General features: G+C 38.9%; 9 protein-coding genes and 1 long non-coding RNA gene across 16 annotated transcripts in view; 4 read left to right on the top strand and 6 right to left on the bottom strand.

The window, feature by feature from the left end:
* Nucleotides 1-6,281, top strand: part of LOC103701141 (Pentatricopeptide repeat (PPR-like) superfamily protein) — a 10,686-nt gene extending 4,405 nt beyond the window's left edge. For 2 of the 5 annotated variants that reach the window (XM_017841313.5, XM_017841311.5), the window contains exons 4-5: nucleotides 4,406-4,490; nucleotides 5,533-6,281. The gene's annotated coding sequence lies outside the window, so the exon portion shown is untranslated. Of the gene's footprint in view, nucleotides 233-4,376; nucleotides 4,491-5,532 lie in introns of those variants that run through there. The other 3 variants (XM_088702612.2, XM_017841312.5, XM_088702613.2) reach the window with 2 other exon arrangements.
* A 772-nt stretch (nucleotides 6,282-7,053) lies between these two features.
* Nucleotides 7,054-13,594, bottom strand: LOC103701026 (Golgi apparatus membrane protein-like protein ECHIDNA). Its single transcript, XM_008782960.5, has 6 exons — nucleotides 13,436-13,594; nucleotides 12,980-13,036; nucleotides 12,682-12,885; nucleotides 12,506-12,565; nucleotides 9,166-9,292; nucleotides 7,054-7,386 (listed from the first exon to the last, which is right to left on the bottom strand). Exons 1-6 carry the CDS (start codon nucleotides 13,448-13,450, stop codon nucleotides 7,298-7,300), a joined length of 552 nt encoding a protein of 183 aa, XP_008781182.3. The 5' UTR covers nucleotides 13,451-13,594; the 3' UTR covers nucleotides 7,054-7,297.
* Nucleotides 13,595-15,175: 1,581 nt separating this feature from the next.
* RPS1 (ribosomal protein S1) lies at nucleotides 15,176-20,716 on the bottom strand. The gene is made up of 7 exons (XM_008782961.5): nucleotides 20,312-20,716; nucleotides 19,075-19,350; nucleotides 17,227-17,307; nucleotides 16,233-16,514; nucleotides 16,042-16,152; nucleotides 15,872-15,958; nucleotides 15,176-15,457 (listed from the first exon to the last, which is right to left on the bottom strand). Exons 1-7 carry the CDS (start codon nucleotides 20,603-20,605, stop codon nucleotides 15,329-15,331), a joined length of 1,260 nt encoding a protein of 419 aa, XP_008781183.1. The 5' UTR covers nucleotides 20,606-20,716; the 3' UTR covers nucleotides 15,176-15,328.
* Nucleotides 20,717-26,110: 5,394 nt separating this feature from the next.
* On the top strand, nucleotides 26,111-27,877 carry LOC103701029 (galactinol synthase 2-like). Its single transcript, XM_008782963.6, has 4 exons — nucleotides 26,111-26,593; nucleotides 26,700-27,023; nucleotides 27,117-27,251; nucleotides 27,350-27,877. The coding sequence occupies exons 1-4, from the start codon at nucleotides 26,255-26,257 to the stop codon at nucleotides 27,593-27,595; spliced, it is 1,044 nt and encodes a 347-aa protein (XP_008781185.4). The 5' UTR covers nucleotides 26,111-26,254; the 3' UTR covers nucleotides 27,596-27,877.
* A 2,724-nt stretch (nucleotides 27,878-30,601) lies between these two features.
* Nucleotides 30,602-32,257, bottom strand: LOC148702636 (uncharacterized). Its single transcript, XR_015967860.2, has 2 exons — nucleotides 32,026-32,257; nucleotides 30,602-30,735 (listed from the first exon to the last, which is right to left on the bottom strand). It is a non-coding gene; the product is annotated as an uncharacterized LOC148702636 (long non-coding RNA).
* A 133-nt stretch (nucleotides 32,258-32,390) lies between these two features.
* Nucleotides 32,391-38,836, bottom strand: LOC103701028 (uncharacterized). Its single transcript, XM_008782962.6, has 3 exons — nucleotides 38,645-38,836; nucleotides 38,337-38,505; nucleotides 32,391-32,734 (listed from the first exon to the last, which is right to left on the bottom strand). Exons 1-3 carry the CDS (start codon nucleotides 38,702-38,704, stop codon nucleotides 32,538-32,540), a joined length of 426 nt encoding a protein of 141 aa, XP_008781184.2. The 5' UTR covers nucleotides 38,705-38,836; the 3' UTR covers nucleotides 32,391-32,537.
* Nucleotides 38,837-39,159: 323 nt separating this feature from the next.
* On the top strand, nucleotides 39,160-42,630 carry ABCI20 (non-intrinsic ABC protein 9). The gene is made up of 7 exons (XM_008782964.6): nucleotides 39,160-39,422; nucleotides 39,547-39,680; nucleotides 40,230-40,349; nucleotides 40,560-40,655; nucleotides 40,758-40,910; nucleotides 40,989-41,066; nucleotides 42,045-42,630. Exons 1-7 carry the CDS (start codon nucleotides 39,242-39,244, stop codon nucleotides 42,282-42,284), a joined length of 1,002 nt encoding a protein of 333 aa, XP_008781186.3. The 5' UTR covers nucleotides 39,160-39,241; the 3' UTR covers nucleotides 42,285-42,630.
* A 1,165-nt stretch (nucleotides 42,631-43,795) lies between these two features.
* UMAMIT25 (nodulin MtN21 /EamA-like transporter family protein) lies at nucleotides 43,796-48,466 on the bottom strand. The gene is made up of 7 exons (XM_008782830.5): nucleotides 48,065-48,466; nucleotides 47,083-47,145; nucleotides 46,766-46,882; nucleotides 45,061-45,316; nucleotides 44,700-44,858; nucleotides 44,444-44,595; nucleotides 43,796-44,259 (listed from the first exon to the last, which is right to left on the bottom strand). The coding sequence occupies exons 1-7, from the start codon at nucleotides 48,238-48,240 to the stop codon at nucleotides 44,049-44,051; spliced, it is 1,134 nt and encodes a 377-aa protein (XP_008781052.1). The 5' UTR covers nucleotides 48,241-48,466; the 3' UTR covers nucleotides 43,796-44,048.
* A 6,475-nt stretch (nucleotides 48,467-54,941) lies between these two features.
* Nucleotides 54,942-60,812, bottom strand: GLB1 (nitrogen regulatory P-II-like protein). Of its 3 annotated transcripts, XM_088702611.2 has the most exons (9): nucleotides 60,687-60,812; nucleotides 60,320-60,603; nucleotides 60,164-60,242; nucleotides 59,965-59,992; nucleotides 59,755-59,842; nucleotides 57,889-57,956; nucleotides 57,222-57,291; nucleotides 55,524-55,559; nucleotides 54,942-55,158 (listed from the first exon to the last, which is right to left on the bottom strand). In XM_088702611.2, exons 2-9 carry the CDS (start codon nucleotides 60,510-60,512, stop codon nucleotides 55,088-55,090), a joined length of 633 nt encoding a protein of 210 aa, XP_088558737.1. In that variant the 5' UTR covers nucleotides 60,513-60,603; nucleotides 60,687-60,812; the 3' UTR covers nucleotides 54,942-55,087. The 3 variants fall into 3 exon arrangements, with proteins under 3 accessions (XP_088558737.1, XP_088558736.1, XP_017696799.1); XM_088702610.1 differs by lacking the exon at nucleotides 60,687-60,812 and having other exon boundaries at nucleotides 60,320-60,644; XM_017841310.5 differs by lacking the exon at nucleotides 60,687-60,812 and having other exon boundaries at nucleotides 60,164-60,209; nucleotides 60,320-60,643.
* A 1,612-nt stretch (nucleotides 60,813-62,424) lies between these two features.
* LOC103700936 (dihydroorotate dehydrogenase) lies at nucleotides 62,425-66,831 on the top strand. Its single transcript, XM_008782833.6, has 3 exons — nucleotides 62,425-62,716; nucleotides 62,842-62,913; nucleotides 66,414-66,831. Exons 1-3 carry the CDS (start codon nucleotides 62,564-62,566, stop codon nucleotides 66,549-66,551), a joined length of 363 nt encoding a protein of 120 aa, XP_008781055.2. The 5' UTR covers nucleotides 62,425-62,563; the 3' UTR covers nucleotides 66,552-66,831.
* Nucleotides 66,832-68,727: the final 1,896 nt, after the last annotated feature.

Genomic DNA, 68,727 nt, shown 5'->3' with positions numbered 1-68,727 from the left:
GTTGGAGAGTGCTTTAACCCACAACTTTAGCTATGTTGTATTTTTTCCCTTTACAAATTAAAAGATGCTATGTAAGTATATCAATGAGCTTATGCTAAACACGCTCATAGGCAATATCATTGACTGGTCACATATGGCATCTTATGCAGCATAAGTAGCTTGTGGGTTAATATTATAGTAGCATAGGAAACCAATTTAGTTTTGAAAATAGTTAATAACAAAAAAAAAAAAAGATGTATATGAAGTCTTAGAACCAAAAGCATTTCTGTAGTAGAAGATTTCTGAAAAGTTGTACAGAAGTTTGATTTAAGTCAGGCATTACCTAAAGAGTGTTTTATTGACTACTGATTTAGACGCATATGCATCATAAATTAGAGAAATCCTTGTGGAATGTAGTTAAATTAGGCTATGTGATATTTTTTGTATTTTTCACTCAGAGGGTAAATAGCTCATAAATCATGCCATCACAATGCATGTATATATTTTAATTGGCAAATGATGATATGTGAATACTATAAGATTTTTAGATGTTATTTTGACTCAACTATCTTTTAACAACAAACCTTTATTGTGAACTTGATAGTCTGAAACAATCTGTAAAGTGATTCCTCTGAGCCCACTTTTTCCTTTTTGGTGTCTCTTTACTAAGAACTCAATTTACTTCTTAAGCATCTTTCTGGTTTTCTCTAGCATTTGCTTCTTACCAACTGTTTGGCAGCATTGGAAGACCTCAGTTTTTACACCCAGATATACGGTTGAATATGGATTAGTAAGCGTGACCAGATCCAAATCTAGATTCAGAACATGCTATCAATATTGGGTCCTGATACCTGTCCTGTATAGTAATTTCCCTGTGGGTCAGATATTTGTGGAGCCAAGTAAAACTACCTAACCATAACAAAATTAGTTTAGAGTTCTTGGTCTGGACTACTATATTCAGCTGGACCTGAAGACACTTTGGATTGGACCAAAATTGACCAGGCTCCATTGAGTGAATAGTTTATTTCTAGAAAGCAACAAATCTGGGCCCAACCCTTTTTCTCTCCTAATTTAAAAATTCTGGAATTTGGACATGATGGAGAATTACCTCTAGGCTTACATGGATGACTTTATTGATGCATAAATGTACTTACATATACAGGATTGCCTAGGAATTGACCGACGAACTAACATGGTACTAGTGTCGGGCATGTGAGATGCATGATTGGGGGTGAAAGAAAGCACGAACAGAATTTAGCTTGTGAATTTCCCCGACTTCAAGCAAAAGAGCTATACTAATTAGGGTGTGTTTGATCAAAAAGAAGTATATCTAAAGCTTCTGTGGAAGGGACAATTGGCTTTGTAAGTGGCAAAATGTCATGCCCCAAATTCGAGACATAACACGGCCATGCTACCAAGGGGTACAACCCATGATAACACGAAGCCAAACATTTTATTTAACTTTTAAATTCATCTCAAACAAAATATAATAAATAAACGTTCAATTTCATTATCCATTACATGCAATCAATACCGGTTTAGAGCGTCTAAATCCAAATATAAATACCAAATCCATAATTCTCAATATTCAGAAAATCATTAACTACAAATTTATAGTCAATTTAAAATACTAAAATTCTTCTACAAAATCGTTAAGCTTGTCAGCACGAACTCCAAGCCTGAACTATCCTTCGTTCCTATGGACCTATTTGTCTAGAGAGAGAAAAATAAAAAAAAGAGCTATATGAACGGCATAACTCAGTAAGTAAATCTTACTATATCTTACCAGATCGAGCATAAGTTTTTATATGATTCAATGCATCATTTGGAAAGTAAATTTATACTGTAAAATAAATATTTCATAAATATAATAGCAAACTGTGTCATAGCAAACCAGTTATGTGTGCACAAATCATGCAAGTTTGTAAAGCTAAAAGTGCAATTTAAAATATTTATAATTGTCGAATATTTGCTATTTATTCATACTTTAAATTAAAATAGTGCTCGCAGATTTTCCGCGCTATGGTCACTATAATCCGTGATAGAGCCATCTTCATAATCGACAGGATATATAGTTCAAATTTGTTACCAATTTTAATCCATTGGCAGAGGGCTTTTTTCGTTGGATGCTAGCTCCAGGGTATCGATTGGTCTCCATTTCTAGGGGCAGTCATAGCAATCTAAGAGTCTTTAGAAAATTTATATCTTTTTCATAAAACATACACATAGGTAGATGGAAAAAATACTAAATGGTATGATCAGATTTATACTATAATGAACAAGCTATTGTCATTAAAAACATTCATAGAACTACTTTTCATAATAAAACATGATTTTCATAATACATATGTTGATCCATAATTTTAAGAAAAGCATGATATTTTTACTAGCAAATTATATGCAAGAAAAACATAATAATTTAAAAAATAATGAGTGTAAGATCTATTTACCTCTTCCACCTTAAACCATCAAATTTCACTAGGCAAATTTGCTAAAGCTATTTAAAACATTAAAAGCGAGATTAATTTCTATTCGATAATTTTAATCGATGTAAAATAATAAGAAAATGAGACGGTCGGGTGATAGTATTCGGCGGCTCCGAGTAGGTCAGGTCGAAGCAACTCGATCAATGAATCATGGGGTATAGACTTGATCAGGGCCAAGGTCATTCGACAGGGTTTATCATCAGTGGATTCCAAGGACATTTAACAAGGTCAAAGTGATCGGTCTAGTAGACGGCTTGGGCACCAAGGCAGTTTAAGATCTTTTTCTAGAGGTCAACTCAGGTTCATAAATCAGGTCGATGGGACCCTGCATTGGGATCCAAAGGTCTTCTAGTGAGGGATGGGCTCTCTCTCTCTCCTCTTCTTCTTCTTCTTCTTCTCTTCTTTCTTTCTTCTTTCTTGGCAAAACAGAGGATGGAGGCAAACTGGTGGCTGATCATGATGATCTGGCGAGGCAGCAGCTGGCAGTGGTGGCGGGCAGCGGAGAGCGGCCGGCCGGCTGGATTTAGCCCAAAAATAGTGCCGAATAGGAGGATTTTTTTTGGCTCAGTTGTCCTCGGATCTCAGCCCAGTCGCTGGTGGCTAAGGTTCCAGCATCTGCTAGGGGCCAACTCAGAGATGGGGGCATCTCCGGAGGCGTCGGCAACCCTGTTTTCCGGCGAGCATAGTGACCCTAGGCGGACAACACATAAGAAGAAGAAAGAGGGGAAAAGAGGCGACGGTGGTCGGCGATCGTTGGTGATGCTCGAAAGGGGAGTTGGGAGGCCCTTATATAGAGTAGAGACTAGGGCTCCCTAGTCTCTAGTAGAACCCGAGATGGTGGAGGAGTCTTCTCCGTGTTCGAGCAGGTTTCTGCCCTTTTCAAATCCTACACGAGCCTTTGGGACATTCTAGGCCGGTTAGTGGACCGAGCCTGGTTCGGGTTTCTGGGTTGGGCTTCACACAAAAGATCAATGAATAAATAGAGTCTCAAACTTGCTTGCAGTGTAAAAGTAATGACATGAGTGAACTGATAAATATGTGGTAGGTACAATATTTGATAGGAATACCTAATTGTCTTGTGAGCTTGTTAAGGAAAGTAAGTGCTCAGCCTGCACTAACTTCAGTTTCAGTCATCTATTTTGAGTATCTTTCACCAGTTTACTATCAAAAAAAGTGCTCAGCCAGCACTAACTTCAGTTTCAGTCATCTTTTTTGAGTATCTTTTACCAGCTTACTATCAAAAAAGAGTACCTCGGATCAGTTATTCACCCATTGATGGGTGGCCACGTGGTTAGGTGGCTGGGCAAAATTTATACATTAGTTTTCATGTAGTGAGTGCAGGACTTTCTTCTTTGTAACGTATGTAACGTCGTAGCACTTGCCTCTCAGATAGGTAAACATGACCGAATCAGTTTTAAACTAGCTTCTCAAGAATCACGACGAATTAACTCAAAATTGTCAAATCATTCCAATGAACTTGCTCTTCCAAACTCTTTAATTGGAACAAATGATGAGGAAAGACTTATCACACTTGTTTATCATAGTCATGGTTCCTGGTCTTTTCTCATGTATATCTATTATTAAAGAAAAGAATTGAACTTTGCTAACTGAGTGCCACATGCATCATCAACAGGTTTTTGGTCATTTTCTTGCAAGCATAATCTTGACCTTGTTCCCTTGTGTTTTTTGACCATGTTTAACAATATAAATTATAATGTCCTGGCCTAGTTGGTTGCATATATTGTCCTTGCTATTCCTGAAAATTTTAGTCCAGAAGGAAATCTATCTTTAAATGCTACAGTTGGTTTCTGTTGATTGTCCTGATCTATTTGAAAATTTATTCTGCTTTCTTGCCATGCATAATTTCTTATGTTAACTTTATAGTTAAGTTCATTATTTTTTGAGCTACAGATATAGCAATTAATCTGGATGTTCTGCAGTGTGATGGGATAATATGTGAAACATTTGTCTTGAATTCGGTGTTCTGGAGCCCAATCTTGCAAATAGTGATTAACTAAACCTCTGGTATGACACTTCACTTTTAAATATTTTTTGAAATTGGATTGTTCTCAAATCTCTGTTTCCTTCTTTACCAACTTCAACAACTTTCATGAGTCTGCTAGAACTTCTACAATGAAAATGGTAGTTAATGGAGTCAAAATTCATGAAGAAAAATCTTTTTAACAATCTTTTCTTTTGAGGGAATTTTTTTAAAAATATTTCAGCAACTACCGTATCATAGTTTTGTATCTAGTTGGAATTGCTTTATAAACCATGCTTCACCACTTTCTTCCCATGACCTTGTTCTCCATCATGAAAATTGTTCTTAGACTCTCTTACTACTCCAATTCAAGCTTCTATGAACACATGCTCGTACCCTGGACCTTTCAACCCAATTCAGTTCCATGTTAGAGTCCTTAATTTATGTTGCAATCCCAGCCTTACCTTTAACATATTCTTATTCTGTCCCTACACAGTTCTGTTCGCACTTCCCTTAAATGTTTATCTTGCTTACATACTTCATCATTTATGCTCAATAATTTGGCCCAAAGGTCTTCAAAATGTTCCATGTGATCCACGCTGACTTGCAATTCTCAGAAACTCCAATTCCACTTATCAATAATTGTATTCTAAACGACATTTGCAAAATGAATTTCTGGATAAATGTATTTTGAACTATACTCCTAGGAAACTCATTGTGATTGATTTTATTGGAAGCCGTGTCTTCATCAATCTTCCCTCAAATATTTGCATTTCTGCTACTTGTCACAGCCATTAGTGCAAGCACTTGATATGGCAGTTAATAATATGTAAGTTTACGAGTCTGGGCTTTTCTCATAATACACCCATTTTATTTCTTATTGTTCAGGCAAGTGGATTGACCACATTATTCTTCAATGACCAAAACCAACATGATTCACATTGTTCTTTGTAGACAGTACTAATTGTTTAAAATATGTTTTGTGACACAGTGAACAGATTGATGTCATAATTGCTTAATGTAGTCACAGTGGATTCTCGTTTTGGAATTGAGCCGATTGACTTTACCTTAACCCTTATTTGTCAGAATCTGGAGCGAGCATGGGAGTGGATACCAATGCGAATGTGTGAAAGTGGACATTTTAAAAACACTCGAAGAAGAAACTGCCTAGGAAGCATGTGCATTTTGAATTACCACAGAGTTTCCAAACCTGCTACAGAGGCTTTTAGACCATGCATCAATGGTCACCATCCAATAGATTGCACTCTCTTTTATTATGAATCCATCTGGTAGTCAACTGATGTAAAAGCTACAATTTACATATCAGTCTTTTGAGATGGTGAAACTATATCTGCTTTGAATCATCATAAATGATTTGTCTTCGGCCACAAAGGGCGGCAGGGAACCACAGTAATCCAGCCTTTGTCAAAGATGCAGATCAAGTTTGAAGTGTAAATGTCTGGATGGAAATCAATCATATGTCAGGACCACACAGTTGGTCCCAAACTGATGGATTGAAGCTTCTTGCTTATGCTTGTGTTGAGGACATCTCAAAGCAATAATCATGGTGTCAACCATGCAACGTGTTGAATAAAAACTAAAGAAAGGTTGAAAGAGTTTTATATGGTTGTTTTACATCTGAGCTTCTGGTATATAATTTACTTGTTTCAGCTTTATATAACCTCAAGAGCTCGAGGATCTTTGGATGCCTGCGACAAAAATATAGAAAACACTTGGAATGTCATTTACGATGCAATTGGTTTCTTAGAATATCCTATTTTGTAAATTACTCGATTATTATTATGTTATACAGGGTGCTTGTTTGTATGATAAAATCTCAAAATGGTTCTAAAATCATGAAATGAAAATTCAAGTTTGAGTACAATTTTTCAGATTAACCTTTTTTTTCCCTCCATCTTCATTTTTTTTTATTATTTTGATCTCTCTTTAACAATCAAATGCTAAGATATCAAAAGTTTGAACTCATAAAAATATTGAATCATGATTGTAAGCCCTACCTCAACCCAACCAGAACCTCTGGAAAACTTAGGAGAAGCATAATTATCTAGACAAGAATTAATAGTGAAGCATAATCATCTAGACAAGAATTAAAGGTGTAAGAACCAGGTATGTTTATGGATCAATTGCGCAACTGGAATTTTTTGTTCAGGTTGAGACGATATAATTCAGACTTTCTTGCTTCTCCGGTGGGGTACTCACCTAAAGATCGGAATAAACCAATATCGCTAGTTGGCTGCCCTCAGTAAACAATCCTCGATTCATTCACACTTTGGTGTTAAACTGTACAGTTAACGAGCAAAATTTTGTTCCAGTTTACAACTCAGTAATGAGTAACATATTAGATCACTTTGCTAGTCAAACTAGCATTTGGTGTGAAGTTAGCAATCTCAAAACATTGACATAATTTAACATACATAGATTTATGGCCTCTTAATGACCCTTATATTTGCTTTGTAAAACAATGTTAAGACAGAATCTGCAGTGAAGTAGTCCTGAATGCAATGGTGGTTAAATAGCTGATACAAAACTAGGCCAGGAACAAATCACTTTCACAACCTTGCAACAGGGAAACTAGAGTCTACAACCTCATGGTAATGTGACTTTTTTTTTATTCAGGGATATTGATGAGAATGACCACACCAGCTTGTGAATGTTCCGCGTCTTGTATACAAAGATATCACAGATTGAAGGGTCCTCTACATAAAACGTGCACTATGCTATCATCTTACAGGCGGAAGACATCATGAATCAAACTACATGGTGATCAGAACACAAAAATTTCTTAATATCATGATTTTTACATTGTGCCCTCTATAACTCCTATACAACCTCACACAACACTGAAAGCTGATTGTAGTGTCGAGCTAAAACGTGATGCAATTGTCTGAGAAGCAAATTGTTGGATCTGTTTCTTGGCATCTGTAAGTACACAAGGAAAATTAAATATATCAGTCATCTAGAAGGCACTTGCTGCACAGAAACAAATGGTGCAATTTTCAATAAGAATAAAGAGAAGAAAAATTCAGGACATTTGAGAACATTGATAACTGCAAATTATAACCATACGTCATTGAGAAAACAGAAAAAAAGAACTAGCAAATTGGAATAAACAAGAACATGGGATTTCAAGAAAACTTAAGTGTTGGTTCTTGACATTGATGCTACAAATTGAAATTACATTGGACAGAAATCACATGGAGGCAGAGTTCTGGGCAAGGCTCATTGGAAGTTCAAACAGTTTCAGTTCTCGATATTAGCTTTTTCTCTGGACATTTTCCATTGTATCTAAAAACATAATTTTTCAGCTTTGTGATAAAAAACAAGGGACATTACACCCGTGAAAATCCTATGTGCCATCTAGGAAGTATTGTTGGTGTTTCCCACCACTTGAAGCAGCCAACTTGAACAGCAATAGCTGCAGCTTGATCATAGTTTAATTGTAGAAATGTGACACCAGATTGCTTTACCAAATTCTGATCTGCTTTTCACTACATCCAGCGGTAACAGCCTTTTCTCATCCAGTAACAATGATAAGGAAAAACCCACAGAATGCTTTTGCTCTGGCCAAGATTGCATGTGCCCTTTGGTCAAGAAAAACAAGAAAAGGAAAAACGAAAAACGAAAAAGAAAAAATACTGGAAGAGAGCCATGGCATGGACATCCTTGTACATGTACAGTATTGCTTCTAACTTGGTTATCCTGTGTGGTGGGAATGCATCTTTTCGCTTTAATCCCATATTGGCACATTTTTGAATTTTGACCGTATGATTACCTCATAAAATATTTGGAAACCAAACAAACCTCCATTCCAATTTAAGTGCTGCTCAGGTTCAGATTCAGACAAACTATTCATAACAGGCCTAGAGATTGCCCAAAACACTCAACCAGGTCCCTACTTTGTCTACAATTGACCAAGAATTTGACCAAATCCATTCAGCATAAGATCCCCAAATTTAGCCACTTCATGTGCCCCATTCAAATTAAATCAGACCTAAATAATTCTCCATGTGTTTCAGCTAACATCTTATTAGGTAGCAATTATTCAAGTGAAAGATTACAACTAGTGAAAGATCAAAAAACTATCAATAAAAAAGTTCTTCATTTTCAACCATTATCATAATAGAATTACCATTTCAATATCCAAAATTAAATGCTTTTAGAGAATAGACATTACTTGGGAGAAAATCATGGAGCACAAGAGAGACTATATTCCAAAGACTCATCAGACTAATGAAAAACTTAAGGACATCAATTTAGTTTTACCCAAAAACATGCTTGAACATGTTAAACTTTTCAAGATTACAAAAATGTTAGATACAAATGTTGAAGAATGATTGTAAATTATATATTCTCCAACAGTGGGAGAACTTCTTAACTCCTTTATGCTAGGAGACAGTTTATAAGTCTTTGCCTAGTACAGAGGGTCATGCACCACCGTTAACAGACCTAGCTATAACCCTAACATTTAGCTAATAAAGTAACACTAGCTTCACAAGAATTATGGCTCAGAACTGATAGAACAATGCAGTATACTCAGCTTTTGAATCTCTCAATGATGTTTAATGCTGACTATATACCATTCAAATTATGCTAGACTAACCCAGTTAAGAAAAAAACTACGCTAGCATAAAAGTCTGGGTCATCAAAGGTAAAAAAACATTCAAAACAGGCCAAGAGAGTATTAGATTGAACAACTACCTTTACGGCATTTTGTGAAGCCAACAATGTTTGCAATGCTGAGGCTCAGACAAACTCCAACAACTAATAGATAATCTGCTTGAAACCTTATAAGTGAGAATATCCCAAGGAAAATCCATGCAACAGCCTGCACCAATAAGAAGCATCCTCTCTCAGAACTAATTATAGATTCTCATGATAAAGCAAAGTTTCCCTGTCATGCACCTTTTCATTGCTATGATAGTGTATGATGAATTTATGATGGGTGATATTGAAGTTAATAAGAAACAGGAATAAAAAGTAGTGGAGAAATGCATGCCTACTTAGATTGCTAGAATGGAATAAAGAAAAAGATAAACATGAAGGAAATAACCATGTTTTGGATGGTGGTTTCAAGAGTTTTATATGATTTCTCAAAATTAAGCAGTCAAAATGGTATATGTCAAGGTTCACTAAAACGGGTACTCGAGGTTGTATCAACTGTCTACTAGTTCGGTATGGTACCAATACATACCATACGGACCTGAGGCATACTAGAACCAGAGAGAGGGAGAGGATGGGGGAGAGGGATGCAAAGAAGAAGCCGGGGAGTTGAGGATCTTTGGTGAAGCCGAAGTTGCACAAGCGGGGCTTCAAGGGAGGAGATGACAGAGGTGTCGAGGGATTCCATGGCAGAGGGTTTGTTTGAACAGAGAGGTTGAGAGGGAGAGATGTGGTGAAAGGGAGGGATGCGTAACGGTGGTCCATGCTCATCATTGTCAGGGATGGAAGTGATGGAACTCTAACCCTAGCACAAGAGAGGTGAGGAGGATTGAGAGGCGAGGAGGGTTGGAAGGCGGAAGAGGGTTGGGACTCGGGAGGGTATGCAAAAGCCTGAACTATCTAAATCACCCTGAAGCGAGTTGTACCGAGGGGTTGAGCGACCTAAACCTCCACTTTGTCCTAGTAATCAACTGACTCAAGTTAGTACGCCCTGAACTGGGTAGTTCAGGAGGAGATGGCTGAGCTCAGTATATATCATGACAAAGAGAGGTACCTCAGCAGCATTAAGGGTGAGGGTTTGGTAATATGCCCCTCGTTTGACTTTGGCTTCATTATGCTATGAGGATATCTTTACAAGTAGCGTCTCACATTACTACAGAAATTTACAGAAAAAACATGACTTATAAATGCTTATTAAACAACACAATATGTGGTTTTGCAAGATTTGCAGAAACTCATTAAGCTTGAAGAAAATGGAGATATCTTTTATGCATGCTACTTAAAAATTAGAATGTACAGAACAGAAGATTAGTAGCAGAAAATGCATAACTATCTCTTTGGAGCCTACATGGTTGAGTTGCGCTACTGTAACTTCATAATTGCTCCCTGACCTTTAAAACCAAGCTTTGGCAATAGTAAAACTGGCATTAAGTTAGGTTGGATTAAATAACTCTCAACCCATACCCAGCCCATTCATAATCAAGTTAAAAAGAATTAATCCATGCAATATTATATGGACAACTATCAAATCTGCCAACTGGTGTAACTTGTCACTTGTCAGTCATAAACCTTAAAAAAGTAAAAATGGAATAGGGCAAAGAAGAGATCTAGGACTAGGCATCCAAATAAAGTAAGAGACAGGTGAGAGGAGATCAAAGTGGAGAAGATGACATGATAAATCCTGAACATGTTGTCTGCTCCCCTTCTCTAATCAATTTTTTTTATTCTCTCTCTCTTAAACATGAAGTATATCATCTTCTTAATCACCCTAACCAGAACTTGACTAACCCATGGCCCACCTCCCCATTACCATTGTCTTATGGGCACATGGCTAAGATTTGAAAGCTTGTCCTATTAATTGGTACCTGTCAATCAGGGATCCAAGCACAGTACATTTATATTTGGACTGGACATGGGCAACCAATAACCAACCCGATTACAGAAAGCACAGTTAAAACCTTCTATTGCACTAGTTTGAGAAGGTTGGCAGGCCCAGGTTAGAAACTGCCACCCTAGGTTTCAGCAACTAGAGTCTCCCAAGTTCACTGCAATACATAATGTGAGATACAAGATAACAACCAATGTTCATAGGCAAAGTAGAGCATAAATGGAAAAAAAGTGCTCCTAAGCAGTCAAAAAGAAATGTAGAGTTATAGATTTGCTCCTTGAATTTTACTTGTATTTTCTAATGCTTTATTCTACTAAATTATACAAGCTATGCATCAATATTCAGTACCAATCTTTTGGTTAAAGGACAGGTCTTCTTCCTCTAATTGATAAAAGGATGCATGCTATACTTGATCGAGCTACTGATGGTTGTTAGGGATATCCAGAAGAAGAAAAGAAAAAAGAATAGTATAAAAAAGTGTACTTTTTGCCTAAGGATAACAACAAACTTCAATAGCACAGTACATGTTGGTTGTACGATTAGAAACTGAAGACATATTTCAATGATATGGAAGATGGGTCAGTAAATCCTAATAATGGCTTGAGTTTGGATTGCCTTTCAGTGACAAGGAGTTGAGATTATGTATACCAATTGGACCAAATGGTCATTACGATATCTAATTTGTGTAATGCGAAGTATATAAGCAATTCGATAGGTAAATGATAGATCTACAACAGTAAAAGATGGACAAATGTCACATGAAGGACAAGTACATACATACATATACATATACATACACATATATGCAGGTATCATTGCACTAGAGAGGAAAAAAATTTGTACCGGTAGAGTATTATGTGTCATTTTGGAGTTTGAAACTGGCTAACTTACTAAATTCTGTAGTTTTTAGCCTTCCTTTCGCATATGTTTCTCTAAATAAAATTTCTATAATTGCACATGCATGAAATCATGTAAGCAAGTATGTAGAAGTCTACATTAATACCTCTTTTTTTGAACTTTTAATAACACATGCATGCAAGTGTATCTTCGACAATACACACGCATAATCAACATATCCGTGCACACATGCCATATACATGTTATCCTAATAATGATGGTTAAAAAAACATTCTTGTGTTGTATTTTGATTGCCAACTTCTTAGTTCGTCATCCACATAATAACTTGTGAGAAGTGACAAGGCCTCTCTAGGAACCTCACAACTGATTCATAAAAGGAACACAAGCATATTACATCAGCGATAACCATCATTCCCTCTACTTGCAGATCTAGACAAAGGATGGAAACCACTTGCATCATGAGCACATAATTTATTATAAACTAATGTTCCTCAAAATTAAGGTTTGCAATCTCGGCAACGACACTCAATATACAGGATGTACTTAGTCTCGTTACCCTACTGGTATTGGTAGGGTACACCCCATACCAGGTGGTCGAGTCTGAGATTGCAAACCTTGCTCACAATAACTTACCGTGAGATAAAGTGTCCACCAAAAGAGCCATGAGTCCTTCTTATTCATGCGAGCAAGAGACTGAACATAAAGAAATAAGTAAGAGCATGAGATGCGTCGTCAAAGACAAACAGGAAAGAAAATAGACCTATCAAACAATTTCTAATTAAAACTCGTGTCAAGGTAACATTTCAAACCTCTTGATCCAAGCACTCAAACTTCCACACACTCTCTCCTTGTTCATTTATCTCATTCCACCACCTCAGACCAACCAATATCCGTCCACTCACATTCTTGACGACCCAAAAATCAAGAGCAGCAAGAAGAACAGTAACCACGAAAATGATCACAAAACTATTGAAGAAAAGAGCTGAGAGAATATAGAACGCCAATGCTGCAGCCTATCAACATCAAAGACGCCAAATTAGAAACCGACTTCAAAACAAAGGTAATCGCAAATTAAAACAAATAAGTACTCTTGGAGAAACAACAAACCTTGAAGAGAACATGGAAAAAACAAGTCCTCGGATTTGCATAATTTTCTCCTGTAGGCTGCAAACAGAAATCGCATCCTGCTCAGAAAAAAATAAAGTGCGAACCAAAGAATCGCTGAAATGCATCAAATCCTATCAAGATTTCGACATCAAAGGATCTAAATCAACCACTGAATAACACACAAGGTATGAGATCATTCAAATCCCGCAAGAAATCAGATCTGATCATTCTTGAATACTAGATCCAAGACTCAAGAACCAGAATTCCACCCAAAATTTGTGGTCGTCAAATCAAAATTCCGGATCCAGATAAGTCACGTCGCCGAAACCCTAGCAGCGCTAAGCGATTCGATACGAGGGAACGAATTGGCGGTGCCCAAACCCTAGAGATCTAACTGGTGCATGAGATCCAATCAATTGGAGAAAAGAAATTGCAGAGCTCGGCATAAGGGATTACCTGCACCCGCTCCATCTCGAGACGAGAGGGCTTGGGAATTGCTCGCCGAGATCTCTTGGTGTTCGTCTGTCGGTATCACGAGGGAAGAGGAGGTGTGGGTTGGTAAATAGCTCTCACTGCTCCGGTCCCTCCGCGACCAACCGACGGTCAGGCTGAGGAGCCAGGAAATTACCTGATAAAAATGACTCAAACCGGTCTAAGGAGTTTGTTCCGGTTCGAAACCAAGCCGGTTCTCAGGTGCGTTGATTCTAACAATTGGTGTCGATCTTTTTTTTCGTTGAAATGTTTTTAGGCTGCATATGAGAAATTTGCACCCAATTTTGGGTGCAGGAGAATTACTATGATTTCGATCTCCCATTTGATGAAAGATTTTATTCGTCATGTAAATGAATTGACAACTACCCTCATATTTTCCGGTCAGTTTGGATTTTCAACTTAGAAGACATTGAACTAGCTGGTAACTAAATTTATTAAAAACTGGGATATATATATATATATACACACACACAAAACTAGCTTGAAGATATGGACATGTATTTCATAGCCCGGTCGCCTTATCTTCTCCTATGCTCGGACACGGGAAAAAAAAAAAAAAAGAGTACTTAGATTAGATTTTTTTCTAAGAATGTTTAGGTACGTAAGTTAAGCCATATATCTGAAAGAATCTCTAAAGAGAGAAGGGCATTCTACATACTTGATGGGTGAAAATTAGTTTTTTTTTGCACGTTTAGCAAGCTTTTAAGATAGGAAAACAAACACAAAAACCATTTGCTTCTTGTTAATTATATATATAGATATTTGTTGAATTATGTTTTGCATTATGATAGCAAAATAAATGTCCCTCAGCCTCCACTATCATGTCCATAAACGCTTTGCATCACGGAGAACCGCAGAAGAAGATAAGGTGTGAAAAGATGAAAGAACAGGTCAAAAGAGACAAGTTTATTCCATGATCTACAGATTTTTAATATATTATGCTTCTGATTTGTCTTTCCTTCCCTCCTGATTCATTTCTTAGCTCCATGGCAGAAATTACTACCAACTAGTAATGCTATAGGGCTCCTGTTACATACGCAGGTACAGTTCTCTTGCGACATGGTACAAAGAAATTACATTTTTCATTGCCTTATAGAGGATTTGGTTGATTATAGTACTCTGCCGTATACTCAAGAGAAGGCAAACAAACAACAGAAACAGACATTAAAGACAAGTGCCACATAATGGTTGGAAAAAAACAAAACAAAAAAAAAAGCATGGTGATTGTTTAAAATTCCTTGTGCAAAGAAAGTAGGTCGGAGCCAAGTCGTGCTTCCTTTCAAGTCTTACCAAATGCACTAGAATGCATGGTCACTTGTAAATCAACCTCATTAGTATAACCAATAAGGAGATTGTTGATTAAGAGATGCATTTTGTCCTTCAACTTTTGGAGCATTCTCAAGCATCCAAAAAGATAATTTATATTCCCTTTCAAAATTATTTTTCTTATTCCTTTCCTTTTTTGGCTAATAAAAATCACATTCACCAGTTGACTCAAAATCCTATATCAACTACCACCACCCTATCTAACCAATTCCAAGTTCAGCAGAAAAGTTACTAGAAACCTTCAAATTATCCTCCCACAGGTTCCTTCCCGCATCTCCCATGGAAAAAAGAAAAATATTTCAGCTTCCAAGCAAGTTCATGGGGAACACCCAAAAAGAGTGAAAGCAGGTTTTCTGTAACAGTAGAGAATTAGTAACAGAACAAAAACAGGAGGATTTTCTTCTCATATCCAAAGCATTCATGTTAAAGTTAAAACTGAAAGTCTTGAGGTGAATTGCACAATCTCCTCATAAACATTTTGAACCTGCACAGCCCTATGAACATTTATATAACCTGATGCTGGTCCTGTATCTATTCATTTTCTTCTGCTGGTGTGACATCGTCTTCTGCAGGTGGCACATCACTCAAATCCAAGCCCTCAGCAGGCAAGTCTGATGTAAGGGGACCTAAAACCCCCTCAGAATTGAGAGTCAAGCCACTCTGCCAAAAGGAATAAAAATAAAAACCAATCAATTCAATGGTAATGATGCAGACTAGAACCAAGGATAGGTCCTATCATATCATCAAATGCTGATATTTTTCATTGTATTGAAATGTCTTAAAACGAATCTACACAAAGCACTGATAGGTAATAAACAGGCAAACAGTTCTTCCTATACATAAAATGTTAACTGACTCAAAGCTTTCCATGTCACAGATGATAAGAAAAACATAAATCAAGTTTTCCATATGATGTTGTGAATTCAACGCTACATGGGAGAAGTTATTTCTGTATTTCGAACCCATGACCTATAGGTCATAAAAGAGCAACCTTACCGTTGCACCAAGTCTCACCCTCCTGTGAAAGCATTCAGTTATAAAGGTTTGTATTTATCTGATAGGGCTAGCAAATACCTCAGGCTGGAACCTCAGCATGTCAGCTCGGGCCATCGCCTCTGCTTGAGCTATTCTCTGCCTGAACATCTGAGCCATTTCATCCGCCTAATAGAAACAAATTGGATCAGAAAGGTTGATGGCTATGAGTCTAGCAGAGGGAAGAAAAAGATAAACTTAATTAATATTACCTTCTCCAAAACAAGCTTTGGATTGCGGATCATGTCACCGGGGGTTGGTTCCAACTTTTTAGTAGACAGACTTACTCGGCCTCTTTCACGGTCATGACTCAGTATCATCACCTTATCGCATAAAGAATTTACAAGGATGAACTCATGGAGAAGACTGAAGCTGGGAAGTACAAATGAACTGAATGAAATACCTTGAGCGTATCACCAGGTTGCAGGACTGTTGAGATGTCTGAAACACGGTCATGACTAATCTGGCTAACATGCAGAAGGCCATTTATTCCACCAATATCAATGAAGGCACCATAAGGTTTCAAGCTCTGGACAGTTCCGAGGACAACTGAACCAATTCCAAGCTGAGCCTGACTATCTGCCATAGCCTTGCGGTTACTGAGTACAAGCCTAGATTGATCCTCATCAACCTCCACAAATTTAAGAGGTAGCTCCTTATCAATGAGTTCTTCTGCTGTTGATTTCTGGTTTAACATGGATTAAATACAGTGAATACTAATCAAACTGTTATATGAGGGTAGCATTTTGAATCCAAGTAAAAGAATTAAACAGTTATCAGTGACAAAACAACAGTGTGAGTCTTGCAAAGTTAGGCTGGACAAACCCACAAAGTTAGCAGATAAGTCAAGGCCTGTTTGCTATTGCTTTTGTTTTCTGCTGCTTCTTTTTTTTTCAAGAACCGAAGAAGAAAAAATGAACTGACTGAACAAAATGTATGATGACCCCCTTCTTATTGCTTTCCACAGAGTGAAAACTACAAGGAATAGCAAAAGTTTTGTATGAATACTATCTTTAACATCGATCTCCATGTGATAGTTTACTAATTTGTAGAGAAACAAGAACACAAAAAAATGACGATTCCAAACAGACCCTCAGTTAGTTAAGAAATGGAAAATCAAGTCATTTTCCAAATAGCTGAATCATGCAGGAAATCAAGTACAAATGTGCAATTAAACAGCACTCACAAAAGTAACTAAATAAAACTAAACTTTATTGAGAGAAGACTGAAAGACTTCTGCAATGAGGCCTGATACATGAAAATGACTTTAAAATGAATCAGCTATAAAATTAAATTTTAACTCATGGTTAGCAGAGGTCAATTTATTAAGCTCGACAGTCCAAGTAAAATAGCACCAATAAAAATTAAAGGATGCTAAAGCCAAGTTAAAGACCAACCGTTGAAATCTGTGAAAATGGAATAAAACCACGAAGGGCCTCCACTATGGCTACCACACCTCCTTTATTTCCCCCAATAACCTGCCATCCAGAATATTTGGTACAGCGCATCAGAAGGTAAAAATATAGGGAACACATTGCTCACAAGACAGTATGGTTGCCTCAATCAGATAATAACTTCATTCAATCTGATAATTGCTCATAACCGATAAAAATATTGTTAAATCTTAGTGGGACTTTTTGGTATCCCATTTTGAGTGTCCTCCATAATATGAGTCACATTTTAATGAAAACATATGAAACATATAAAATTTGTAATGCAACTCCAGCAACAGATCCGCATGTACTCCATATTGGATTCGTAAGCTTACAAAAGTTGAGTTCTATTTCATATAACTCCTCTTAGATTAAGTTCCACTCATGCTTTTTCTTTTTCTTGAAGAAGCAGTAGCATGTGAAGTAAAATGATGATGATGAGGAGGATGAGGAGGAGGAGGAAAAGAGAAAGAAACAGGGAAAAATCCAAGAAGTTTATAAAGGTGATAATAAAGGAGGTCCTGCAAGTTATGAAGTGACAACAAAGAGGAAGTCTATGAAACAATACAAGAAAGGGAAAAACCCAAGTAGTGAAAACCTAGGAGTCACTTACCAAAGCATTTGTGGGAAGAAAAAACCAAAAGCAATGAGACTAAGTCTTTCCAAAAGAAATCATATCATTTCCCACCTCTAGACTACTTTCACAATAGGGCTCTTTTCATGGTTTGAAAGTCGCGTCAAGGCCTGCTATTTCTTATTTTAACAAGCTTTCAGCTGACCAATAGTAATTTCTTCAATCATCCTCCTCTCAAAGATCTCCAGTAAAAGTTGCACAGGGATCACTTATGCCTGTAGTAAGATCAGATGTGGATAATCCAAAATAGGTGTTGGGGAAAAAGAGAAGAAAGAACATTTTGGTGTAAAGAGATGAGTTTTACTATAAAAAAAGGCATCTCCTAAATCAGTTATTCAACTAACAATGAGAGATTATGGAAAGAAATTTATCATCTGAGTATTCAACTATAGAAGAACCATTCTGTTTGAAGTTTAACAAAAAATTTCTTGGAAAGTTCATGGCTGTGGGGCTTGCTTGAAATTGTGAAAGTGAGAACATACTCCAATTATGTTGCATTATAAATTGAAAGCTTAAACTAAGTAGAAGATCCTTTGGGATGTTCACATAATTCATTCTCATTCATCAATCACAAGTGAGACATGTTGCTCTTGATTTAATTGCTGTGGAGAGAGGGGAGGGAGAGAGAGAGAGAGAGGATAATGAGAAACTAATTAGGACTGCACACATTTTAGACAAAATTGAAGTATCTGCTTTTGGGTATTCTGTTTATTGTGAGTTGATAGATCATTAGCAAGTGAGGCATGGAAGAGAAGGTTTGTACATATAGTCAAGCTGAGCTTATTATATCTCATTGTCAAGAATATGCTTACAGGCAAGTTGAACAGAAAGGGTTCACATAAATGACAGGAATATGCTTATAGGCAAAAAAAATTTGAAAAAGACAAGGTCGTAAGAAGTGATTGCAGCAGGACAGTGTAAATTATGAGCACAAGTCAGATAAATCCACATGCAACGACTATTATTATATCTACATAAACATAAAGAGAAGGCCTTGTCTTATCGAGACACATGGTTGTTAACTAGCAAGCTTGTACTAAACATTATCAAAATTTTCCAAATTTGGATGGGCGGTAGGTAACTCAAACAAACTTATCATGGGTCCAGTGTTCTCCAAAGAGGGAATCTATTTGTCACATAAAAAGGAATTAAGAAATTTTGTTGTTCCGGATCCTCACCTTACCCGTGACAATAACATCCTCAGCCTGAAGCTGCCTGCATCTTTCCCATGCAAGGTCATACTGAATTGACCGTAGGCTCAATATCAAGCTATCATCAGCCATATTCTCTCCAACTATAGTAAACTCGTCGACTAATCCTGGATATATACCTGCCTCTGCTACATGCTTGATTTTGTGAATACATGCTTCTTGAACAGGTAAGTACGCTGATGATTTTGCTGTGATATCAACAAGTGCGCCATTGACATCTGTCATAAAGACTGTCCCTTTAACCTGAAAGAAAAATGATGGATCAATCAATTAGGCATTCCAAGGCAACAAAGATATGCCGTAAATAACACAATGCCTACAGAAAGATCTGTCCAGCTAAAAAAAAAAAGAAACTTAGGGCCACAAATCAACAAAATAATAAATGTAACCAATAGAAGCTCTTGTCCAAGAACCCATTTGCACCATTTGTCCAAATCAATATCGAACATGGACTCCTTTATGCCCTACCCTGATTTGATGCATTTCCGTGTCAGCAATTTCAGAATAGACCCAGTAGATTCGGTTCAAGCTTTGAAATCATCCGGTACACTTTTTCTCCTTTTAATTAATTAATTCAATTACCAAAAGGAGCAAACCAGTGCATCCCAGCATATTCCTACATATCCACTAAGTTACAGAACAAATTCTAATTCCAGCTAGTAGCCAGCAATAAATTTACAGTCTTTCATTTTTCTATTTAATACTATGGACAAAAAACTAATGACAAGACTTGAAACCCTTATATATCCACAGTAAACAATACTATTGAAGATGCTATATATCGACGAATAGGATTATTTTTCAAATAAATTACAGGCTCAAATTGGCATACCAATTGCTAAATTAATCAATCAATGTGCATCAAAATTGTACCATACGTTGAAACCAAGGAAAAGGGTATTAAGTAATTGTCATAGAACCATTCTTGGGAACCCTTTGAAAAGAAAACTCAGCTCTCCTAATCAAATATCTATTTTTACACCCGCAAAGGATGAAATTTTTATTCAGCATTCCATGAAGGGACTCGATTTATCAACTCTAAACGAAACAATAAATCATCTAAGCAACTCAGTCCGCATCGAAATCAAACAATCCATCAAAAAACAGAAATTGCCCGAAGCAAAAGGGATTGAAACGTACTGAACTACACCAATTAGCACATAAAGCAGGCCAAATTTCGTCGGGTGAGAAAAAAAGGACGGACCTTGGTGCCGATCTCGGAGTTGAAGTCGTACTTGTCGAGGGCGGCGTGGAAGTCCTCGACGGTGAAGGAGACGGCCTCCATGGGTGCGGTGCGGCATCTCTCGGCGGCATCCTCGAAGAGATCCTTGAGCTTCTGCCGCTCCTTCTGGGCCGGCGTGATGGCGTAGGCCGCGGCGGCGACGGAGAAGGACGGCCGCCCCAGGGAAGGCTTGGAGGAAGAGGAGGTGGGCTTGGAGAGCGGGGACGAGGAGAGAGGCGGGCATCTCAGCCCGGAGAACTGCGCCACGGCGGCCATCTCGCTTCGCTATCCCCTTCCCTATCCAATTCCAACGGCCGACAAAGCGGAGCCGCAATAGAATCATAGAAGAGTGGGATCGAATGACCAACGGAAGGAGAGCTGGCGTCCAGTTTGGGCTGGGCTTAACCATGCTCTCGTTAGTTAGACCCGGGCCCAATCCAAACAATGAGCCAGTTGTCCAGCCCTATTGGCCATGGGTCTCACAAAACTGAACTTGTTTGGTTTTCAAATTGTCCACGAAGGTTTTGCATGTTGCGATCGACGAAAAGGGTAAATTTTTCCCCATGTCATCATGCATGAACTTCGAATATCATGGATGTCTATGAAATACGCAATACATTGTTGCATAGCTTCGTGCGATGCATGCCTGCAGCACCGTATATTACAAGGGGCCTACAAGATCATGAGTCATGGTGCCATGCGTGGATGGCCATGCTTCACGGATTGGACCTCTCCCATTGAAGTACAAATTGGTGAGTGTATGAAGTTGAAGAGCATAGAGAAACATGGGGACTTTTCATGGAGGGTAGAATGCAAGAGACTGCATTGAGAGAGAAGAAGAGTACATAGCCATATTCTTGGAGCTCCTTATATTTATGGGTGAAAAATAGGCCATGATAGTCCAAAATCCAAGCATTCAGCTTGGAATCAAAGAATTAGTCTCGAGTTAGGAACTGAGCCATTGGGATGGGCACAAGTGGAAGCTCAGATGAGTTCAAGCTGGATTGCATTTGATTTTAGCCCGGTCCTTCTAGGACTGAGCTAGAGCTCGTTGGTTACGAAATGAATGAAAAATTAAAGCAAATTCCAGCCTGAGTTCCAATCATCCTAATCTTGGCACTGCACCTGCACTATAAGCAGGGATCTGCATTTTTACTGATCAATGACGAATATTTCACTCGCGTCTCCTTTTATGTGTTTGAATTGGTTTCATGGCAAACCAATCAATGCCATGAACTTGCATCGATTGGATTCAGATTTTTACCTGCTTTTGTTATAACTAGAAAATCCTAGGTTTGCCTTTCATTAGCTGCTTGATGTATCTTTTACTCCTAGTCACATTCTTGCAAGTTTGGACCCACTTTGGATTTTTTTTCTTATGCTCTCTTTCTAACACAGTCTACGCTGTGCCATGTGAATAGCCAGTCACACCGCATCCAAATGCAACATCTGTAAATACAACTATTTCTTGGTCCAGACCTCCTTGATTCCTCTTCATGTTACATTATAACATCAGAAATAATTATGTTTATTAAATTCATAACAAAAAGCATTTGGTGGCAAACATTTAATTCAAAGACTTCATTTTGATTGGATCAAGATTAACTATGATTTACTCTTTGCACTTAAATCAGTCATGGAACATTTTAGAGTACATTTGGTTGCTTGGAGAAGGCACTGAAAAATGGATTAAGTTTTTGGAAAAATCGAGTCCTCTGACTATGATTAAGTAAATTATGTAGAAAGGGTTTCCAAAAATGGCTTTTTTTTTCCATGGATAACTTGCTTTTCGTCTTCATTTTCTCTTACAAAGTTTTCTAAACAACCAAATCTGAGTTCAGCAATAGTCACTTCTTTCCCTTAAAGCAATCACATGCATATGTATGTCGATCAATATAAATGTTCCGGGGGGGAGGAGGGTTGCCGAAGTTAGTCCCACATCGACTAGTAGTGGAAAGGTTCTGCGCCTTAAATGGGGGGCTCAATAACTCTTTCCTCACGATGGCCCTTTTGTGGGACAAAATCGTGAGGAGGGCTTCGGGTACGCTCGACTCCCAAAGCGGATAATACCTCATGGGGGACGCGGTCTCTTTCTCTGCTCGGTCGGTATGGGCTATGCTGTTGCGCGAGGCTCCGGCCAAAGCGCCGTCCCCACAATAATAAATAAAAAGAAATGATAGAAAATCTAAGCCCAAAAAATCATCTATACATCACATTTGTGAAAAATTGATACCTATAACTTACAATGTCGTGTCACAATAGATTCCCCCCCTCCCACCCCCCCCCCCCCCCCTCTCTCTCTCTCCATTGCAATGTAAGATAGATAAGAAAAATACCAAGATTGTTGATTTTTATTGCTAGAAATAAGTAGTTATCTAATGTCTAAATTAGGTAGTTATAAAAAGAAAAGACATGTAGTTGTATCTATGATAATTTAAAACTTGTAACTCATCAAGGTAGATAACAATCTATTGCGAATGCCATAATTTTTCTTTGTTGAATTTTGGGCTGAGTTAAAGCTACATACATGCATGTGCTGATTAATTGATATTTAATATGATAAAAAATGGTGCATAATCTACATCTAATAAATCGTTTATACACATCACATTTGTGATATGCTAATATTTCCAATCCTTAATACTTTGTCATAGTAAGTCTGCTCTCACTTTTTTTCTAGGAAATAATTTGTTATAAGTTAAGCTGGTGAGAGAAATGCTAAGTTTGTTGATTTTTCTTGATGTTGACAATTGGTTAACAAATATGATGTCTAAGTTATGTCCTAGTGGTGAAGCAATAGCTTAACTTTTTAAATATATACGCCAAGATAAATGGCAATGTTATAATATGCACCAAGCTACTAGTCATGCTCCGATTCTTCTTTTGTGACACTGTAATGAGTTCAAATGTAAAGCTTGGTGTTATTTCTAAAACACCCTCAAACAAAAAGCCTTTGCTCTTTCTAAATTTTGACAATGGATGAGTCTACATAGCAACATTATAATAAGCCCAATTCTACTACAGAGCACACAATTCTTTTGTGAGTCTACAGTATCTTCAAAGATAAAAAATGAGAAGCTTGGTATTCTTTTTAGGATACCATTTGATATGAAGTCTAAATCTTATGGTAATGGATAAAACAGTCTCAACATTACTTCATATTAGTTTTAGAAAATTTAGTCTGCCATGTTTGCGGTACTTTTGCAACTTTTCCATGATGGTAACTAGTTAATTTGACGAGAGAAAAATACTCAATTGATTAGTTAATTTCATAAAAAAAGATTATCAATCATATCTTTTAAAATTCAAGCAACATATAATTGTTGTAGTTGGCAAATCTGGACTATAGTAAATTTAGAATATAACTAGTAAATTCTAGGCATACCTCATTAATTGCCTCACAAGCATTTTATTACTTGAGTAGAAAATTGGTTTTTATCCGCATTCTTTCTATTTTTTATTAATTATGGTGTTTTCTCGTGCTGTTAAGTTTAACATTTTTTAGGAAAGTTATGATAAATCCTAAGTGATTCTTAAAGAAGGCATCTTTGTTTATCTTTATATTTCAATGAGATAAAGAATAAGAATTTATATATCAGTCATATACTCTCAATATTATATAGTTTTTTTTGACTTAAATAAATTATCCATTTCGCATGTTATGCTATGATCAATATTTATTGATTACTACTTTTTCTTGATGTAGTCACCCGTGCATATGGTGATTAGCTGACCTAAATAAAATAAAAAAAAGTCCAAACCTAAAATTCATTTGCATGCGCTAAATTTGCGAATTATAATATTTATCATAAAGAATAATTCATTCTAACTTGTCACGCTAGATAGCGACACTGTAGTATATATGCTCATACCATAATTTTTTTTTTTTTTTATTAAGCCAAGTTTATAGCAACCATGTTGAGCCTAGTGTTTATCTTTGAATTTTCATATTTTAGTAGAAAAGTCTTGCCCTACGTTCAATTCCAACTTGAATTAAATATTCCTCACATTACTTTCATACCACAAGCAGATAGTTGACCTGCTATGTTCGTGGCACTCATGTAGACTTGCCATGTTCTTGAGGCTAGCTAAAATGGTGACACGCTAAGCCAGAAATTAACAACCAACTTGCTCCCGATGCACCTATCTGACTTGTCCTACGTAGTATAGCCCTTAAAAATTTCGAAAAGAAGGATAAGGCTGGTCCCACAAAATAAATTACGTAACATCATCATGGGAGTGGACCGACCAATTCGTCGCCACATGCACGAAGAACGAGTCTCCCGTTACTAGAACAGACTGGTCGCCTCTGTCGGCATCATTCCATCAAAATAGTTTAACATTTTTCCACGACGCAGTCTATCATCATCCAATTTCAATCCAACGGTTTGATTTTGAGGATACACTGTAGCGCGGCGTGTTCCTGGTCTCGATTTAAATATGAATGTAGGATAAAGTGTCTTAACTAGATCTTTGGGAAAGCGAGAGCGTACGAATTCTTTGGCTTTGAATTCCATGGCCGGTGCTCGGATCTTAATGCGGTCTTCGATACGTGGGTCCCAGGAGATCTGGAATAAAAGGAATATCCTGTCCTGCAGGTCTCATCACCGCTTATTTTAGTCAACTCCATTTAGCGTTAAATCGGGGAGGTGGGCGCGAATGCGCGACGAGGGCGGTGGTGGTTGGCTAGCCCAACCGAAGATTCGTGCGAAGGTTCTGGACTGACACGTGGCGTCATGACAGCCTTAGTGAAGCCTGCTTGTTACGGCGTTGAAGAACTTCCAATCCCTCTCAATCTCCGTCGCGGAGTTAAACCGTCGGGCTGCGGCGGTGATATCCCGCCACGTGACAACGTGGGGTGGAACACCGTGTCCTTGGGTTCTAATAGCTTCCCCAACAGAGATGCTTAAGTGAATCTAGAGCAGGGTCAAATTACTTGTGGTATAAGATATCAAAGCCAGCAAAAGTGATACATCGTACACGTGGTCTCGAATGGCTTTATAACCAATCATGGAAGCAGATATCTTATAAAGATCTACTATGGACGGTTATGATCGCCGGTGGAAGAGGCTTATGCGGGACTCACCAAGTGTATGGCTAGCACGCATTCTAAATTCTAACTACCAATGTTGGCACAGCAGAACCCCATATTTCTTCCAGAGAATCTCCTAATTGTTTCAGAGTAACTAGAAGGAGATTGTTTAACCAGAAAAAATTCAGTTCAGATGTAGGATACCTATCCAGAAGTTTTCGCAACTCAATCATGTATGATGGAATCATTAAAGATTTGATCTTTTCTAATTCTGTTTGTAACTCACTAGAAGCTCGGAAAATAAAGAGAAGATGTATACGAACTAGATATCCAGCAACAAAAAGAAGGAAAAGGGTTGAATAGGGAAACTTCCGAGCATCTGTTGATCTCATATGTGTCCTGGAACGGATGACACGTCCCATGCCATCTAACAAAAAGGACAAAGGGAACCGTTTACGACAGCAGGTCCAAGTCAATTAAACTAGACCAGCGCTACCGACAAATCTCATCCGTTCTAACAAATATAAAATCTTAAAAGTGAACCATCCGACAGTTGCCGGGCTTAAAATTGTTCTCGCCTCCTCCTTCTCAGAACCCTCCCGGACCGCTCGATTCACCAACACGACACGTGTACGGTCCACCTTCCACTCCTCTCAGGCGGAACAACTCACCACTCATCTTACGAACACCGGCAGCCACCCGTCCCCCTCCTCGTGCTTATTTATTCCTCCGCAATCCCCCTCAAGTGATCCTCGAAGTCTCTTGAAGATCGTTCCAACTTTTCAAAGTTTCCAAGCTCTCTCCTCTTGTCCTTCTTTCCGAGTCTCCTCCTCCTCCTTTTCCTCTCTTCCGCTCCTCTTCTTCTCATTAAACTTCTGTGCGAGTTGACAGCGATGGCGCCGGAGATCGTCAGGAGGGCGGCGGCGGCGGTCGCTGCATATGGAAAGCGGCCGGCGGCGGCGGTGTCGAGAAGGGCGTACGTGACGTTCCTCGCCGGCGACGGGGACTACTGGAAGGGCGTTGTCGGGCTGGCGAAGGGACTGAGGAAGGTGAAATCCGCGTATCCGCTGGTAGTAGCCATGCTGCCGGACGTTCCGGAGGGCCACCGCCGGATCCTCCGCTCCCAGGGCTGCCTCGTCCGCGAGATCGAGCCCGTCTACCCCCCGGAAAACCAGACCCAGTTCGCCATGGCCTACTACGTGATAAACTACTCCAAGCTCCGTATCTGGGAGGTAATCTCACCGCCCCGTTGCCTCTGTCAACGCTCTCCCTCTCTCTAATTTTAAGGAATCCATGTCTGTGTTATTCTAAATATGGTCCTGGTGTCATGTCGTGCAGTTTGTGGAGTACCAGAAGATGATATACCTGGACGCGGATATCCAGGTATACGATAACATCGACCACCTCTTCGATCTCCCGGGTGGGCATTTCTATGCGGTCATGGATTGTTTCTGCGAGAAGACTTGGAGTCACACGCCGCAATACCAGATCGGATACTGCCAGCAGTGCCCGGATAAGGTATCTTGGCCGGAGGACAAGCTTGGAGCGCCGCCGGCGCTCTACTTCAACGCCGGGATGTTCGTCCATGAGCCCAGCCTCGCCACCGCCGAGTCTCTCCTTAAGACCCTCAAGTCCATTACCCCCACACCCTTCGCCGAGCAGGTAATCCTACGGTCGACCTCTTCGTCATTTGGACAAATTCCAGGGGGGTTTTTGGCAAGCGGTGCTGAGTTTTGTATTTTTATTTGGGCGTAGGACTTTTTGAACATGTTCTTCAAGGATATTTACAAGCCGATCGCCGGGGTTTACAATTTGGTCCTCGCGATGCTGTGGAGGCACCCGGAGAACGTGCAGCTGGACAAGGTCAAGGTGGTCCACTACTGCGCTGCGGTACGTGTGATCAAGTCGTGGCCATCTGATCGTGGTGGATCCCATGTTTCCATGCTTTCAATTTGGTGCTGATATGGTTTTTCTCTTTTTTTTTTCAGGGGTCAAAGCCGTGGAGGTACACGGGGAAGGAGGCGAACATGGACCGGGAGGACATCAAGATGCTGGTGGAGAAGTGGTGGGATATATACAACGACGAGTCGTTGGACTACAAGGGGCCGGCGGTGGTGGTGGACGGAGTTCCGGCGACAGCGGGGGCGGAGGCGGACGGGTTGAAGCAGCCGTTCCTGGCGGTGCTGTCGGAGGCCGGGGTTGTGCATTACGTCGCTGCGCCCTCGGCGGCGTGATGTGGGCAAGGCTGGAAGTGGGTATAGCTACGGGGAAGCCGAAATGGCACTCTCGCGCTCCCCTTTTTTTTATTTCAAGATTTATTTTGAGTCTATTTTGGAATGATATCGTGTGTTTGAGGTCTGGAGTTTGTGAACCTGTGGAGTTGATAAATAAGAATTGTGTTTGTATATAATAGAATATGACCAAAGAGAACAGAAAAAAAAAAGGAAAGAAAGGGTTTATACTGTAAGATGTCTTTAAATCGCGTAATGGCAGGACTTCGTTAACTATTTGGAGTTCATGCTGGTGTTAGAATATGGAGTGAATGAAAAGAAAAGAAAAGGTTCCGACAAAGAAAACTTCTTTTCAGATAGATGTTTGAATGAAAACTTCTGTGAAAAGCAACGCATCTCAATGAATGTTAATGATTTTCGCTGCTCCTGTGGACGTCTACGTGACATCAACTTGCCTTTGGGCCGACGCCATACGGTTTGAATAATGGTGGCAAGGAGTAATTATTGTGACACTTATGACAGGGCCAATGCACCCCATAACACCGGAAAGGGTGCAGCATAATTAACGGGAACTGTGGGATCCATGATGCCCACAAGTGAGATTGAATGATGTATTTTTTAAACCTTCGTTTCCTTTTCCTTTGGTGGAGATCCTTTTGGAAAAAAAAAATCATATGGGTTCGGCACCAGAAAAATTAAAAAATATATTTATTTATTTTACTATGGTTCTACTAATATTTATTAAAAAACTTAAAAGTTAGCATTTTTTTTACTAATAGAACAGCCAGTTTTGTGATTTTTTTTTTCATATAATTTTTCTTTCTATTTTTGGATATTTTTTATTAGTACAAAATTTATTTTTCAAAAAGTTTCCAATTTGTGGGTTATTTCTAGAATGGGTATTAACAAAAATAAAGTAAAATAGGATGCCTGCTTCATATTTCCTTTTTAGATGCCCACTCTATATGATGTTTGTTCATTCTTTTGGATTCTCATTGCATTCCATTTGAAACAAACTTTTCCAACACCGTTGGTAGAAGAGTAACTATAAACACTGGTGATTTAGTTTTAGGTTGTCGCAAATAATTTCAAAAGATAATATTGAGATTGTGATTCCCCCAACATGGCTTCCAACCCAAATTGCTATTATTTAGATGCTAATCCTGTTTTCTAAATGTTATGTGTAAAGATCGTGATATTAAAAATCGACAGACAGGTTCGATGTGTTTTATTTATGCCCATATGATGATGGCTGCCAAGAAAAAAAGAACTAAATGTTAATTTTTTTTCTACATGGCACTTCTATATGAAATCATAAATCAATTAGGAGGGTCTTATGCAAGATAAGAAAAGAGTAGGCAAGCCCAAGTATACGGGAGTTTCTTTTGTGTTTCTCTCCTGATAACCTTATTTAATTAGACATTTCTGCAACATTATAGTCATCTATTTACAATCTTTATGCATGTCTTTTTCATTGCAATTAAATCAAATTTTGTTCAACCAAAGAACTAGAATCAGTTTATCTAATACTTGCTTTCTAGATTTGGCTTGATGTATCATGTGTGTCTAAGTCCTCATTTTCGCCTGTCCACTTTTCGTTAAGGTTTTACAATTATAGCACCTCTATCCAAAACCAACTATCTGAATCTTAGGGTGTTCCATCATTTTATTCAATCATTTTTGTTTGAATTGGCGACTTAATTAATGGTCCTTACATGGCATAATATTAAAATATCATGATAAAAAAAATCTTTGTAAACAAAAATTAGAAATACAAAAGACCATTTAAGATTTAACTCATTATAAAATCTATATGAAGTTGTTCTAAAAGCAATGCGTGGTACGCGCGGAATGTAGGCAGCACTTCACACAGATAATTTTAAATAATTTTGATCGGCATTCTAGAAAATATACTTATAAATCTAAATATAAATTTATTTAATTTAAATGTTATCGGTATGTCTGATTTTTTAAAACTAATACATAGTATAACAAGGTTTAGAAGTTAGTACGATTCTAAAGTCGGTTATGAATGGACCCCGAGTCCATCCGGTCATCGTTACAAAATTTCCTTCAACGTGAATCGAATCCGCTCCCCAAGAAGGCACGTGTAGAACATTCACCGATCTGCCATCACGCTGCAACACCCGAGAAGGCGAGAACACGACACGCGCGTTCCTTTTTTTTTATTTTTTTCTGTCGACGTGCCCGCTCCCCGCACGCGCTCCCCTCACATCGTACGTGTCTTCCCAAGCTTTGCGACAGCTAAAAAAGTTTCTTTTCTTACCACACTTGGGCTCCACACGCTCTCTTGGTCGGTTAGATTTTGTGGTAACAATTCGTGGTCTTGCGAGTCTGGCGGGAGGTGATTCGTTTAGCACCAGTAGATTCGGAATCTTGACCTGCCTCCGATTGCGATGTCAGAACGTAGAATAGAAGGCGGCGAAAATTTGTTAGTGGATAAGATCGCATAGAAGGATAGAGAGTAAGATATGTTATCCATCCAAAGAAAGAAACAAAAAAGAAAAGTATTATCCTCTGGTTCATCCCAAATGATACTAGTCCTTGTATCTCAATCAAATCTTATCTTGACCCAAAGTTCGTTAGGAAAGAGTATGTATGTAATTACTTGAATAATATTGCATGTCAACCAACAAGCCAAGGATAACGACGTCTTTGACGCATTCTGTGGATGCTATCACAAAGCTTCTAGTTGAAGGTGGAGTAAAGCTGATTCAGGTTAGGTGGAAACCTTCGAGAATCTTTGAGCATTGGGAAGGAGGGCCTTGTATCTATCATGATTTTTTGCAGCATAGAATTCAGGACATTCTGACCAAAGAGATGTGATGCCTATCTCTGAATGGAGCTAAATCCAAGTAATCAGCAGTTATCTTTGAGCATTTCGAGTTTCTTTTGTTGATCAGGTGACATCCCCGCAGTCCCCTACCTTCCCACTTAGCCATGCCACCAAATTTGATCCAAAATGAATAATATTTTATCCATCCATTACAAATGATGAAATTGTGATATATGAAAAAATGACCGGTTTGAAAATATCACAATATTTTTTTTTAATACATGTCCAAGTAATGGAAAACAAAAAATATTACTCTGATTAGTTGTTCCAAGGCTATGCTTGCTTCCTGAAAGAGCAAAAAAAGAATAAAATTATTGGACATGGATTTTTGTCAGTAGGAAAAACAAAATTTATATACAACATCAGCATTTTTTCAACACCACCATGTATACACATATATATGAAAGTTTTGATTATTTTTCGAAATTAAATATCTTTATAGAGATGCATATAAATGAGTGACAGAAGTTTTATGAGAGAGGCAGGTTAATTTGGTCCTGCATAAAAAGTGACCTATAGTTGGTTCATAATCCACAACAATATACTTTTCAGATGTCGACAGAGTTCAAGAAGAAATGCGACACGAGCAGGAAAATAGCATTAGCGCAGGCTCTGATAAGCTGGTCTTTTCTTTGTGGTGGCACTTCATCCTTGAACTTGTCTAGCAGCACCTGCCTCACCACCTGTCATGCCTGAATGACTGCAAATCCGTAGGTTATTGAAAAGATATGGATCACCTGCAGGCTGCATTGCCTGGAAGTTCCCAAGTATGGATTAATCCAATTTGATGAATGAGCTTATAATGTCGTGTCTTGTTTTTGGAAAGTTGTGTCCTGTTTAAAAGGTATAATGTTGTGCCTTTTAAACAAAACAGATAACTTTCAGATACACCATCTTCTGAGTTTAGATGTCGTCCTTTTCTATCGGATTGTTGGCGGATTATACATATATTGATTAATTTTGAAGCCTCACATATCTACAAGTAAGCAAATAGTGCAGTTGATTGATTGGATGACGTCTTATGTAGCAAATTACACTGAGAGTATATTATAGAAATCCATAGTTGGTCTACCTTCTCAATTTTTGGATATTTTATTTTCTGATTTCCATGGATGTATTTAGAATAGAATAGTGTAATTTTCTAATTTACCCCCCCAAGAAAAAGAAAACAGCTGAGAAGTTTTCCATCCAATGCTTCAGTGTATCATATCATTTCAAATATTTTCTTGACAACTTTTATATTAATCGTGTATGCCCATTTGAAAGCTCAGTTCAGCCCGAGTTTTACCCACTGGGTTGTTTTCAAGGTCTTTCTGCAAAAATAGCAGATTTAAAACCTTTATTAGTTGTTATGCAGGTCTACAGGCATGCCTCAAGCAAGTTTGATAAATCAATATGTGAAGTTAGATGAAGCTGATCTCATCAAGATCTGATCCCTTCTACCATCAGGCTGTGCCGCAAGTTTTACCATTTGTGAAGTAGTGAAGCTTAAATATATAGAACTATCTCACCCTCAAAGTAACATTCTTTATAGTAGACAAGCAAATATGGAGCATCCAAGATGTTCTGACCTTACCTTTTATGATGGGTTGGTTGTAAGAGCTTTTAAAAACAGGGGAGGCGGCCAATAACATGGCCTCTTCCTGCCATGGACCCATCACAGCCATTTTGTGCTTTCAGCATCGACAGCTTATCTACCATCAGACCTGAGCACACGTTAAAAATCTACAAGAACACCTGGACCTTTACAATTTTGTTCCCACCTTGTCATGCAAGAAAGGACGCTTCAACAGTGTAATCACAATATTCTAACAATAAGTTTACCATGTGTACATATGTTATGTGGAAAGAAAAATATGAAAGCATACATGCCTCAGTTCAAAAGTATAAGCCGGATAGAATGGGATTAAAAATAATTTACCTGAATTCAGACCTTGAGCATTTCAAAAATCTGAGAGCACCTTTCTTGAAAGCTTAGATTCATTCAAGATTGACTGACAATACAACCGTCCACATTAACAAAACTCGATTGAAAAAAGTGTGGGAAACTAACATCTAAAATATATAGTCAGGATTTCTTTTTTTTTTTTATCGCCCGAACAGTGAAACACGGTCTTTCTGGATTGCTTGAGAAAGGTTCAGATCAAAAAGTTCGCAACGGATAGGCATCTCCATTTCATAGAAAGGGTTCTTCAAAACATAATCCGTGTACAATTCATAGATGACTTTTAGTAGACCTTCCATGTGTTGTGCCCCAGGCTCGCAAACAACAAAAATTTTTGTACCTATCATACATGAATTGGAGAAAAATTCAACATATGAATATGATTTAAAATTTGTATTGACAATGAAAAGAAATATAAGTCCCAGAAAAAATTGAAAAGAATTATTATCATAGAATTTTGAAGACAATCATTTTCATTAAGGAGCATGTTATGCAAGGAAACATGCCAATGGCATAAAAACAGACTATTTAGGCTGGAATATAGGCACATTACTGATGAGAGACAGTTAAAGGCAATCAAGAAGCTTAAAAATCAATGAAGAAAATTCAGAAGCTATATCAAAGGACTTCAATTAAGTGTAGAAACTTGCCTCGAGCTCCATGAAAATGACTAGTATAAAGATAGCTGTGGTGGCAAACATATTATATCTAATCTCCCATCAGGATACTTGAAAAATTAAAGGGAAGAGTTCAGGTATCATTCTCCAGTGCCATAGCCGTCGTACCAGAAAAAGGATGCCTAATGGCTTTAGAGAATTTACTTTTGACTAAATCTCCAGAACTTGACATAAGGGCATGAGATTGGAGACATGCAGATGGCTAAATGTGCAGGTAAAGTGTTTATCTAACAATTAACTTTCACATAAACAACCACTGCACATGGTTAAAGGGGTAGGTAAAGTGTTTATTGTAACAACTGACTTTTACATACACAACAACTGGCAACACCCCCCCAACCAGAGCAAAAAATTAGGAGGATACAGATACCGAAGCGATTATATTTCACACTTCAAAGAGTCGCGACACACAACTAAGAGAACGGGAAACAGACTAATGTGAACAGAAACCTGCAGATACCAAGCTCATTGGCATTCAGCTTGATGTTGACCACAGAATAAAAGCCTAGATCAAGCCTTTCTTCCAACATACATGAAATCTAACTTTTGACAAATCTGATTTCCCAAAGAATGTTATAATAGTGATCTGGGACTACAGTTGGTCTAATCACTGATACATCCATATATCAAGTTGTGAATACTGATTGTAGAGTTCGTTCACAACACATCTCCATAAAGTGATTATCTTAGGTGGCTTTGGATAGGGAATGGCCGTGATATGAACAAGGTAGTAAGAGTGAAAAAAAACCATCTTGACTGTCACTCTAGGCTCTAACTTTACTCGCCTGATGGATTTATGCAACAAAAATAGATCTAGATAATATCAAATAGCATTCGGGGTTGCTTGCAAAATCATGCTCATGAAAATGAAAGAGGTTTTTATTCAATTTTAGATTATGGCAACCATGTGATCCAACAACATCTAAGAAACTACAGTCTCTTTAAAATCTTCTGATTTGTTTTCTAGCTTAAGACATATGTGAGAATGAAGGAATCTGTCAAAGAAATCAAATATCATGTAGGAGGAAATACTGCAAGAGATATAATTCTATATTGATGAAAGCTATCCGTAGGAATCCAGGAGCAGTAACAACAATTCAAATGCCAAAGTTTCGGTTCTATCAAGTTTTAAGTCATGGTATTGTGCAACAACCTCGAGCAAGTTATTAGTAAACTGATGGATACAATGGGATTCACTGAGAACAATAGGTGTCATCAAGGTCAAAACAACAGCTCAAAATTAATAATTGTATGCATGGTACGCCGTACCGGCCCGAATCGGACGGTATGGAGCATACCGTACCGTACCAGTTCGGTACTGGGGATGGCGTACCAACACTCGATACGCCAAAAAAATTTTCACACCATACTGTACCAATACTGTGCTAGTGTGGCACCGGTACGGAGTTCGGTATCGAGACGGCGAATCTTAATTATATGAATGAGTTTCATTACCTTCCCCAGTCATTTTTTTGCTTTTTCGTCTCCCCCAACTCTTCCCCCCGAGGTGGGGGTTAGGATCCTTCCCGGACTCAATGTTGTGCATCAAAATTTTCACAGATACAATGATACAAACATATGGAAGTACACAGCTGGCTTTCACAAGCAAACCCACTAATTTTTGAATTGATCAGACTCAAATTGTCACTTTACCTGACAACTCAAATCACTTGTTGCACTAAGACAAAGAATGTATTTGGCATCTAAATTTTTAATATAACAAAAGTTTCCATTCTACTACAAACAGAAAGAGTTTCAATGTTATTTAATTCCACCAAAATGTAACACGACCTAGTCATTTATTACTTTTCCTAAAAAACATGGATTCACCTAATAAATGACATCCATTAGCTTCTATTCACCAACAAACAACTAGATTATGGCTTTTTCTTTTTCTTTGTGCAATTCGTCTATTGCTACAATGTTGCATTGAAATATCCTAAACTGGTTAACATTTTGCATCTCATCTATAACCTCCACTGTAAATACCACCATGTAAATGGACTACCATATTTTTTTCTGGAGAGTGGAATGGTCCCATATCGGATAGATAAGGGATTTAGTTGAGCTTAAGTTTTTGGGTTGGACTTTAACATGGTATCAAAGCTAGTTGTCCCTTCTCTTTGCCTATCAATTTCACTCCCTGCTCTTGCTTTCCACATGCAGCCCTTCTTCAAGTTTCATCCTGAGAGATCTCCATGTGAGAGGGGGTGTTGGAGAGTGGGAATAATCCCACATCAGATAGGTATTGGAGAGTGGGAATAGTCCCACACCAGATAGGTAAGAGATTTTAGTTGGGCTCAAATATATTTGGGCCCGCCTACCTACGAGCTTAAGCTTTTGGGTTGGACTTTAACATATTTTTCCTTTTCTTTGTACTTTTTGGCTGACTATAATATGACATGAAATGAATAGAGACAAATACATAGACATGTCAATACTATTCCACCAGAAAAATATCAATTCTATATCTTGCCTTTCATTAGATAGCTACCATGGAAATTAAGTCCAATAAATGAATAGTTTTTGCCACAAATATTTAAAAAGGAGAAAAAAATCACTTGTCCTAGAAACGAAAAAAAAGGTAAAAGTGTTTGCCACATTGAGTTCATCCAAAACTTCATATCATTTTCCGCTTGGGTCAGTTTAATTCACCCTACAAGTGATTCTTGGTCACTTTTTGAAAGTGACTCCCAAGGGGTCCAGCTATTTGGTTGTGAGAGTGGTGGCCCAGAAATGACTCCTGGAGTGGAAACCATACCACTCCCATCCAAACTACTTTCCCACCTTTTTGACTTCAAAATGTGGTAGGCAAAAGTCGTTGAAAGTGGGGATCGGTCCTCCCTTACACTTTCTCCTTGCTCGCCCTTCTTTTGTCCTCGAGCAAGTTTGGATACCTCCCCTTGAACCCCTACCCCTCAACCCTCGTGCCCCCTCGACCCCCCTGACCCCCTTGTCCCTCTCTCTCACCAATCCTTCCAACACCCTGTTGGTGATCTATCCCGCTCTTGTGGTGCTCTGCTTCTATCTATAGCCGATCTTTTTGGTTCTCCTGATGCCTTGCTGCTCCCCACCATGATCTTGGCCCAAACGGGCTCACATTGACCAGTGAGCTCCTCCTTCCAGGCATTGATAGTGACGAAGAGCCCTGACAAGCCTTTCCCCTTGTATACACTTAAGGTGAGAGCTCCCATGGCCATGATTGATGATCCAGTTTTATATAATGCCTTTTTTTGTGTTGACTCACCACATTTGTTGAGGGATCCATGGATTTTAGGGTTGATTCAAGACATTCAAGAAGGTTTTTCTCTAGGTTTCATCCTTGAACCCTTATATTCTCTTTGCTTATTATGCCAAAGAATATTCAAATCTAGGGTTTTCCCCCAGAATCCATGCTATGATTCAAAGTTGGTGTTGGATTTTGTGGTTTTCAGTCATTTTATCATGCCATTTACTTGATGAATCTATAGTTTACTGCTAGAATATGTGCTATGGAATTGAATTTTGTGAGATTTCTCTGTCATAATCTCCTGTTTATCGTTTGTACTCATTGAGTATAGGGTTTCAATATAGAATCATGCTATGGTCTGGTGTTGGATTTTCACACTCTTTTATTGTATTATATTTTGGTCAGTTGTCATTGAATCTAGGGTTTCTGCCTAGAATCCATGATAGGGTTCAATCCAGCTGGATATTATGAGGGTTTTCTTTGTTATTGTCCTTATTGAGCTCGGATATCCTTGAATCTAGAATTCGCCTCTAGAGTCCATGATAGGGTTCAGCCTTTTTGGATTATTGCAAGGTGTTTCGTATAATTCACTGTTATTTTGGCTAGCTATAACTGAATTTATGTAGAGTTATGATATTTTAGTTGCTATGATTTCCACAATGAATGCTTGTGTAAGTGGTTATGGTGAATCTTTGTACTTCTATATTGCTATGTTTCTATATGGATAGTAAAGTTTCTTTTCTATTTTTCTGACTTGTATCTTTTAGTTGCTCTTGATCTCTATAAGGAATGATACTTTGCATATGTTTAGGGTATTCATTATATTGTGTAAGAGGTTATAGTGAATTAATTGGTACCTTTACATCCCTATGGTTATATATACATCAATTGCATGCTATAATTATTCATGATTTGTTTCTAATGCTCAAGTTGCTCTCTCTCTCTCTCTCCCTTGTTGGAAACAAGGTTTTGGTTCCCTGGTGCCTGATTTGTAGAAATAGTTGTTAAATTTGTTCGAATCCAGAGCCTTGAAACCCTGACTATGGCAGATTTGTCTTGGATTGTTTCAACCTTTGTATTTATTGTGAATTGAATTGATATTTTCTCAGTTGATCTCTATTTAACTTATTAGTTGATCTACTAGATGCTATTGACCTATATAATGAATGACACCTTGTAATTTGAGATTTATTATGGGTTTGTGAAAATGCATGCTTGTAGATGGAACCTGCCATCTGTCGAAGTCGTGTCTACATGGTTATGATCCTCATTGTTTCATCTATGCATATGTGTACCTCTATCTTACCCATAGAAGAGGTAGATATATATCTAGACAGCCATCCACACGATTAGGGATCTTTTGCACACATGCGAAGGATACTTACGGGAGTTGTATTGATTACTTGCGCACGGAACCCAATGCATTCCTTAGTTAAGATCTTCAGAGATTGTATGCTCCTAAAGGATACGGCACATGGGAATGTTGAGGAACAGTTGGTCATTCCTTTTGTTGGACACAATATAAAGAATAAGGTCATAAGTCTTGAATTTGTGAGGTCGGGTAAGATGGTCAGCCAATATTTCAACCGAGTAATATATTCAAGTTTTGCTGTATTCAAGACATGTATGTCTCCTGTATGTCTCCCAAGCTGGCCCCTGGATTCATCCGGAAATCTAGGCCAACCTCATTGGTACCCATACTTTTCAAGGGAAGTGATCTAAGTCTTCTCCCCATTATAACCTACTAACCCTGCTTTTGGACCTAAATGGGTGTTCAGTCCTAGAAAAGCTATCAAAATGAAAAGCCAAGCCAAACAGGTAAATTAAATATCATGAATTCCAAGCCCCTTCTCGAGCATTCAGCTTACAAATCATATTAAATTGCACAGCAAACTATATTGGCAATTCAAATCAATAGTTTCCAAGCTATTTTTTCTCAAACATTAAGCCTAAGAATTTTATGAATAAAACTAAAGCCAAGTTACATGTTCATCTAACTCTATGAAGCAAATCATAGAGATGCGTCGAGTTGATACCAGTGAGAGATTGGAAGCAGTGGAGGTCGAAGGTGTCGGCCTGGAGAAGGTCGATCCCGTTACATCCCACGGTGGGCGACAGCTGCTGCGATATCGCATGCATCGAGTGCCATAAACTCGCCAGCCTCAAGCTATCATTCGTCTCCATCCGCCCCGCCGATCCATAATCCTTCCACCACCCGAAAAAACAATGAAAACACTCCAATCTTTTCTCAAAATTTATCGAATCAAAAAAAGAAAACAAAAATATAAAAATTATTACCCAAAAAAGAAAACGAAAATTCGGTGGGATTAGGGTTTTAATCTACCTTGTAGAATATGAGACCGCCCGATTTGTTTACGATAAAGAGGCTGTAGATCGCCGCCATTGCGAAGACGAGATCGAAATTTTCGTTCCCTTGTTTAAGAGAAATTTAACGGTAGAAATCTTCTTATTGATCGGAAAAATTGAGAGACGGGAAGAAAGACAGCTGCTGCCTGTTCTTGGTTCCCAATTTCGCCCGAGATCCAACACACCCATTTTATCACTGCGCATAGAAACTCCATGGGGACGCAAGATCTGCCGTCCGTGGCTTTGGACCGGGGATCCACGAACGGCCGGTTCGAATGTGTACCGCATTCTTTTCTATGCGTAGCATCCGAACTTTAGCGGGTAGCGGCTGTCCACGGGGACCGGAAGAGTTGGTGGCCGTGGAATGAGTCACAGTTTAGTTAAGGAGCAACTGTTGACGTGTCCATTTAGTATGCCGTTACCGCCTCTTGAAGTAGGTAAACCTTGGCTACGTCGCAAATTATATTAAGCCTAGGGACCACCAGACCGCTCCGTTGCATTGGCCATTACAGCTTCTCTCGCACCTGCTTCTCTCGGAAGAAAGAGAAGCGGGAAAAGAGATAGAGAGACAGAGATGGCGGAGCAGAACGGCGGCGGCGGCGGCGCGGCGGTGGTGGTGGAGGTCAATAACCTACGGTTCACCTACCCCGGGATTGACGGGCACCCGCCCCCGGGTTCCAAGCCCATCATCGATGATCTCTCCCTCTCCCTCCGCGCCGGAGACCGCTGCCTCCTCGTCGGATCCAACGGCGCAGGTCGGTAGGGATGCTTCCCTGATCGAATGATCGATCGATTTGTTTCCATTTCGATTGAGAACTTTGAGATATTTCATCTGTGCTGCGGTACTGGATCTGATCTTTGGTTGATTTTGGATTTTAGGGAAGACGACGATTCTGAAGATATTAGGGGGGAAGCACATGGTGGAGCCGGAGATGGTTCGGGTATTGGGGCGGTCGGCCTTCCACGACACCGCTCTCACCTCCTCTGGCGATCTTTCCTACCTGGGCGGAGAGGTCGAATTATGATTTTCTTAACTTTATCTTCTCAGATTGCAATTATTTGACTAATTTTGCTTGCTACTTGATGTGCCACGTGAATTGAAAGAGAAACCCAACATAATTCAGATATTTATTCAATTTTTTGCAAAAAAGGACCTTTTTGCGTACAATGCCAAAATAGATCCTGTGGTGTGAGGAAAAAAATATTTTTAGTTAAAGAGCTTGTTTTAATTGGAGAATTCTGTTTATGTTCTCCAAATCATCTTACTGGGGTAAAACTATGAGGATTTTCAAACCTGGGTATGCTCGTGAAAGTTGAAATTTAGAAATGAGCTTCTTCTTCATCTTCTTTTGAGCAACTACAAATGAGCTTCCAAAAAAAGGCAGCATGCTGTCTATGGTTTGCTGAAATAATATAAACGTTTAGAGCTTTTCATAGCCAATCGTGCAACTAAAACATGGGTTAAACAATTAGCTATTCAAATTGTAAATTGTTGAGTGTATATAAATTGAAAAACAAATTTATGTTGAAAATCATATCTGATAAGCATGTTGTTCATTCAGTGGAGGCGAGATGTTGCTTTTGCTGGTTTTGAGGTTACGATACAGATGGATATTTCGGCTCAGAAGATGATATATGGAGTTTCTGGCATTGATCCTGGAAGGAGAGAGGAATTGATTAAGGTATGTCTTTTCCTTTGTCAATCAAAGTTATGGGACAAACAGCTACCTTGGTGTACTTTTTTATTCAATTTCCCTTCTCAATAACCTCTTTTGCTGTGACTACTGCTATGTAAGTTGACTGAAAAGAAATGTTCATTTAACAGCCACCTATTGGTGGTTGATTTAGTATTACTGACCCAATTAAAGAATACTTGGTCATTATTACTTCAGGTTTTAGATATTGATCTTTCATGGAGAATGCATAAAGCATCAGATGGTCAAAGAAGACGAGTTCAAATTTGCATGGGCCTTCTTAGACCATTTAAGGTTTGTTTGTTAACTTCTTAATCTTTATAATAAATCATCTGTGATATTACTACTTTGCAATAAGCAGATCAAATCCTCGCACAATTATCTTTCTTTTACTAGGTCCTTCTTCTGGATGAGATTACCGTTGACCTAGATGTGCTGGCAAGGGCCAATCTTTTGAGATATCTTAAGAAGGAATGTGTAGAAAGAGGAGCAACAATTATTTATGCAACACATATTTTTGATGGCCTTGAAGATTGGCCATCGCATATTGTAAGTATTGTGCTCATCTTTGTTCAATCATGAACTTCCATTAGAACTATCTTTTACTAAATTAGCACCAAATGCCAGGTATATGTTGCACATGGAAAATTGCAGTTGGCATTGCCTTTGGGAAAAGTGAAAGAAATGAGTAATTTATCTCTAATGGTACGTAGTTTTATTGACAAAGTGATTCATATGAGTCATATCTTAAACCAGTTAAACTAGTTACACTTTCTATTATTTTACAGTAAATCTTTCATATTTCCTGCAATAAAACATGGCAGTTGGTATTTTATCATTATTTGTTCCAATTATGTTGGAATTCTTTTCTTGTTAATCATAATTCGAGACTACATATTGTGAAGACCTTGATGAAAAGAACCTCATATCTCAAAAAAAAAAAGCCAGAAATATGAGGAAAAAGAAGAAAAGATTACCATCCTTGTTCGCTAATTCGTTCTACTCGTGTTGAGTCAATGTCAAAACATTATGCAATAAATCTTTAAATTTTAGTGGGCTTGTCATCATATCCTGTGCAAATAATTTGTGGGTGCATTTATCAAAAGAAACTAAATTATGTTAGAAATCTGGATGACTTTAAATGTCACGTTGGTGGCAAATGGTTCGACCACAGATGTTTCAGATTATTGCGTTGTCTGAAAGGTGGAAAATATGGCAACAGTAATGTCTGTGATCATCCTACCATCAAAGTTTGCCTTTTTAGCCAACACTGCAGCAATATCGTAACTCGAATAACTACATTAGAAGAACAGACACAAGCACAGAGACACGCAAACAAGCAATATTACACCTGGATGAGAACAAGTCTGAGACAATGGCACAAGAAATGCAACAATGTTTTGATATCTCATGGATACAAAATGAAATGATGGAACAATGCAATGCTAGTCTAAGATTTATTGTTCTACATAATATAACTTAGTCCCTGATTCTAACAATATGCATTTTCAAACTTGTGCATAACGGACCCTCTTTTAGAGATATTTTACTTATATCAAATTGCTTAAGTTTTAACTCTGTGAGTCAACTTAGATCTTTGTCAAGTTATAATTTTTATCTCTCAGTAACGGCATACAGGTTATTTATAATAACTTTTTTCCTGGATGACTTTTTGGATTGTAGAGAACAGTGGAAAGTTGGCTTAGGAAAGAGAGGGATGAGGATAGGAAGAGAAGAAGGGAAAGGAAGGAGAATGGTCTTCCAGAACATGATAAGCCAGTTGAAGGCAGCAGGGTTGTAGGAGACCCTGCTCGAAGGGCAGTTCAAGTAATGAACAATGGGTGGGATGCCGGGAGACTGCATTCCACCATAGCAGGCGAGGAAAATTTCTTCTTCAGTTCAAATCGTGTTCTCAGGCAATGATGATACGCACGCTTCTTTTATACCCGGTTATTTGAAAAATGATTTATCTATTATTCATTTGACAAACAAGGTTCTACGAAGTCTAGGCCCCAAAATTTTAGCCCTTCGTAAATCAAAAAGTATGGCCTCTTTATATTCAAGAAAGATGTAATCCAATATTGAAACATTTGAGATGCAAAGTTGGCACAATTTGCTTAACGCATATTGAAGATGCTTGCAGCACTAGACATGCCATTTTCTAGAGTAGTTTCTTGCTCGTATTACTGTGAAATGGGGCATGTACCTGGGATTCTTTAGATTATTGGGAAATGGCATATGTACTTGTGCATTATAAGTTCCTTGATCATGATTCAAAAGGGAAATTGGAATGGAGTTGATTCGGTTGGAGCAAAACAGAAACTTCCTTGCATAGCTCTGTGAGAGCTAGGCCAATCTCTCACAAAGCCGTGGAAGTGGCACTGCAGCCTAGAACTGCTAAATAACAACATTCGGTTGTTTGCTTTCAGCTGCCAAAGTGAATTTTGAGGAGTATGTTAAAGACGAAAAAAAAAACCATCTAGTTGTTGCGGGGACGGCCGAGCCTCACACAACAGCATAGTCCACATTAAGCTAGCAGAGAAAGAGGACTGCGTTTCTCCCGAGGTATTGTCCGCTTTGGGCGCTCCGGCCCGCACGTCCAGCGCAGACAGGGGGAGATCACTGTCCTCACGGTTTTGCCCTTCAAAAGGTACCTCGAGAGGAAAGGATTTCCATCCCCCATTTAAAACACAGAACCTTTTCGCTACTAGCCGATGTGGGACTAAATTCAAGGCTCCTTCCCCCCCCCCCCCCCCCGCAACATAGCCTCCCCAGCGGGAAGTTTCTTGAGCCTCCGCAGTCCTGAGGGGTAGTCAACGGTGGGAGGAGGCGCCCTCTACCTGGCGCGCCATCTGTTGCGGGGACGGCCTTTGGCCGGAGCCTCACACAACAGCATAGCCCACATTAAGATAGCAGAGAAAGAGGATTGCGTTCCTCCCGAGGTATTATTCGCTTTGGGCGCTCCGGCCCGCGCGTCCAGCGCAGATGGGGAGAGACCACTGCCCTCACGGTTTTACCCTTCAAAAGGCGCTTCGAGAGGAAAGGATTTTCATCCCCCATTTAAGGCACAGAATCTTTTCGCTACCCCCCCCCCCCCCCTGCGGCGCAACAGTGCTAACTGATAGCACTCTCCATTCCAGAGTTAATATAAATTGACATGCCTGTAGATTTTCTCAGGAGGGATACTCAGCGTACCTTATTCAAAATAAGGTAAGACCTAGGGTTTGTTATCATCCCTTGACACAGATTAGGCAGCTTCAGTGGTCAATAACAAGCAAGAATAGAACTGATCACCAATTTATGCGTATACCATATTCTGGTCAAATACCAGGAGGGGCCATACAAGAAGAGGCATCGGTGTGTGATTCGCACGGTCTAAAAATTGGTTTCAAAGTTGTGCATGTGAATTTAGCACTAATATTTGAAATCATACATAAGTAAGAGTTTGCAGTATCATGTTTTGCTCCCTTGTTCATTATAATTTGTCATGGTATTACATTCGGTGAATATGTTATTCCACGCGTTCTCTTACCCACACACTGCACGGACAAAGACCATTTCACCTAAGTTTCTCAATCCATGGCGTGGAGAGCGTACGTCCTTATTGTGCTGTGGGTTCTCTTGACTCCGTGAATTCTTCCTAATTCCTTGGACCATGAGAAACCTCAAATTCTACTGTAACTTGTTCTAATTCGGTGGACCATCACGAGGTTGGCCATCTCGGGCCTCATGATCAGGACTGCGATACATGGGCATGCTAATGGCCACACTGCCGCCTCCTTCCTCAACCTCCTCTTCCAAGTTCTTCACACCTATGTTGCTCAGCTTCTTCAATTCTCTTCCCTTTCCCCAAAGAACCAAGTATAGTCCTCCAACTATTAGGATCGAGCCTGTAACACTGAAAAAACAGAGGAAAATTGGAATTCTTAGAACTTAGCAGGCATCGTATGTATCAAAATTTTTTTGAATGAAAGCCAAGTCTGGGTTGAGTGTATCCAAATTTTTCAACATCCAACCTGATGACCCATCTCCAAACAATATAAATTCGGGCAGGAATTGGCCTCACAGCTATACGCACATACCTTCCAACATAGAGCCTCTCATCAAGGACTGCCCATCCAAGGACTGCGACGACGACGAGCTGCAACGGGCTGAACATCGAGACATACAGAGGACCTTTCTTCTCTATGCACCAGGACATCAGTGAAACTGCTAACGCTGAGCCAACTACGCCCTGGTAATATGTTTTGATCGAGCACAAAACAGTGAGTGATTTTAACCACGACGAGCGCTGCCGCTGCTGATCGAAGAAGACTGATGCAGTGTCAGGATACTTACGTTATAAAGTGTAGTTACCAGTCTGATGTCCCAACCGAGTCTCCATGCTGAGAGCTTCCTCTCCACCCCGGCTCCTATAACCAAGCACTGAATGGCCGCCATGAAGCACAATAAAGCCGAGCTTGTATAAGGAGAAGAGAAGCTTTCGCTCATCTTAGCCTGCCATTATGGAAACAGAAAAGCTAGATACTTGGTAATCGAGATCGTTTGAACATTGGTCGAGGCTATTGGTTCCAACCAACCCAACCCAGTCAGCATCGAGCATTGTATGCTGACTTCAAAATGTCTCTCTCTACCTGTTTCCAAGTTTGATATGGAATAATTAATATAAATCGATCATGAGATCATCTTGTTTACGTACCTGAATGATGAACCAGACAGCCCAAGCTATGCAGCTTGCGATGATCAGGGCGGCACCCAGGGCCATGCTCCGTCCATCGTCGGAGCCACCAGTGCTGGATGCCATGCCCTCGGCATACCTCCAGTGGATGCGAGACGACCAAATCTTCACAAGACTTCCTTTGTAGAAGGTCATCTCCATGGAGCCACCTACGCACAGCACTGTCCCGATCACCTTCGCTTGCCCTGCCAGCGTTCGGATCCCTATCGTCTCCATCCTGAAGTCAAGAAGTCCACAACATCAAGTTTGAAAGAAAGAAAAAAAAAACCCTAGTAAAATTATCCTCTGGCCAAAGGTAGTACACCCTACTGGTTTGTTGCAAAATAAATAGAACTTGCAACCAATTCCTAAGGCCATGCCGGCATGGTGCAAGTTGTAGGGGTGGCAAATGGATTGAGCTGTGCCGGATACATATTAGGTCAAAGATTTATTGAACCTAACCTAATCTTTTTAAATGAGTCAAAAAATCAAACCAAGCCTGAACACTTTATTAAACAAATAATCCGACTCGACATCTATAAAACATCTAATAAACAGATCGGATTAAATTAAATGAGATAAATAAATTTTAAACAGTTCAAACAAGTTAAGCAAGTCAGGTTGTAATCATTCGATCCATTCCAATTATTAAAAAGATGATGACTCACTTGAATCCGATCTATTTAATAAACATGTTAAACTAGGTTCTATAGTCTACATATTGATGGTGTGGCTGAACATTATATAACTGAAAAGAAAATTATACTGATGGGTAGGAGTATTATTAGAAGTCAAAATAATTTGTATGGTCCGCAGTTATTTTCTTTTGGTCACGTTAGGTATTGGCCCATGTAACCGCCCAAACAAAACCATCTAAAACCACGTGACGCCGGTTCTACCTTTGGAGTATCGAGTCGTGCACGTATCGCGCTGATGTTATGTCTAATTGTGAATTTGGACGCGGCGAAATGCGTTCGTCCTTACGGGGTTTTATTTTATTTTGAAACAGAAAAGGTCATGGTAGAGATATTTGGTGCTCTATCATGGGTACATCATGGGTGACCTTTGACAGGTCGAAATATTTGGGCTCCTCATCTGCTTGGGGAGCGTCCCGTTTAGTATTTTTTACCTGTAAACCTCCACCCTCGAGTTTCCTCAAGGTCAATTTCGATGGATGCGTCCTAAATAGAGGTAGGAGGGATAGGGCGGGCTTCTTTGTTAGGGGCCCGGACTCCAGAGTAATTGTTGCTAGGGGCTGCCACTTGTTGGACACCTCGATGCCGGAGGCGGAGCTGAGAGCAGCCTGGGCTGGTTTGTACTACGTTTGGCGTGCCTTGCAGAGGAGAGAGATCCTTCTAAAGGGTGACTCGGCAACAGTCATTGGGTGGATCCTGCAAGTTTTCGGAGGAGCCGGTGATTATCACCCACTGCTTAGAGATATCCGAGCCAGTAGTGGGATGGTGCTCCAGGCGAAGCACGTGTTTAAAAAGGCCAATGAGCTGCAGATTGGGTGGCCTCTTTTATTGGCAACCATTCGGAGGATCATCTCTGAGTAGGAGAGACAGAGTTGCCCAATGCACTATGTGATTTACTGATTTTTGACTTTTTTGGTTGTATCCCTATACATTATGTATGATACTCCCATTTTAGCGGAAAAAAGAAGAAGAAAAGGTTACGATAGAGATACCTGAAAGGAACGGCCATGACGAACGTGATGGCCGGCAGCATATTGTTGAGGGCAGATGCAATCGTCGGCGTCGAATATTTGAGCCCAAGGAAGTACAATAGCTGATTCGCTGTAGCCCTGTATCCACCAATATATCAAACCGAGCATCATTTAAAACAAATAAAAATAAAGAAATTATGAACAAAAATAAAAATTTTGCCCTCTTGGGGCCCATCTGTCAATGAGGGTGCGGCATTGGGTGCTTGGAAGAGCGAACCATTTGTCTCCCAATTACGGCGGTCCCCTCTCGTTTCACTTGTGATTTATAGGACACTTACCCAAATAACGAGCACAGGAAAATCTGGAAGATAATTTTGCCCGAAATCGCCATGCGAGTTTTTCTGTATTAATGAAAATAAAATTATGAATATCCATTAACAGAACCAAGAATGATAAGAATAATCATATAGTAAATTTAATAATAAATTAACACTTCAAACGCAGGTATTTGATGGGTATATATGTGCTACTACAATGCGGACTCTTGGCATGGGAAGACATGTGGCAGATCCACGGACAACGAGTTTGAATTGGTATACACTAATGGAAGCTCGAAGAAGAGGAAGAAGGTGATCGACTTGGAGTTCGGTTACATTTTTTTTTCAAAGATGAGTTTAGTTGTCACTGAGGTGGTAGCTTAATGGAACTGAGCCTTATTTCCAACCAAGTAGTTCCGAGTTCGAAACGCGCAGACGTCGATTAAATTGTGGAGATCGGATGCTTCCCACTCGGACACGTGGTCTGAGAGGGCTTATTGGTCCGCTGGTAGCTTCGGTGGTGCCAGGTGTGACGTACTCAAATGAAGGGTAATCGTGCCGGAGCTCAAAGAGTTAATAAGCCGGGCCCACGGGTGGAAGGGTATGAGTAAAACCGGCCGGGATGTCCAACACACGGTTATTTCAGCCCACATCAAACATTCTTCTGACGGGGTACTGTGGGGGCTGCTACGCGGGGGGTGGGCTTGTCCCTTCCTCCCCCCTTTTTTTCAGCCAAAAAAAAAAAATGAGTTTGGTTACATTAATTTCTCAGTCATTGCACTATTAGAATTGTTAGGTTTTTAGATATTAGAACTATTAGCTCTTTAAAGAGACGACTAACTGCTGGAGCCCAAAGTAGAGCATGGCTATGGGGAGGAGTATGGTTATGGTCACCCCTTGTCCCAGCGTCCCGCAAACCCCACTAAAAAGATCAAGAAGGAAATAAAGAAGAAACCATCAAGAAGGAAAAGCTGGTAATGACAGAGGAAGGATAAACAATTACCTCTCAAGGAAGAAGGCAATGGGGGCGATGAAGAGGGTGGCGACGATCTGACGGTAGGTGATCATCACGTAGGGGCTCATGCCATCATCGAGGGCCAGCTTCGACACCACGTTCAAGCCGGCGAAGCCCACTTGAACCAATACCATGGCCAAGGTAGGGATGCAGTCACCACCCATCTCTAGCTCCCTCCTCTGTTTCTTCTCACTCTATATATCACTTATGTTGTTCTTAGAGAGAGAGAGAGAGAGAGAGAGAGAGTAAGTGAAGAAGAAGCTAGAAGAAGAAGAAGAGGAGGAGGAGGAGGAATCCAACAAGAATAGAACCCAATAAGAAAGGAGAGGCTTATGTGGAGAGATATATAGGGAATGGGGGAGGGAGAGAGAGAGAGAGGCAGAAGAAAGCAGGGCTGACGTTCTGCAACGATTTCTGCTAGTGATAACAGAAAGCGTAGAAGACAGTCCACCCCACCACCCTCGTATTAATAAGAAAGGCTTCACTTTCTTTTATTCCTTCAAGTCCCTCATCTTGAGGTGGCGTTATTTAATGGTTCTTTGTTTGGTTTTCTCAGACTATTCCTCGGGGTCCACGTTATTGCGAAGGGGTCGCGGTTGTATCCTTCGCGCGAAAGAAGGATTCAACTTCCTTCGCACGAATGCACCGTTGGATTACCCACCGCACGGCTCTCAAAGCGATCCGAACTCCGTCGTTCACCGTCTGCACGGTTATCAAAGTGAGCAGTGGATGATCCAACGGCGGATTCGCGGGAAGGAAGGTGAATCCTTCTTTCGCGCGAAGGATACAGCTACGATCCATGTTACGCGGGGAAAGGCAGCGAAACCGCTCGCCTAGCGTTGCTTGCACCGCGCGTTCTTTCCCGCACGTAAGGACAAACTTAGTAGATGGGACAGGGTAGGGAGCAATCCATCGCGATCGATATGCGCGTGATCTGACTGGAATACCTCTCAGCCTTGAGCTAGAGATGTACGCATAAAATTTCAGGTCGAATAGGGTGGAGGAAGTTCTAAATCTCTTTTCTTCGCTTGGACGAATAAATCACACGTATCTAGTATGAGTATACCTATAAAACCTAAAAAATAAAATATTCCAGAATGGAGATGGTAAAACCACGTCCCGTCATCTACAACATCTCGCCAGAATGATCAGTAACAAAGAATGCAATCCAGTCCGCAGCTCTATTCATCTCGCAGTAAACATGACTGCTCTGAAATTGGTACGCTCCCTCGCACACCGTCAAATGTCCAGAAGGAGTGGGCGTCGGTGCACTTCCGTGGTCTGATTAGGATCCAATAATGACAGTGGCCGAGTAAGTCCGCTCGCAAGCATGATCTCGCATAACTGATCCCTGCCCATACCGTCCGCAACTCCACTCCAGGAAGAGACGTATTATAGATCCGCCTATTCCCAATGACAATGAGATGCGAAATGGGGCCTTAATGATGAATCCAGCTCCTTCCCTTTCTATTGCCATCACTCAAACTGTTGTCAAAGTTAACCTTGAGGAAACTCGAAGGTGGGAACTCCCAAGTAATGAAGATCAACCCAGTCGCTGCTGGAGCTGAGAAAGAGTCCCAGATGACCCGAGCTATCATAGGCTCTCCAGGGGGAGAGTGGATAATTTCTGCTACCTAAACAAGGTTCCTCTCTGCCGCGAATCTTGGCGGTTGATTGCTCTTCTCAAAGTTTTATTTATTTATTTATTTAATTTTTTTTTGCTGTGGAAAAAGGGAAAGAGGGGAGGAAGGAACAAGCCCACCCCCACGTAGCAACTCCCACTGGATCTCCAGTCCGCCGAAAGAATGTTCGATGCGGGCAGAAACGACCATCCGATTTTAAAAGTTCTAATTCTTTGGCGCACATGTTTTGCACCAAAGAAGATGCCATATCATCTATCACAAAGACAAATGGTTGTCGCAACTGGAGGGAATAGAAAGAATCGTATCGTGTGCCCAACATGATACGTTGCAACATTCTTCTGTCGCACGTGGTGGCTACTCAGGATTATACAAAATATATACCGCAGAGGTTCCAAACTAAAGTTGAGGAAGTGGTTTAGCTCGCATCATGATGCGGTCATGTTCATAGTCCACTACATGCCACGTTCAAGAAAATAAAAAGGTAGTCCACTATATTCCCCACGTTATCTATCTGCATTCTAATTGGAGCTGGTTTGGTTCCTTTGTTAAAAGATTATTCTGGTACAACACTTATCTAAGGACTTGAGTAATCCGATTCTAGACTAGTAAAGTTTTAAATTATAGCAATCCACAATGTGGAGGTGCTTCGGATGGCATCGCAAGCAATATGTTAGCCTAAATTCTAATGTTTTAGTTGATACTATCAGTTATTTTCTGTTTTTGGCAGAGGGCCACAAGTAAATTTGGCCTAAATTCTGATGAAACACCACCTATAAAGTCTATGATCTTACCACAAACTAACCATTAGAAAAAACATCACATCTCATTGAAAATTGCGAGTCATTATCACCGTTTGTCTGCGAATTTTTACGGATCGAACATTAGCAAAGATACCATCAAATGGCTGGTATATGTTTCCGTCACATCCTCTTGCTGAAATATTGGGACATATTCATGCGTTCTTTGGCGATTCCCACTAACCATCTCTTAGATGCTTTTTGGCATCCCACTTTATTTCGTGACGAAGTGGCAAGCCATGCTAATATTCTCGTACAAGGTTTGCTGTATCTTTTGATTTCTTGTCGGCAACAAGCTGAACAACCAGGATGAGGAGAGAACTGCCATCTATGGCAACCAGGATGCCCTTTCTCCTATGGCCTCGCTCATCTCTCTTTTTCCAACCAGCTTGCATTTATTTAGCGAATATGATACTTAATGTCTCCTGTGAGAACTCGTGCGGGCGTGTGTTTAGTCTCACATCGGTTATTCGCTAGATATATCTTGGATACTTATACAAGATCAAGAAATCCCAATAATAACTTTCCATTAGCCATTTTGGGTGAGGTCCTGGGTTGTTGCAAATGGTATCAGAGCGGATCCAACTCATGACCTAGGTGGACTAGGAGACTCTGCAGCATGGATCTATTGGGGCTGACCACAGGCCGATCGTGATGCTTATGATTAGATTTGAACCTTTACCCTGATGAGGACATCAGGGCTTAAATGGGAGGAGTATATGAGGATCCGTATGGGCATATGTTTAGTCCAACATCGGTTATTCGCTGAGTAGATCTTGAGTATTTATACATAATCAAAAAATCCAAATAATACCTTCCAACTAGCCATTTTGGATGAGGTCCTGGATTGTTACATCTCTTCTGTGAGCATTCTTCTAGTTGAAGATGTTCAGCTATGGTAAAACACCTAGTCACATTCAATTGCTCGGCAGTGAATGTATTTGGAGGGGAACAAACTTGTCAAAATTTATCAATGTTGTGGCAAATTGAAATCAACTTCCCCTATACTCAAGACAAGGCAAACCCCTTGATGTTAAACATATTCTATACCGGTCAGAAACCAGGTGCAACCATTCTCATGAAAGGTCCCTGATGTCAATATTCTTTCATCAGGATAAGATCTATGGCAATCGTGATCTCTTAGTCTCTGTAGATATGCTCAGGACAAGATCCCATCAAGCTTGATGAATAACTTTTGTTGATTGCATTTCATGTGATGGAGGGACTTGCAGCTTGCAGAGGTACATTATTCAGAATTAGTGCCCATGTCATTTTCTTCCCCAGTACTCAAAACCACCCTTAACAACTTAATTTTCTTTTTTTCTCAAAAGGCAAAAGAAAAAAACTCAACTTCCCCAGTTTTCAGAGATAAAAAACAAAAAAGAAAAAGAAAAGATGAGTGTTAGGATATAGATGTCCAAAAAGTTATCCCATTAACTTGCCCAGCAGAAGCATCAAATGCTGCAACCCCAACAAACACATATTCCATGCCCTCATAATCTTTCACCAGAATATATGCAAATATATCTTTGAAGGACAGACTGCACAAGAATATGTACACTTGCTTAGATGGACCAACATCGTCTCATTTAAATTTACCAACCACTAAAACCTCTTATATGTGCCTTCAATTCTCGAATAATTTCCGTTTCTAACGAAGTTTAGAAAAAGAGATGAACTAGGAGTACAGACGATAATTCGAGGAAAGACTAGATTTTCGAAAACACGATATTCTTGGCACTGCATGTCAATTCTTCTTGTTTCATTAAGAAACTTTCGAGCAGGAATTCGACAAGTGAGAGATATTTTGTTTGTTCAACAGTAGATAAAGAAAGACAATGAAGGAAGAGATTTATTGTTAAAATGAACAAAGAACGTCTGCATGCAGGCCCCTGCCTCTAGTTAGTAAAGAAATCCAGTTTAAGCTAGAGGTAAGATATCATTGTGTCTTTAGTGGCCAAAGACCAATTGCCACTCAACATCAATAGCAATTCCTTTCTAGTTAATCCCACCCACATAGCCTCTTTGGCACCTATGAAATGTTTGATCGCAGTTGGGTTGATCATGACAGTTATTGCCAAAAAGATGGAATGGTTGGGTTGATGATGACTGATTGCTAGAAAGGGATCATTAAGAACAATCTCAGAGGGCAGCTCGAGATGCGTAAGGCAACAAGTCGTCAGATGCAGTTGCACAGTTTCCTGTCAAACAAAAATCTTTAATAGATTGTCTTTTTCTTCTTCTGTTCTTTATGAAGAGGGAGGCAAAGCCATTTGGCCTTTATTAGAAACTTCAATAGATTGTCTTCCACTCCAATATGCACTTATATTTTGCTGCATCATCATAGTAAACGTCTCTGTAACGACATCGAATACTAACATATCACAAACTCCTGTGTCTACCTACCATGTCATCATTGTCTAATTACCTTGATCCAATATTCTTGGCCAGATGATACATGTTTTTTAACTCTCAAAATGTTTCTCCTTCGATTGTATCAAAGCCAATCGTTCATGAATGACTATGGATGGGAGACTCTTCATAGGATCAAGTTAAAGTTGAATGGCTTGAATGCAAGATGATTTGGCTCTGACCCAGATGTAACCTGATTTGGATCTCCGAGAAACCTGACCCATAAGACTAAATTTGAGTCCCAGACCCCAGAATTTGGTCCCCTTCTTCATTAAATGGGTCAGATGAGAGTCTGATGAAACTAATAGGCAATTCTAAATAACCCAAGCAAGATTAAGTTTGGAAGTCCAAACATTTGATATTAAAATCAAATATGAATTTGCATTGCTATAAACAAGTGATTCCTTTTCCTTTCTTTTTGGGTGCAGACCATAGCCTACTACATGGCAGAAGACAGTTTTGGAGGTCTCCTTTTGCCGCACAAAGGTCCATGTTAAAGTAGCTGGCACGCAAAATGGATGGGAGAATGGTAGGACAATTACATGAGCAAGCTTTTTTGTTTCCACCATCATTTGGGCAGAAAAAGATAGGTGGAAAGATACGAGCTTCTGGTCCTTTTGGGAGCCAATATCATGATGCACACCAACTAGACGTTATAATTCTCTGTGAGAACTTTCTGCAACAACCTCTCCTCTTTTCTGTTTCTTTCTTTCATTTATTTCAGAACACAGAGAGCTGTCATTGTTAAGTAAAGCTGTTCCAAGCACGTTTTATTTGGGTCGAGATTCATCTTGAAATCAACTCACTCATTAGCACATAAGTTGAACACAGAGAGAGGTTTTTTTCGAACTCGAAAAGTAAACAAGCCGAACTAGAGCTGAGCTTTCGTTCATTTTCCGCTCTATATAGCTCGATAATGCAAATATAGATATAGATATTGATATAATCTTATAAATATAATTTTTTAAAAAAAAAATACTAGTCATTAGATGTTGATTTAATAGGTAGGATTGTTTTATACTCAGTAACAACATTCTCACCATTAGATGAAGATTTAGCGATTGGATAAATCCGAGACTGGTCTCACTGTTAGAAATGAGGCATGATCCTTTCCTCGCCCAGACTCTAATATTTACGTCCCTCATCTTGCCTTCTCAATCTTCACTCTTCTCAAGCAACCTCAAGCTTGGCTCAGTTTGTATTTTGAATCACATTGAGCGGAGCTCGAACTGGTTCATTTATATTCAAGCAGAGTTTGACTTGGGTCCTCCTCGAGCTCAGTTTGTAGTTTGGCTTGGGTCTTTTAAGCTTGATTCAAACTCGAGCCGAGCTCGAGATAGGCCTAGAGAAGTTTGAGCCTAAAACAGGTTGTGCTCACTCATGTTCGTCTTGTTTACACCACTAATTGCAAGTTTGTAACAGTAGCTAGCGTACCCAAAAAGCGTTTTAAGTGTAGTTGGTGTTGGTTTGCATAGAGCACATACAGAAAATTAATTTCATGGGAGCAGCTTGTGAACCATAAAAGGAGTATCCGAATCAACACCTTGGTTACCTCGTCCAAATACATGCTCAAAGGAACACAAAATCTAATCTTTGAAATCCATTCCTAGATTCTGTTTTACAACTTCATGCATCCTTTTCTTTTTTTTTTGATTTTTGGTAGAAGCATATCATTTCCAAATACAACGGAGAGGTGTACTTTCCATTCAATCATGTTAACTAGTCGTCCTAATGCTCTCTTTCTTCATCCAATCATAATTTTTTTTGCTTAAGGTAAACATCTCAAATAATAGCATATTGAAGCTTGAATAGTTTTTGGTCAATCAAGGATCTTCAAGAAACTCAGATTCTTGTTGAATAGCAAGATTAGCAATCAGTTTCATTGAGTTCTGTTTGTTCAGGTACTTTAGCAAAGTAATGTCCGAATTACATCAAGATTCATAAAACTGTTATTAATTAGATGATCGGGGTGTTTATCTGTGTGCAAGTATGTACTCATGTGTGGTAGGCATAGAGACAGCAATCTAGTAACAGGTTGCATGGTTTATTTTGTTATACATACAAGTTGCTGCATGATATATAATTGCAAGTTATGCATAAGTATATTTAGGGATACAGAATGCAGAACAAATCTAATTTTACAACAAGCAAATGTCTGATTAACTAGATGCTGCAGAAATCATATCGGACCGTCCACCGGTCATCCTCTCAGCCTCCTCTCCACGCTCGCCTGAGGATCGAGGCGTTAGGGGTAAGCAAATAAGACGGGCAAAACCATTCTAAGAATTCGGTACAATATTGAATGGAAACAAAGTGCAGAATACCATCCATGAGCTAGAATCTATCAAATATTAGATGGGATCACAGGATAAGCTCTTTCTAGCATCTTGAAAATGAAAACATCATTTACAAAAAAAACAAAGCAAACAAATGCAAAAAGGAGTGAAATAAGATCTTTTCACATTACCATAGTATCATATCTAGTTTAGCGCAGGAAAAGGATAGAAAAGAACCAATACCAATTACATGTAATAAGAATAGTCCATAAAAGGAGTGCAACATTTTTTCCCAGATAAAGAAAACCATGGCCCATACCTGTGCGAACTCTTATAACATCTGAAACAGGCACCACTGCAAAAAGTGAAACCTCATCAGTGATTTATACCGGAGCCAGCAAATCCAATGCATGTAATTTAACGCTCGTAAGATAAATATCAATATTACAATTTATAAGACTAGATATCATAATATCTCCTTACTATTCAAAGATAATGAAGAATAAGAACCTTCACTAGGCAGAAATAAATAAATAAATATATATCATAATTAAAGGATAACACAAATCAATCAGTTACAGCATATTTCATAATTATTTCATGGAATAGAACAATGAAGGGCAAGACAATTTACATGGAACGTGAGCATTTAGAATAGGATCAATGAAGAGTAATAACAGGTGGATAAATGCTGGACAACTTTAAAAAGAAAAATCAAGATTGGCAGGGTAAGATTGTTTTCTCCTCACAAAAATCTACAGTATTTAGCAAAGTTAGAAAAGCAAATTGAAAGAAAGTCATGCACAGGATGGACTCCAAAACCAAAGAGAAAGGGGGACACAATCCCATTTTCACATGTCACTCAACTTTTTCTAAAAAAGAAAAAAGAAAAAAAAAAAGAATAGGACGGGAGAGTCCCACCCAAGTTCATTTTAGTGAGAAGCTTAAACATACACAAGCACCCAACAAGACAGGTAAAGTGCAGAAAGAGTCGGGAACCATAGGAGTGCCCAAAAACACTGACCACGCCCCAAAAAAAACAAGAGAGCTATAACTGATAAGTTGGAAAAACCCCAATTCAATGTAGAAATTCAGACACTAAAGGAGGCATTAGAAACTGTTGTAACAGGATAGCTTATGCCATCAAAGTCCAGGGAACTACAGCTTGCAGCCAAACCTATATAAAATCTACTGACCCTACCAAGAATCTATGTCAGCACCCAACTGCCATCCCCCAACCATAATAAGACAAAGAAGTAGATGTTATTTAGGACTGCTAGGCAAGAAGATCTTGTTTGTGAAGAATAGGCATTACTCTCCTCCAATAGCAGAGAACAGAGAATGCATAATGGCAGTTCTCATTTCTTAATCTTCTTCTCTCACCACTTCATCCATAATGTTTTGGGAGAACCCAGCAATCCCTTCACCTTGAACATATGCTTGAGATGAATCCATGAGCCCCTAACAAAGGAGCATCCCAAAAACAGATGATTGGCACTCTCAACATAGAAAACATAAATCAGAAAGAGTTGCCAATCCGAGTCCCTAACATTTTAAAAATGATCGTACTACTAGGAAATTCCAATTGAACAAAAAGCAAGTTGACAGCTGGCTAACTAATTATGACATTTAAATTTAGAAAAATCCCTCATAAGCAAAGATAAAATAAAGTTGAATTATTTATCTAAATGGCAAAATAGCACCAAATTTGCACTTCTCACTGCTTGTGTTCTAAGCATATGTGCATGTAACATAAAAATAAGCATAAACACTGTAGTAGAACATTCAAACAAACTTAACAATTCCCACACACAACAGAGATAATTGAGGGACAACTAAATGAAAGAAAATTCAGCACTTTGCAATTGTGGACGACAACAACACTAAACAACATATATGAGAAATTAAAAAAGGCAGTAGACCTTTTCACATTCTTGTTGGATTATCTCTATAACGTAAAAATTTAGAGCCAAAACTTTGTTTCAACAAAAGAACATCCAAGAAACAAAGTTCTTACAGAAAATCTTTCCATCACCAATTTCTCCAGTTCTTGCTTCCTCTATTATTTTCTCAATTACAGCTTCAACCTAAGTGAGAATCAGGTGCAAAAGTATCATTCATAATTAGATAAAGGAAATAAAATAGAAATGATAAAAAAGTAGAACCCATACAATATTTGGGGGAAAAAAAATCTAACTTCCTTCAAAAAAGTGAAAGAAATTTTTATCCACTAGGAGATAAAATCAGCAGATAGTATAGAAAACAGCAACTCCCTCTATCCAGATCATATTACCACATCTTTTATTTATAATTTTGGTATTACAGGGATCAGCATGGTGATATTTCTGATTGAAATCACATGGTCTGATTAATTTGAATATTACCACTAGCACATGGATAGTTTAGTCATTTAAAAGCACCATCCTCATTTGTTAAATGGAGGCATAGATAAATTAAACACATACTTGAAAGGTCTCAATGCTTCTGTCTGTTTTCATTTTCTGATACAATGCATATGCTGCTCGAGAAAGTAATAATAAATAAGAAACCATGCATATAATTGGAAGATGCACCAAATGAGGTATTTGGTGCCTTTGTTAAGCATTGACTGTTTTCAATAAATAGCTGACAGATATGTTTTTATTCTTTGTCAAAGCCATATGAGAGAGAGAGAGAGGCTATACCTGGTCCTTGCATACCACTATCTCCATTTTAACTTTAGCTACAAATTTGTCTTCTGAAAATTCAGATCCTGCAATTTTACAGCAAACAAACATTAGGAATTACTAACTAGCAAACTATGGTCAGCAAGTTGAATGAACAAACTTAAGCACACTAGTTACCAATGTGCAAGACCACCTTGATATGTTCTCTGCATGTGTTTCTATTGATTTTTTTTCTTTCAACGCTTAACTGGAGTAAATATATGTTTGCCAATTTCATATGCTGTGACAGCACAGATACGTGCTTAATAAGGAGAAAGTGAAGAGACTTAAAGGAAGAGGATGTCTAAGTAAAAGTAGTCTTACTGTCATACGCTTCTAGATTAATCCCGAACCAATTCAATAGGAGATTTTGCTCATTAGATCTATTATATACAATACTATATTCCTTAACTACATATAAGAAATTAGCATTGCACCAAGGATTGAGAAAATTATGTTTTAGAACTCATTTCTTCTAGCTTCCTTCTGGTTCCTTTTTTTTCAAAATATTAGCATGTTGTTGCGTATAAAGATATCCACTAACAATTCACATAATGGAAGCAGGTGCGGAAGAGGAAAAATTATGATTATGTCGATACAACAATTTTCTATTACTAATCATATGTTCAACAATCTTCTGTCAGTACAACTCAGTATTTTGTGATCCTGAAGCAGCAAAAAGCTTGCTGTTAAGTATATACTCAAGATTTTGATACATTTATCTCAGAGTATGTTCTTCTGAGGCATAGCTAGTGGCATTAATGGAGCAAGTGTGGACCAATTGAAACTTTATCAGTTAAAAAAAAAGGAAGAGTTGTTTGCTGATAACTTCTAAGTTTCAAAAGGTGAAGATTTTAATAGCCAGGACCAAAAGGGTAGAGTTACCAAAATCATTTAGCATGCTATCATGGGTAATTCTCATATCAAATGTCAGGCAAAGCTATCTGGAGTTTAGGAGATGACACAAATAATTAGTGGAAATTTTAATGCACAGGCACGATTTAGATGAGGCTGACCCATGTATTAAATTTCACAAGGAAACCTAACCATCAAGAAGTTTATTGCCTTCTGCCCATTGATTTCAGCCGAGGGGCATTCCACATTCTTTGAACATTAATAATTGCTCCTTGGAATATCCTTGGATCTTGCTGTTGGATTAAACTGACAGAGAGAATAGGGTTCTTTCTTAAGTAATCCATCATAATGTTCCAGGCTGCTGTTTAGTATCCCAAAAGGAAAGGGAGAGACAAAAAGAAAGATAAAGAAGATAAATCCAACAGAATGTGAAGATAGGTTGATGGAGAAAAATGGAATCTTCCTTGTGTTATTTCTTCCTCTCATATTGATGTTTAAAGTCAGTCTTGCTCTTTGTGTTGCTCAATATATAAGGTTATAAATAAGTAAAGATTTCATCTATGGCTCATGTCATGAAGGAGGCATCCTATTCAGATCATGTAGTCTGGCGTTTTCTATATGTAGACTTAATGATTTAATCCTTCTTGTAGAATTGTTTTGGACGTATAACAAACTGATCATGTATTCAAAAGAAAAATGACAAAGCGCCTGAAAAAACATATGAAAAAACACAGAACTGACTAGATCATAGGATTGTTGATGAGAAAACAAGTATGTTTGGTGAATCATAATATATAAATGTTGCACATGTTCACACATTTTGGTGACAAACAAATGGCAGCGAAGCAGAAATATAACTAGATCAAATTATGTAAACCAATAAGACAAACCAAGGAGCGTTTCTGTCATCAAAACACTCTGTCGCAATAGAATGCAATCAATTGAGCTCGACAACAACATGAATTATAGCAATTATAGGTGAGATCTTACCACCATGCCTCTCAGTCGAGCTGCCCTGTGCCCCAAAGCCTCGAACATCAGAAACCGTCACCCCACGAATACCCATTTTCAGCAACCCCTAATTTTACACACAATAATTCCACTAATTCATCAAATAAAGCTATCAGCAAACTCCCGCAAAACCACAAAATCCAAACATGCAGGTCCCAGAATCAAACATAAATACTATTTCCGTCTCACCGATGAAACATGCGGGACTCGCCACGGCCTTCACTTCCGAATTCACCAGCACGGCGCAAGTTTTAAGGGAAATTAAGAGGAAAAGCCATTAAATTCCACTCAGTCTACCATCAAGATTGGATTTTTTTTTTTTAATACATGTGAAGAATTTAACCAGAAGGAAACCAAGAAAACCACAAGACAGGCAAGAGAGACGCACCTCAGAATCGCTTCTACTTTGTAGAACTTCGAATCCGGAACGTAATCTACACCGAACCAGAACAAAACGAAGTATTGATCTGAAGTTCGGCTCGAAGCGATAAAAACCAAGGTCAAGGTGCGATCTTTGCAAGGAAGAACTGATCCTGAGGCGTACCTGGGGTGTTCTGAGCTCTGATCACCGGAAGGAGAGGGGGATTCCCTCCGCCTCGAAGCCTTCCGCTGGGGTGCGAAGCTCTCGATGCGGGGAAGGGAGGCTTGGAGCTGGGAAAGGTTAGAAGGGGCTCCGTGAGAGGGGGATGGAAGGGGTTGAGAGCTCTCGCCGGGGCCGTGGAGAGGGTCGGTGCCATGCTCTCGATCTCACCCGAGCCGCTCCGTATCTCCCCTGACGTCTTGCAGTGAAACAGGAGCGCTCAGAACGCTGGAAGCGGCGCTTCGTGCCTGCCAAGTGCCAAGTGGATACGTTGGTACTTACGACGCGAGGAAAAAATACAAGGAAAAAACCTCGAGTAGTTGGTACTTACAACGCGAGGAAAACGCAAGGAAAAAACCCCGAGTAGCGGGGCCATAATCCAGTAGTTGCAGCAGTCCTTTTCCGCAGAGAAGAAATCTTGTTTCCGAACTTAGAAGAGATATAACCTGGGGCATTTTTGTTGGGTGACAAACAACTATGAAAAGGACAGACCAAGCTAAATTGAGCTGATAGATTGGATGGCTTTTTTATTATTATTATTATTTTATAAGAGCGATTTCGTGACTCGTTATTTTTTTTATTTTTTTGAATAAATTTACAGGAAAATTGTATGAGTCTTCTGTTATAGCAAAAAAATAAAAATAAAAATTGTTCCAAAAAAAAAAAAAACAGACTTGGCTCTTAATAATTTGAACTCTCTTTTCCAAACCTTTTTAGAGATTAAACAAGTAGGCCGAGAGAGAAATCCCTTCTCTACCATCATCTCCTCATTTTACCATCGAAATAAAATATTCTAATTTCCCCTCCCCCTTTGCTCTCTCCAAATTTGTCCATCAAGAAACTGTTTTAGTGAATTATATGAATAACTGCAGGTGTGATTATGTTGTAAAAATTTTAGTTCAATAAGAAACATGCAGGATCTTCCTCTCATATACTTGTTGTTGTTCCAGTGAATGATGGTGATGACATGTTGAAAGAGCATCGGACAGACAGCACATCCATAAAATTGCATTGTCTTATTGAATAAATGATGAATATTGAAAGCATACTTTATTTTTATACCAAAAAAAAAAAGCCTTTTTCTTTTTTCCTTATTACTCCTCCATTGGTAAGTGAAAGAAATGAGCAAATTAACCAACAGAATCTATACCAATAAAGGGATGAGATGCATGGGTATTGCATATTGTTTTACTTGAGTTCAAACCTTACAAAAATACAAACAAACATTTATTCTAGTACTAGAATTTCTTGGTACAGATGCAAAAATCTTGTTAAATGTTTCTTTCATGAATTTAATGGTTCATTTGGCCCTTGGATAGAGACTATTATCTTCACCTAGTGGTGGATAGTGGATACAATGTAAAATTTTTATGGTTTAAAAAATTCGTGAAAGCGTTATATAACTTGTCTCCATAGAATCGTACATCCAAATATGTATTTTAGCTGGTTGATTGTGGCGAGTGCAAATATGATCCATTTATTAATTAGTCCTTAAAAAAGAAACCAACACGAACAAGCCAAGAATAGCTTGAACTAAACCTATTTTAGATTAAGGTCTCAAATTCAACTCACCCAATCCACTGGTCAAGCTAGGTTAGGCACAATATATTTGTTTACAATTTGGCTTGTACCTATCCGAGCCTTGTGTCTACTTTGCCCATCATAAGCCGGCTTTTAATATACAGTTGAAAAGGAAACCACAGTGCCACAGACAGTGTTTTTACCTGAAAGCCTTCACTTTCGAGTTTTTTCTAGAGCAACTTCGACAGATGCATGTTAGATGGTAGCAGAAGGGGTGGTACGAGTTTTGTCATCAGAGGCTCGGACTACAGGATGGTTGTTGCTGGTGGATGACTCATATACATTCTGTTGTACCGAAAAAAAAAAAACATTTACATTCACGAATCAGCTTGCCTCCATATGAGCAAGATAATTAGTTAATTACTCTCAAGCAAATAACCACCAACCAAAATGAGAAATCTCTGAAAATAACTGATGCCAGGCTTGCTAATTATATTACGCTAATGAAAAGCTACAAATAAAGGTTCAAGGGCAAAGGGCGTATACAAGTACTAGATTTTATGAATCACTTGGAATAGCAGAATGGGGATGAAGAACCCGGTCTAGGTTCTGCCGATTTTAAAAGGTCTCAGAGACGGTTCCCTCGTGGGTTGGCGACTTCGCAGCTCCGACACTCTCTCCACAGAGATGGCCGGGGCGACGGCGGGAGTCGCAAAAGAAGAATTCGTGTACAGGGTGAGCACGGACGAGGAATGGGAAGAGCTGCAGAAGACCAAGGCGACGCTTGGCGGAGATCTCGACCGCAGGACTGGTTGCATTCACCTCAGCGACCTTCGCCAGGTACAAGAAACCCAAATCCCATCAAAACCCTCGAGAAAATTTGATCAAAATCGACATAAAAGGATCTGTTCTTTATTTTCTCTTTTTGAGCCACGAGGTGATGTAAAGTTGCCATCTTTCTGCAGGTAAAGATGGTTTTGAACAACTTTTATCAAGGAAGGAAGGATCTTTACTTGCTCCAAGTCGACGCGGCGAAGGTAATTTTTTCATGTACCGAAGAAATCATTTACTTGGGAGTTAGGATTTTGCTGTTTAAATCTTATCTTGTTAAGATTCATTCTGGATTTTGTCTTCTGGGATAGTTACCCTGTCCTTCATAGTTGAAATCTGATAAGACAGAGAAATATTTTTTTAGTCATATAAGTAGTAAAATGTGATATATGTTCCTAATGTCAGACAAAGATAGGCCATGAAAAATGTGCATGAATAAATGAGAAATGCGCATGATAAATGTTAAGATTAAATGATAAATGGGTGCAGATATGCTGTTTGACATTTGTACTAAAAGATAGGCATGGTTTCAGCATCGTTTTTGTGTTTGAAAACTGAGCTTCATGGTTATTAATAAACTAGAATTCAACTAGGGGATCAGTAAAAGACTGGAAGATCAAGGTTGGTTGTACAAGTGGTTGGTCATATTGTTTGATATATCACGCAGCATGTAATATTGGTGATGGTTTTTGTATGAGTACCTTTGTTTCTTCTCTAGTTTCATATTTTGCAGTTTACTTTGTTGATACGGGCCCTTGGTAGGGTTCATAGTTACCAGGAAGGACGTGTAACTGGAAAAAATAAAGATGATTACGGAATAGCTTATTTCGTAGGGGTGGAATGTTAATTGACGGGGATGGGGATCAAAATTACATTCATTTAGGTAGATCTAAAATAACTGCATGTTAACCCTACTGGGAAGGTTACTAAAGTGATTATTTCACATTGCTTATCGTATAACTTCACTACTATCATGGTTTCTATCACACAAACATTATGAGCACACAACTAAATATCAAAGACTTTTAAAAGTGAAGAGTAGGATGATTGCGGTATTGGTGCAACAACTCACTGGACATTGATAGTCTTAAAGATAATCTCTCTCTCTCTCTCTCTCTCTCTCTCTCTCTCTCTCTCTCACAAAGATGAAACAGAAAAGGAAAGGCCAACAAGGGAATCTACTCGTGATTATTGATGTATCTCTGTAACTAGAAAAAGATGTGCCATACATGATCTCGAATACTTAGTAAACAACTGAGCACTTACATATTGGATGAGCATTTCAGCACCTAAAAATGTTGCTCTAGATTGTTATAACTAAATTGTACAGTAGTTCAATTTGCAAAAGACTAAATGCTGGATGTGCTGTATAGATTGCACATTCAAAGTTCCCCAAATGGTTGCATTATTAGCAGAACTCAGTACCAAGATCATGGCATTCATATGAATAGAGGCTATAGCTAAGAAATCATATCTTGTGATGGTGAAGAAAGTTCTGTGCAGGTGACTTAACATTGACCATACCACTACGACTTAGCTTGCTGGTATATGTTGGCCATATGGATCGCATTATCATCCATCAAACTTTGGATACTTTCAATTCCGTGGTAAAATTATTTAAGTCAAGTTTGAAAAGTAGAGGATCCTTAAATATAGAAGATGATTGCAGGAAGAGGGACCTACCTTGTTGGTTTCACAATTTAAGTTCACGCAACTTGGGGGGACAGCCTTGGTTGTGATATGAGAAAATTCTTGACAAGCAAGACAGGTATAGACAACTCCACAACTGCATCCGTTTCTGAGGCAAAGATTATAATACAAAGAACCAAATTAGAGCTATGTTATTAGAATATAATTAGACCAATATTTTTGATATTCATATCACATTATGGATACTAAGAATTCTGTAGAGGAATGCTACTTTCAAAGTGGGATGGGACAACCACAGCATAAGCGGTTAAACTACGGAGTTGCAAAACTGATTCCTATCAAGAGTGCCTATCACCCTAAGCTACATGGCAGATTGAGGTGTCTAACAGGAGTTCACTTAGTTATGTTGTTGGTAAACTAGTCACAGAACCCAATTTAGTGTTTCTGCAAGGAGAATTTATATTTCAAGTTTCATTTTCTTGCTCCACGTGATGGAGATGGCTGTGTGTACCACTTAGAATACAATTGTAAGATCACCCTAAAATAAATGGCAGACTAGTTAGAGAACTGAAGGTAGTGTTTCTGCATTGATTTGTTATACCACTGCAAGATCACAATTGAGATATCCCATGTACTCATCACCATGCCCTGTAACATACTTTATTTTGTGCCTTGTCATGGAATATCTTATTGGGGATATTCCAGTTTGTACGCCAAGCATGAAAGAGGCTTAATGAGAAAGCGTATCAAGAGTTAAGACATGGAAACCTTTGATTTTGGTGATTGATAAGGGTTTCAAGGAGAAAGTGAAGTTATATTATTTCCATGGAAAAAGCATTAACTATAGAGCATGCTCCATATAAGCAGTTACCATAGAGCAGTTTTAGTTCTTAGCTGGAGATTGGCATTAGAAGGATTGATGATTACATGTTGGTCTCCCAGTTAATTTTGCATGCATTAAAGTATAATTTATAAATTCTGTCTATAATTAATGGCATTTCCTGAATGCATCTCTAATTTGTTCATTTATGTGTCATAGTTTGCTCTTTGTGCTAGAGATGTGCGTGAACTTTCTGATCCTGTGTATTGTGCCTACTACCTGAGAACATCTCTGATCACCTAAGAGGTGACATGGTACTGAATGAAAAGTAGATTATTTTTGTCATCAGATTTTTTTCCTTTTCTTAGTAAAATGCTATAAATTACTGATTGAAAATTGAAGTACATATTAAATGTCTTACTGGAAGAAACATCTGGGACTTCATGATTTTTCTATATATAAATCTTCAACCCTGCTATGATCTTCATAAGGGGCACTATCTGCCATCTCATTCGTAAGGGCATTCAGCTTAGAAAATGATGGTTCCTTTGACAAAAAAATTCAATATTTAGCTGTTTCTATCCCTTTGTCCTGTTAAATTCATTGAATATATGTAGTTTCAATGTTCATACATCTTCTGCTGGCAGCTCCTTCCTTGTTTCACATCCTCCTTTAAGCAAGAAACTAGTAATTGATGCCAAAACTGATTATTAGAGACTAAATCAGATAGGCCTGCCGTCTTGTAATGTATGGTTTGCTAGCTAAGGCTGCGTTTGGATGCTGAATAGGTATCTAAGGGGTTGATGGATTTAACCATCAGCAATCACCCCCAAATCAGCTAACAAGCGGTTAAAATTATCCACTATTTGGTTGATATTTTTCTAGGGTTTATGGGATAAGTTGTGGAAACAGTGGAAAATTTAAGAGAGAGAAGATAAAGCTCCGGTGATTAACTTTATTTCACCTTCCCTCATGAAATAAAGTTAACCAGGTTAAATTGGTTTTGCAGGCATTGACCAAATAAACTTAATCCATGCTTTTGGAACATGTTTGGTTCGCTAAATGGATAACCGCCTTAACTAGCAGATAACAGCAACGAAACACACTCTAAATTGACTAGCAAGATTTTATTGTTCTTGATTGAAGGGCATTAGTTTTGTACAATTTATTCATTCGTCCTCATATTTACGAATGTAATGTTTATACATGCTTATCATTTTTTAAATAAATTTACAGCTTGGGGAGGGCTTAATTTATGAAGCGGTTGATGAATCCAACGCCTTTCCACATTTCTACGGACCATCTCGGAGTTTTAGACCTCTCTCAATAGATGCTGTCACCAGGGCAGAGAAATTGGAACTGGTAAATGAATAATTCACCTGTAGTCTACTTGATCAAGCATGAAGTTAATTCTGCTCCCTCAGTTCAATGGCTGTCATGAAAATGGGATCGAGCCTGTTGTTCAAAAGCTCTATTAGTCCTTGTAAATTCGACATTGAATGATGGTTTGCATTTTAAGTATTTTTACATTGACAGACAAATATAAAAGTATCCATCAGTGCCTTAGCCTATAATTTAGGATGTTTTGCGTATTGAAAATGCTGTATTTAGCTGGAAATATTAGCCCAAAATACTATTTGATTTCTAAAATCAATCCTCCTTCTGTTCTTTTGTTAATTAGGTGTTATGAACACGGTAGCTTGTTTGCTATTGTGTTAATAACAATAGCAAACGGGCAGCGCCATGGGAGCACATAGTCAGTAATCTTTTTCTCAAATCAATTGAAAATAGATTATATGATGGATTATTTTTTGAGTAAATTAGAGAAAAATAATTCTGGTTTGAGAATCGACCAAGCTCGTGTCAAACCGCACTGGGCACCAGAGGAAGAGCGGAGGACGGGAAAGGAAATGCAGTAATGGGTGCCACCATAGAAACTCTACAGAAGGAATTAAGCATCTCTTTTAAGTAAATTAAAGTTGATCTTCCGGCACAGTATCCTTGGAATAATTGCAAATGATGGACCCATCCCCCTCCTTCTAAGTTACAACATCTGAAAAAGCCATGCAAATCATCTTTCCATATCAGACAGTTCAGGAGGAATGCAATAAAGAGCAATGCCGGAGAAGGGAAGCAATGCAGGCCTTTGCTAAGAAAGCTGCTCTATCATGATGGGAGCATCACAAATGCTCTTCTTGATCTATTTACGTATAATCTATATTATTTTTCTGAGTAGACATATATCAACACATACGTGCATCAATAATGAAGACCTTCTCCTCTATTGTCCTTCCTCTGGCCGAGTGCAGGCATGAGTTAGGAGGAACATTCTCTGTCTTTCCCAAGAAGTCTAGGGCTGCGAATCGACCTACCAGTTCATGAATCAGGCTTCTTTCTTCACGAGACAAGCTAAACTCATCAGACATCATTCAGAGGTCAACTCATGAATGAGCGGATCTTGTATAAGCTTGGTTTCTAAATATAAACAGAAACTAAGAATTGGCTCATTAACAAGCTTGTTCGAACTCATTTAATTTAACAAATAATCGAAGCTTAGACAAAATGCCATCAGATGCTGAAGGCCACGGTAAGCTCGCAATGAGCAAATATCTCGGTAGATTCTTGCATGCTAAAAACACCAGCAATACGTAACAACACCACGCTCTCGGCTCCTGCAACCCACACCACCCCAGTTTCTTCAACCTTCTCTTTTACTTGGGTCTCTCCTACTTTGAGAGCCAACTTTTGGCTATGTAAAGACTAAAGAGTGATCGGTTTGCGAACCCCTCTCATGTTTCTTGTGATGAAAGAGAATTGATTCTTGGGTGCGAGGTCGAAGGCATTCCATGGTGATATTTGCTTTTATTCTTGTAGCCAAATGTCGAGTGGCTTAGGATTAGTTGTCGTATTCTTGTAATGTTTTGGGAGCAGATGTTCCTTGGTTCGAAGAAGACTCTGTCATCGAAATCAACCAACATTGACTTATTTCATCCTTGCCAGATAGATTGGCTATGGCGAGTTTGCTTGAATATTTTATTTAGTCAATTGACTGATTGGGTTGGTAAACTTGTGTATGTATAATTCTGTATCTGTAGCATTAATTGGATAAATTGAGTCTTAATTGATTTTCTTGATTTATCCTAGCTTGATTATTGCAGGCCATCCTTATCTTGACTCGTTGACACTCCTCTTCGGCGAGAGGTCTAGAATTTGCGAGGTCCTTGCCCAATTTTTTAAAAATATATGGACGGCTAATTATTCCAACGGTATAACTCGGGCAAGCAAAGCCTAATCTAACCTAACCCAATCTGAACGTAGGTTGAGATTGCTCCATCCCAACCCCATTTTAAGCTAAATTCAAGTTAGGTCAAATAGGTCATGTTGAGTTAGGTTATGCCGTATTAATTAAATTAAATTGGTTTGAATAGAAATTTTAATATAGGAAAAAAGTTTGAAGCATTTTTATTGGATTAATATATTGGACTGAAGCATCAGCCATTCATAAGTTTCAGTCAATGACAAGATAAAACATAAAATTATATAAATATAT

The sequence above is a fragment of the Phoenix dactylifera genome, chromosome 8 (genome assembly GCF_051530095.1).
Source record: "Phoenix dactylifera cultivar Ajwa chromosome 8, Ajwa_hap1_PhDact_Kaust_v1.1, whole genome shotgun sequence".
In the NCBI taxonomy this organism is placed as follows: domain Eukaryota; kingdom Viridiplantae; phylum Streptophyta; class Magnoliopsida; order Arecales; family Arecaceae; genus Phoenix; species Phoenix dactylifera.
Note: the sequence above shows the minus strand (reverse complement) of the source record. Positions and strands in the feature narration are given on the sequence as shown.

Bases quoted from the DNA above. Each gene is read 5' to 3' on its own strand.
- LOC103701026 (XM_008782960.5), bottom strand. The intron at 9,293-12,505 runs GTAAGTTATTGT...TTATTGGTGCAG, and splicing joins GGTGGACACTTTATCTCACG to GCTGTTGCATGGATTTTCCT. The intron at 7,387-9,165 runs GTAGTTGTTCAA...GTGTACTTACAG, and splicing joins CTTCACAAAATGCCGTAAAG to ATGCCAAGAAACAGATCCAA.
- RPS1 (XM_008782961.5), bottom strand. From the start codon at position 20,605: ATGGCCGCCGTGGCGCAGTTCTCCGGGCTGAGATGCCCGCCTCTCTCC. The intron at 19,351-20,311 runs GTCCGTCCTTTT...TTTTTCTTTCAG, and splicing joins ACTCCGAGATCGGCACCAAG to GTTAAAGGGACAGTCTTTAT. The intron at 16,153-16,232 runs GTATTTCATTCA...TTATGCGATAAG, and splicing joins AACCTGGTGATACGCTCAAG to GTGATGATACTGAGTCATGA.
- LOC103701029 (XM_008782963.6), top strand. From the start codon at position 26,255: ATGGCGCCGGAGATCGTCAGGAGGGCGGCGGCGGCGGTCGCTGCATAT. The intron at 26,594-26,699 runs GTAATCTCACCG...CATGTCGTGCAG, and splicing joins CCAAGCTCCGTATCTGGGAG to TTTGTGGAGTACCAGAAGAT. The intron at 27,024-27,116 runs GTAATCCTACGG...ATTTGGGCGTAG, and splicing joins CCACACCCTTCGCCGAGCAG to GACTTTTTGAACATGTTCTT.
- LOC103701028 (XM_008782962.6), bottom strand. From the start codon at position 38,704: ATGGCGGCGATCTACAGCCTCTTTATCGTAAACAAATCGGGCGGTCTC. The intron at 38,506-38,644 runs GTAGATTAAAAC...GGGTGGTGGAAG, and splicing joins GCGGTCTCATATTCTACAAG to GATTATGGATCGGCGGGGCG. The intron at 32,735-38,336 runs GTATCAACTCGA...CATGTATGATAG, and splicing joins CTGCTTCCAATCTCTCACTG to GTACAAAAATTTTTGTTGTT.
- ABCI20 (XM_008782964.6), top strand. From the start codon at position 39,242: ATGGCGGAGCAGAACGGCGGCGGCGGCGGCGCGGCGGTGGTGGTGGAG. The intron at 40,350-40,559 runs GTATGTCTTTTC...TTATTACTTCAG, and splicing joins GGAGAGAGGAATTGATTAAG to GTTTTAGATATTGATCTTTC. The intron at 41,067-42,044 runs GTACGTAGTTTT...TTTGGATTGTAG, and splicing joins TGAGTAATTTATCTCTAATG to AGAACAGTGGAAAGTTGGCT.
- UMAMIT25 (XM_008782830.5), bottom strand. From the start codon at position 48,240: ATGGGTGGTGACTGCATCCCTACCTTGGCCATGGTATTGGTTCAAGTG. The intron at 47,146-48,064 runs GTAATTGTTTAT...TCATTAATACAG, and splicing joins ATTGCCTTCTTCCTTGAGAG to AAAAACTCGCATGGCGATTT. The intron at 44,859-45,060 runs GTACGTAAACAA...CCATAATGGCAG, and splicing joins CTGTCTGGTTCATCATTCAG to GCTAAGATGAGCGAAAGCTT.
- GLB1 (XM_088702611.2), bottom strand. From the start codon at position 60,512: ATGGCACCGACCCTCTCCACGGCCCCGGCGAGAGCTCTCAACCCCTTC. The intron at 59,843-59,964 runs GTGAGACGGAAA...GTGTAAAATTAG, and splicing joins GAGTCCCGCATGTTTCATCG to GGGTTGCTGAAAATGGGTAT. The intron at 57,957-59,754 runs GTAAGATCTCAC...GTAAAATTGCAG, and splicing joins CTCGACTGAGAGGCATGGTG to GATCTGAATTTTCAGAAGAC.
- LOC103700936 (XM_008782833.6), top strand. From the start codon at position 62,564: ATGGCCGGGGCGACGGCGGGAGTCGCAAAAGAAGAATTCGTGTACAGG. The intron at 62,717-62,841 runs GTACAAGAAACC...ATCTTTCTGCAG, and splicing joins ACCTCAGCGACCTTCGCCAG to GTAAAGATGGTTTTGAACAA. The intron at 62,914-66,413 runs GTAATTTTTTCA...ATAAATTTACAG, and splicing joins TCCAAGTCGACGCGGCGAAG to CTTGGGGAGGGCTTAATTTA.